This window comes from Elaeis guineensis, chromosome 16 (genome assembly GCF_000442705.2).
Source record: "Elaeis guineensis isolate ETL-2024a chromosome 16, EG11, whole genome shotgun sequence".
NCBI lineage: Eukaryota > Viridiplantae > Streptophyta > Magnoliopsida > Arecales > Arecaceae > Elaeis > Elaeis guineensis.
In genome coordinates, this window is record NC_026008.2 from 44,143,991 (window position 1) to 44,204,938 (window position 60,948).

Consider the following 60,948-nt stretch of genomic DNA (forward strand, 5'->3'; position numbering starts at 1 on the left):
GCCGCGGAAGTGTGGTGGTTTGGAATTATTTTGACACTGGTGAAAAAGATTCATTCTAACTCAATAAGTGCAATGATTGGAGATTGAATTTGATTTTCAAAAAAGAGGCTATAATTGGTGAATAAAAGGAGGAAATTGCTGATTCTTAATGTAATCTAGACATTGCAATACTATATTTAGTGATAGGTTCTTCTCTTGTGGGCAATGATAAGAAGAATTTCGGACATCTTAAGTTAGGGGTTAACGGATTGATAACCTTTGGTTGGGCTCAGATCTGAAATGTTTAGCATAGATTTCTGGTCCTGACATTGTGACTCTATCTAATGTAGAGGCTTGAGGTTTTGCTAAGATGGAGTCTACTCATTAAATTGTTAGAAGGTTAAAAGAAGAAAGAATCCTGTAATTATAAAGAGTGTCCGATGTTCAGGCTTTCTTTGATTTTTATTAAAGATAGTTCGAGTCGATTATGATTTCTGAGTGGAATTAATCAATCATGTAATTGATAAAGAATTTTGGTATTTTAATATAAGATCAAAATGCTATTGTTCTTCGAAAAAGTTGAGAAATCGATATAAAAGGAATGAGTTTGAGATTTCACATAATTTTGTTATATCAAAATCTTGAGAAACAAATTATATGTAAAACACTATTGGAAGCTCAAGAATGACATGATGAATATATACTTTTGAAGTTTGTACCTCAAATAACTTAATTTCGAGGATGAAATTATTTTAAAGGGGGGAGAATGTAAGAACCTATATTTTTAAAATCTTCCACACAAATCTTAAAGTAGAAAATAAAAAAAATCAAAGAGGAAGCGGAGAAGAGGACTCCTGGAAGGAGTCCACTTCTTTTCTCTCTCATTTTTGTTGGAATCGGGGCCAATAAGAGTTTGATTTAGGTTAGGAATCTAGTCTATAAGAAGCCCCTTCCCCTCCCTTGGATTTGCACCTTGAATTTCTTGAAAAATTGCCAAGAATTGTCGGGATTTCTTGGGATTTTCCGTGGGTTGCCGCTAGGAAAAGATTGCCGGAACCTTTCCTTCGACCTCGTTGGATCTGGGTAAGGGATTTAGCATTGTTTTTCCTTTTATTTTGGGCCTTTTCTCGTTGTTTACTGCCGGTAAGACGTCGGATTCATTTCAAAATAGGGCGATCCCTGTTTTTGTGGTTTCACCAATTGCCTCCAGCAATAGCCGCCATCAGAGCCGTCATCAGGGCCATGGTTTTTCGCTGCCACCGGGAGCCACCATGGGTGGCCGGCCCTAGTCTTCCGTGGCCATGCATGGGAGAGGGGCAATAGGGAGCAAACCCCCCCTCTCCATTTTGAAGAGAAGAAGAGGAGAAGAGTGGGCTCTTCTCTCTCTTCTTTAGTTTATTTTAATAAAATGATTCTTTTTATTAATTGGCCAATTAATTAATTATTTATTTTTCCTCTTAGATGGATTATGGGAAATTAACAAAAAAAGGAAAAATTTTATAATAGAAGATTTTGAGATTGGGGGGTGGACCCTAGTGAATCCCGATAGAGAGTTCTAGGTAACTAAATTGATTTATTTGATTTATTTTATAATTTTAATTTAAATATATTGGAGAATAATTCTTTGGACAAGAGGACATCGAGCAAGATTCTTAAGACCTAGACTTAAACCTAGTTTCTCTCTATTTTTCGTCTACTATCTGTGTCCACTTTCTCTCTCTACAAGTTTCTCTCTCTAAAATTTTCTTTAGAATTTTCATCTCTTCATGGATTTCTCTTCTAAATGTCTTTTGGACGAGTGGAGAGTCCAGGTATTTAGGTAACTCGGATCAATTGGTCGACTCTAGGAGAGGTCTTCAACTATGATGTTTAGGTGTTTATCCATAATTTTTTCGCATATGATTTTATATTTGATTCTGATCATATAGAGATGCAATTGTTGTACAAGAAGATATCAAGCAAAATATCTTGATTTCGAGTTAAAAGATTGAGGAGTTCATTGATTTCTGTGTTTGGATCAATCACCGATAAAGGTGAGAATCCTTGTACATGATCACCACTATATATGCTACTTTGATCATTGGATTTGTATCGTTGGTTTTGTATCGTTAGATTCGTGTTGATGGTTTTGTGATGTTTGAGACATTATTAGTTCTGATATGATTTTTCAGCATGAATATATCATATATAGGGTTGGAACTAGGCTCGGGTCGGGCCGACTTTAGATCGGACTTCGGGCTTGGCCTGAAGAAATTCAGACCGGGCTTGGGCTTAAATTTAGAGCCTGTTTATTTTTCGGGTCGGGCTCGAGCATATCTTTGGCCCGGCCCGAACCCAGCCCAAGCTCGGGCTCAAATGTTAGCCCGAAATTCAGTCCGATAATTTCTGCATGAGACCTGTACTTAGTTCTTCCCCTCTTAAGTCCATTTAGCCCGGCTACCCAAGCCAAATAATCGGGTTTCACTGTTCCATCTTCCTGTTCCCTTCCCAACTTCCCTCATTCGATGCCCTAGCCCCTGGGGCCATGGTTCGTCGGCCATTCGTTGGCCATCACCGTCTTCTATCATCGTCCGTGGTCCATGTCCGTCCGCTGGTCATCACTCGATGAACCATAGAGGTGGGTTTTTGCCCCTCATGCTTCTCCCTGGATGTGCGGATACTCTCCTCTCCTCCCACCCACTCTCGAGGCACCAGGGTTTGATTCAAGGCCGCCTTCACCCCTTCTCTCGGAGTCTCTGCAAGGGTATCCTCTCTTAGCGGCACCTTTGTCACTCCTTTCATCAAAGGAAGTGTTTTCGGTGACTTCTCCGGTTAGAAGTTGAGGATCCTTTCGCTAAGCCCGTCTCCATCCGACCCTCAAGACAAGAGGGGCGTCATTACCATGGTAATCTACGCATGGTGGCCTTCTGCCTTCTTCTTTTAATTTTTTCCTTTATCCACCATTCTTGTCTTCAAACAACCCCATCACCATGGCTTCCCCACAGCTGCCATGGAAGAAGCACCAGATCAAGCGGCAGGCGTCCTTGGAGGAACCGCTGCCAGGACCAGACTGCGGGGGACAACGGTAGCGACGACACAATCAGTGCCGCAGCAAGAGCACGTGGCGGAGGCTGAGCAGATGAAGGGGTCGGGAAGGATGGGAGCTGTTTGCCATCGGTGGTGGATGAAGCATCGACATCTTTGGCCGCAGTCCATGGAGGAGTCGAAGGTTAGAGGTTAGGATTTTTTTTTTTTGTTTTTTCTTTTAAAAGAGGGAAGAGAACTATGGAAAATGGGATTGAGCGGGCCTGATTGGGCTCGGGCCTACATTTTTTCAAAAAAATTGGGCCTAAGCCCGACCCGAAGCCCAAAAAATTATTTCAGGCCGGGCTCGGGCAGAGGCAGGACCCGACCTGGTCCGACCCATTTCCAGCCCCCCTAATTATATGTTGACTATATATGTGTATCAGTGATTGATGATAGAATTTTTTGGATATGACATACCTATTTTAATCACACTGTAAATTGGAATTGATTTGATAAAACCAACATAAAATCAACATATAATAATGAGATGAAAAAGATATGGTTTGGACTAGCCTCGTCATGTGGATAGTCGGTTAGGAGTTTATGCCCAGGATAGCCCGTCAGGAGCTTATGCTTGGGATAGCCCCTACGGACTTATGTGTTAGATTTTGGGTCAGACCAAGATTAAGACATGATCTTGATTAGTCCAAAGTCGGAAAAAAAAAGATCAAAAAAATTGGACATATGATAGAGAAATAGATGACAAGACATGAAACTAATATTGCATAAAAGGTTTATATGTTGAAATATGACAACACGCCTCTTTTGACAAGACATACATTTGATATATGTTTATGTGGATGTTTGAGTTATCATGAATATTTGATAAGAGATTTCATATTTTATGTTTTATTGCTAGTTTCAAATTATATTATTATATTGGTGTGGATGTGCAAAGATTCTTATTGGACTGTAAAGCTTATCATCCCTCTATTTCTCTTTTTTTCTCTCAGTTACAGGATGCTCATGATTAGCTATGGTTTGGATTTGCGGATGAGCGGATGAATAGATAGAGTATCATTGATGTCCAATTAGATGATAGAAGGAATTAAATTTATAATTATGTAAATTTTGCTCATTGTTATGAAAGTAGATCATTATTAATTACGGATATTGGGGTGTTGTAATAAATTATAAAGCCTTGCATATTCTTTAGGGTTTATCCTAGGGAGTGTGCGGCAATTACGCATCCGACCCTAGATGCTAGGTTCGGGGCGTGACACTCACTCCTGCACTTGCTTCCTAAGTGATCTATTTTTTAACAATTTTTTGGGATTCTCTTCCTTGCACCTACACCTGAATCTGCTCTTGAACCAGTTTCCACTTCCACACTAGTTTCTGCTTGAAGCAATGCGAAACATCAACTTGGATGGCTTGTGATTCCTTTTTCCACTCAGCCTGAGTTAAGGAACATTAAGGCCAGATTCTTAAATACTAGGCATATAGGACAATGATAGACATATTAAATAATTTATGCAGAGATGAATATCTATAAATTGTACTTATTGGGTTAGATTATAAATATGACACTATTAACTTGTGTTTTATGACCTTGAGGGGTTATTAATCATACTGATGGAAAAGTCCCTACCTGTAGCCTATATATGCCCTCAAATTTATATTCTCCCTCAGCCTGGGTCTTCTTCTACCAATTGTCTTAATTCTAACTTCAAGGCAAAATTGGAATAGCCCTTATTTATAAGGATTGTTGGTAAAATGTTATTATGTGCATTTAGATTCTTACTGATTATGGATGAAACAATTTGTGTATTGCTAATTCTCATCTGGTTATTTTCATAATATTGTATTCAATTTACTTATAATATAAAACACTCTTTGGTTGATAGATTGTTGTATTATGAAGTTAGTTTTATGTTTGAATTTTGGTCTTTATTTGTATTAAGTACTATGATGCTGGTCAAAAGTATCATTTTGCTATTGGTATTTTTACATGCATTTTGTCGATGTGTTACTAATTAACATGTTAACATATGTTACATCTCCAGTCGAATTGCGTTTGGTAGGCTAAGATATTGTATTATATAATCAGTTATTAATTGCATTATTTAAGAAAAGTTGCATCCTATTACTTTTAAATGGAGTGTCCAGAGATCATAAATGGCAGTCCAATTATGATTCATTTCAATCCGACCCTCTGATTTGAATCATATGATCTAACCATCTCGCTTGGTTTTTTATCACTTGCCCATTTGTTAATCCTAATGCTAGACTCCCTCCGATTCACCTCATCTTGAACTTTATTATTCATCACCTTGATTAATTTTAGCTAGCAAACAAATTACCATCTGGGGGTATGATCTTATGCGCAGTGCTTTAACTCAAGATCCTTTAGCATTCTCATTTACTTCTTTTCTATGTGCTGAGCTATTGTTGTAGGATATTTTTAATTTGCATCTACGAAATGGACGTATTCACGTATTCCATGGGGCAATTTTATCAAATTTCACTTTATGATTGTAGTTGTTCTTGTTCATGGTAACTTTACATTCTGTTTAACTCAATCAGTTGTGGAGAACTCCAGAGAGAAAAATTCAGGAATACTTACTGCTTGCGAATAATTTGGTCTAGTCATTTATTCAGTTTGGGAAATCTGACATAATGGTTTCTTTGGGGTCTTAGGTGATATTCATGGCCAGTATTCTGATCTTCTAAGGCTTTTTGAATATGGCGGATTTCCACCTGAAGCCAACTACCTGTTCTTAGGGGATTATGTGGATCGAGGAAAGCAAAGTCTTGAGACAATATGCCTCCTTTTGGCATATAAAATTAAATACCCTGAGAACTTTTTCCTGTTGAGGGGGAATCATGAATGTGCGTCTATAAACCGTATATATGGGTTTTATGATGAATGCAAGCGCAGATTCAATGTAAGGCTGTGGAAAGTCTTCACAGATTGTTTTAACTGCCTGCCTGTTGCAGCTCTCATTGATGAAAAAATTCTTTGCATGCATGGGGGTCTTTCTCCAGACTTGACTAATTTGGATCAAATAAGAAACTTGGCACGCCCTACTGATGTCCCAGACACTGGTTTGCTATGTGATCTTCTTTGGTCAGACCCAAGTAAGGATATTCAGGGATGGGGTATGAATGACAGAGGGGTTTCATACACCTTTGGCCCTGATAAGGTGACTGAGTTCCTTCAAAAACATGATCTCGACCTCATCTGTCGTGCTCATCAGGTTGTAGATGCTTGTTTCTTTTGTGTATTTTGCTGGTGCTGAAGTAAGTTCACTGTTTTAATTCAGGATACTTATTTTACCAGGTGGTGGAAGATGGATATGAATTCTTTGCTAACAGGCAACTTGTGACAATATTCTCAGCACCGAACTACTGTGGGGAATTTGACAATGCTGGTGCCATGATGAGTGTGGATGATACCCTGATGTGTTCTTTCCAAATATTAAAGCCTGCAGAGAAGAAGACAAAGTTCAACTTTGGAAGCACAACTACGGCAAAAACTGGAACACCTCCACCTGGAGTCAAGGTCAGTGCAACTTTTCATGAAATACCTGAACATCAACATGCTGAAGAATGAAAGCAACAACAATAACTTCTACCTACTTTGGCTTTCTGTATTTTTTTCCCTTCTTCCTAGGCTGACTTATTTTATCCTGCAACCAGTTATCAACCATTATCTTTATGTCATGAACTCAATTCAGTGTCTTCATGCCATACATCTACAATCAAGGTTTTAGGTTCTGGCAGCACATGGCATCCCGGCTGTCTCATCCCATTGGACCCATTCTTTTGAGAAAATGGGACCAAGATGGGGTTGAGACTCCGAAATCTGCAAGGAGAGAAGAAGAAGGGGACAGAAAGAAAAGAAGGAAAGATAAATAAAAGGAAAAATTGAAAGGAAAGAAGAAGATGAAGATGAAAAAGGAAAAAAAAAAGAAAAAGAAAGGAATGTAGAAGAAAAGGAAAGGAAAGAAGGAAGAAAGAAAAAGATCGGAAAGAAAAAGAGATAAGAAAATGAAAGAAAAAGAAAAGGAAAGATCGGAAGGTAGAAGAAAAAAAGGAAGGAAAGAAGGAAAGAAATAAGAAAAAAGAAAAAGAAAGGAAAGAAGAATAGGAGAGGCACGGACATCTTCTACCAAGATGCATGAACAGGACCCCTATATCAAGATGGAGCGGGATAGCCATGTATCTTGTTACATGTAGAAACCATCACACCCCCATTCTAGAGGATTTAAAATCTTGCCCACAATAATAGAAAAATGACTTTTAAAACATGAATCTTGAGGTTCAGGATACCAAATGTGGAGGTGGAAAATTTTTAAATGCGAATTGTAAATGGTAAAAGAGACACTGTTTTCTTTCACAATGGTCCTATCAATTACTAGTGATAGAATCTGATCTGGCTAAGATCTGCTGGTAGGAAAAGCACCTAGGATCTCTAAGCTCTGATTATTTGAATTATGACAAATGGGACACCATTTTCTTTCACAATGGCCCTATCAATTACTGCTGATAGAATCTGATCTGGCTAACATCTACTGGTAGGACAAGCACCTGATGCAGATGAGGATCTCTAGGCTCTGATTATCTGAATTGCATGTCATACTTGCCAAAGTATCTACTGGCAATCTGTTGCAGGTCCATTAACTATCTCTATAGAACACTGGGTCCGTCGATTCTGTTTAGTATCTACTTATATAAGATGGGATCTATCATATATACCTTATAATTTTGCACTTCAATGCATAATAAGTGACCACTAGAACACCAACTAATTAATTTGAGGGGGATTTTTATTTTCTTGTTGGGTTGTACAATAGATGTGCCAACTTTTCAACATTAAAGAAGAGGATCTGCACCATCCCTTGGAAGTGTTTTGGCATCATGTGTTTAATTTATTTTATCTGAAAAATATGGTGATCTGCATTATCCTCAGGAAGACTCGGTTCCCTTTAAGATTTTATATGGCTATTCTATTTTTGTGTGTGTGTGTGTGTGGGGGGTATGTATTTGACATTTTTCTTATGTATGTAGGTATGTATGACCTGTGTTTGTAGATGTCTCTTCCCAAAATCATTACTTGCATTTTCTTTCATGCCATCATTTTCAAAGTTCATATTTGACATTTTTCTTTTGTATGTTTAAGCTGTGTTTGTAGGTGTCTCTTCCCAAAATCATTACTTCTTGCATTTTCTTTCATCCATCATTTTCAAAGTTCGTATTTGACATTTTTCTTATGTATGTATGTATAAGCTGTGTTTGTAGGTGTCTCTTCCCAAAATCATTTCTTCTGGCATTTTCTTTCATCCATCATTTTCAAAGTTCGTATTTGACATTTTTCTTATTTGTGTATGTATGTATAAGCTGTGTTTTTGTAGGTGTCTCTTGTCAAAATTATTACTTTTTGCATTTTCTTTCATGCCATCATTTTCGAAGTTCATATTTGATATTTTTCTTATGTCTGGCTGTTAAAAATAGGATGTTGGAAAAGGCTGGAAATGGTGGAAGTCAAAAACTGGTTCAAAATGCGTCATATAGTGATTTTACATTCTCATAACATCCAAATGCCATAAAAGCTTGATTTACTGTTCCAAATAATTTGGCAGAATTACAAAGCAAGGTTTGTTTTACCAATACATACTGCCCTGTGCTATGGGATAATACAGAGTGCTGGTATGTCTAGTCAACCCCATACTAGGCAATATCGATCCTATACCCACAGGTACTGATATGGTGTCCGATATCAAGATTGTGAACCTTGTAACGAAGTATATAAATATCTACCAAATTACATCATAATTTTAGAATGCACTGCCCTGTTGTAACCTGAACTCTTGACAACCGCTTGATCTTTGATTTACCCTCTTTGCCTGTTGGATTATATATTCTGAGCGGGCTCCCTAACCAAATAGATAATTCACTCTAATTTCCTCATTAATTCTGACCTTTCTGTGAGCAGTCTTTTCTTGGTGCAAAGGCATGAGAGTGGGTGACATGGTGGTTTCACTGCAATCTGTTATCAAGAACTGACCCAGGGCTCTTTCAAGGAAATCTGAGTCTGACATTCTGCTAGTGTTGCTGAGTTTTGTTCCTGAAACAGGATAGCTGGCATGCAACACGCCTTGATCTCTATGTACATTATTTGTGGGATTAGCTTGTGTTAATTGTATCATCTTCAGTTTCACTTTAAAGAGACATGTTTTATCCTGGGATTTCTCCCATTCTTTGAATACCAAGTCTGTTGAAGATATTAGGACACTAATATGTAGAGTTTTGAATAATGTAATAAGTGAAATTGTTTTGTAGACTTCAGTAAATTAAGACTTTATGAGGACAGCCCAGGGAGCGTCTATCTTCTAACATTACTACTTGGCATTGCCTTTTGGATGGCTCAGCCGTTCATTGCGTATTTATGGCAGCATATGTTGTGCCACGCTACCACCTTGGCATGCTGTGTTTCACTCTCATGCATGCTGGAGAAAATTACACAGCAGATGTGGCTTTCCTGCGTTGAGCTTTAATTTGCACCTATCGGCATGCTGCTTCTCAGGTACTGGCACTCAGAAAAGTGAAAAAGGTATGGTAGATTAAGAGAATCCGAATGATTGGAATGGTGAATAAAGCAAGCAGTTAATGAATACGGAGGATTTTAGCAGTGTTAGATTATGTAGCTTTTTCTATTGAGATTAACAGGTCTGGTCGGTGTCACTTATGATGTCAATGATTGCAAAATTGCTCTGTGAAAAACTAATAGGATTTAAAATCTGGTTTCTGCCGCTCGAAATTTGTTCCAACGTGGAACAGGCTGTCCGCTTGCATTTGCTCCAGCAATTAGGTTTGATCTAATCAACTGACTGCCTTTGTTCACAACCCTCATCAACATATATTGTTGGTTGATGTTCTGGGTAATTTGGTATGGATTAGGGTAGGTGGTTTGGTTCCGGGTAGAAGATTCCAGCATCATTAATTGCAGTTTGTTCTGGTGCGGTGCAGTTTTAGTTCGGTTCCGGTCCTTTCATTTTAAGTAAAGCTCTGTATAAAATTATAATAATTTTAATTTGATTATTTACATTTGAATATTTTAAAATGAATAAAAAAGTTAAACGGTTTTCGATTTTTCAGTTGTCTTTTGAGACGTGGCGGTAGACTCCAGTTTTGGTTTCAGTTTTTCGCTCACCATCCTGAGCTCTATGTCCCTCTGCATATTATTAGATTATAATAATATTTTATTATTTTTATTATATTTTATATCATGATTACAACTACTAATAATCTTTCCAATTGCATTAGAATATCTCCGAGAAGCCATATTTTTTTTATTTCTTATCATCCACAAATTAGTTTATGATCTTTACTACATTGTGTGTATGTGTGTAGAATTTTGTATAGATGGTATATCATCATATTAATATCAAAATTTATTTTTAATAATAATTAGATTTTTATATATTTTATAGTATATATATATATATATATTTTTATATTTATCTATTTCATATTGTATTTCCAGAACAGTTAGAAAATAATAAAAAAAAAGAAAAGAAAAACTGCATCCAAGCATTGTGCCAGTTGCAGCTTTATGCTATTTTGGGCCTTTGGCTTGTTCCTGGAAGCATAGAGGAGACCGTGATAAGTTGGGCCTTTCGCTGGTTCTGGCCTGGATCGGGCTAGTTAATCACTGATTCTAAAAACACTGGCGTTGGGGTGGAAGTGACGTTGTGGTTGGTTGAATGGGCCAGAGACCAGGGCGTGCAAGAGAGACTCTCGTTAAGGAGTCAAGGAGGGCTAAGAATAAGCAGGGCCAGCCCTGATATTTTTTAGACTTGAGGCCATATGAAAAAAAGAAATTTTTTTTATTAAAAATTAATATATTTTAAATATTAATTATTATTAAAAAATTAATCTACATACGATAATTTTTTATAAATATATTCATTAAGCAGCACGTAAAATCCATCATTAATTTATTTAATTATTTTTTTTATTATAATATTATAGAAAATCATTCATGCATTGCATCCTATTGAAACATCAATGCAGGGTCTGGACCTAGACGATTGTTCAATTCGATCTGCTCCAGGGCTGGCCCGGAGAATAAGCTGTCTATTCTAGTGCCGAAAGTGTAACAGATCCCCCTCTTTCTTTGACCCACTTAAATTCCAATCCCACTTCCTTTGGTCCATTTATTACTGGCGTAGTTAGCATGCTACCTACCTCTTTGAGTCAGACAAGGGTTAAGAAGTAGGGAAAACCGTGGCGTCTCGGTTCGATCACTTCTTCTTGCACTGTGTAGGATCAGGAATTAAAGGAGAGCTCTAATTCCACCAGCCCCAGAGAACTAATTCTTTCCGCTCTTCCTCTGTTCAAGTGCTTGTGCTAGCATGAATCTTTATATTATATAAAACTCTGGTTTTAAAATGGCCGTCGACCTTTTTGGACGGCTAGGGTAGCAGTTATAAGTTATTCTAAAGCAAAATTAGATGAGATATAAAATATCTGCCTAAAAAATGAAATATAGAACAATTTATGACATATGAGAATATTAGTACTATAATATCATCAGGCAGATTTTGAATTTTAATAATTATCTTACCGTATAAATATTAGAATGATGAATTGTTATCTCTGTTTACATTGAAGAATAAAGATAATCATTGAATTTTCAATTGTTGATGAGATAAATGAGAGATCGCTGGTAATCAACATGTGTATGCCTGGGTTGAGGGTCATGGATTCCCCATGGAACTTAAAGAATAAGAAATGGTGTCTATGCTTTTAGATTCTAAGAGGAGATATAAACTAAGCTACACTCAAATAAATCTTTATTCAGATTCGATCGTATCTAAATTGAACAATAAGAGTCCCACATAAATATTTCGAGTCATGGAATGTAATCCGTTATTTTTGAATTGCTTATATACTAAAAATTATATGATCTGAATATAATTAATATATTAATTTCTTAATACACAGATTAGAGGTCTCTGAATTCTATGATTTTTCATATATAAATAATTTAGAGAGAGTAGATCGCATCCAATGGCACATAACTAATGTGGAATTTTTATTATCCACTCAAATACGGCCAAATCCAGCTCCTAAGTAGATATATCTGATAGAGCAAATATCAAACAGCAGAATATACTAAGGTTTTGTATTTTTTTTTCTTGACTGATATATCTGATCGCATCGCTTCTCATTTTGTTTGTTTATTGTCATAAATATGGTATGTATGAGGTTGTAAGTCCCGTCCATGGAAAAGATGTTCATGCATTACGAGAGTGAAACGAATGAGTCTTTGAGATCCATGTTGGAACAAGCAATTAATTGCATGAATTGCAACCCTAAATATCATATATTGTATTTCTTGCATATCGCATTATTGTGAATAAGAAAATATAAAAATTTCTTCAAATGTTCCATGTTCAATGTAGATAAAAGCCTCTATTGTTCTACGTGTCATACGGCACCAAGTGTACAATATAGATTATGGTTCACACGGTGCACATGCGAATTCTTCGTCTACATGCATGCAACTCTAGGATTTGGATAACGATACATGCACGAAACGTCTTCTCGTTCTTGGTGCTATTTCACGAGAGTTTTAGAAAGAAACCCTCCAACGAGGAATAAACAGGGGAATATTATCATGCTCGACATGGAAACATGTAATTTGTAAAATTTGAATATAGGAGAATAGTTTTCTCTTGTATTGAACTTGTAAAAGAGGTAACATATTTATACAAAGAGTTTGCTGTAATTTTTTAAATATATATATGACCTCGAGAATGAAGATAAAAATAAGTGCAGTCATGAATGAAAATATTCACAATGAATTACAATAATAGATTGCAATTCATAATTGCCGAATATTTTCTTAATTGACGAATGTTGCCTAATATAAGTGCAGCCATGAATGAAAATATTCACAAGAAATTATAATAGATTGCAACTCATAAATGCCGAATGTTATCTTATTTGACGAATATTGCCTAATACTCCCCTCAAGTTAGAGTATAGAGATTACAAACATCCAACTTAGCAAAATGTCATAAAAATGATCATGACGAAGGACGTTAGTAAATATGTCTATGAGTTGCCGCTTGGAGGAGACATATTGGGTGGCAATATCATCGGATTGGAGATGATCGCGGATGAAATGATAGTCAATTTCAATATGTTTCTTGCGTTTATGAAATACAGGATTGACAGCAATATGTCAAACGGTTTGATTGTCATAATATAGTAGCATGGGACCACTTTGAGAGATGCTAAGGTCCAAGAGAAGAGTGCAAAGCCAAAGTAGCTCGCTAGTAGTGTGAGCCATTGCACGATACTCAGCTTCTGCAGAAGAATGAAAAACGGTGGTCTACTTCTTAGAATGCCAAGAGATAGGTACATCTCCTAAAGAGATAAACAAATACATAGTAAAATGCTTGGTCATAGGACATCCTGCCCAACTGCATCACAAAATATATGTAACTGTAAAGAATTCTTGAAAAATATAAATCTTGTTCAGGAGAACCCTTCAAATAGCGAAGAATACGGTGGGCAGCATCAAGATGAGGTTGGTGGGGAGATCAACTACATGAATTATATCAAGATATGGATAGAGTAGGTGATACCCGGCCTACTAATCGTCAAATAAAGGAGATGCTCCAATAATCACTGATATTGATCCGGATCATCAAGGGGTGGACCATCGTCTACCAAGAGCCATAGTTATCATTGTATTAGAAAATTGATTGATTTAGTTCCTAACATGCCACTCTCCTGAAGAATATTGAGTGCTTATTTTCATTAGGAAACAAATATCCTAGAAGAAGATAAAGCAACCTTTAACCCTAGAAAATATTTCAAAGCGCCTAAATGCTTGATGTGAAAATGGCTTTGTAAGAAATCCTTCAAGGCTTGATAGTGAAGAGAGTCATTACTGACAATAATTACATTATCAACATAGACAAGAATGGCTAGAAAAAGATTTCCATCCTGCTTTGTAAACAGAGAGTGGTCGGCCTTGGATTGGATGCAACCATACTAAAGTAAGGCATCTAAGAATATTTTGAATCATTGCCTGGAGGCTTCTTTGAGGCTATAAAGAGATTTGTGCAGTCAACATGCTATGGGCATCACCTAGAGATAGAAATCTAGAAGGAGTCATATAGATCTCTTCATGTAAATCACCATGAAGAAAGGTATTGTTAACATCTAACTGGTATAACTGCCAATTCTTGGCTGAGACAACTGCTAAGAGACAACGAACCATTGTTAATTTGGCAACTGAAATAAATGTTTTATTATGATCAAATCCCTCTCTGTGTATAATTTTTAGCCACAAGACGAGCTTCATATCGCTTGATGGAACCGTCAGTCTTATATTTGATTTTGTAAACCCAATGAGAGCTAATAGACTTCTTATCAGATCAGAGGTGTACCAGAGATCAGGTCCTGTTACGCTCAAGAGGCGCAAGTTCAGCCTCCATAGCAATCTTCTAATTCGAATCTTGTGCAACTTGGGAATAGGCATGGAGTTCACTGTAAGTAGTTATAGCTGAACTGAAGACTCGATATGCATCACTAAATATTGAATTGAATGTCTAGTGGGAAATAGGATAGGTCTTATTAGAGGTTATCGAGTTGGTCAGGGAGTTCGGTGATCTAGCCATACCGGGAGCATCGATAATATAATCTACCAGTCATAAAGGTTGTCTACATTCCTGATGTGGTCGAGAGTTAGGAGAGTTAGGAGCATTGAGGGATGAGGACTGATTGAGGAAGGGAACAACGGGCTTGGCCTCAGATTGGGCTGGGTCCAGATCTGTTCGGCCCATTGCTGGAGTAGGTTGGGCTAGGTCAAATGGAATTGTGGTGGACTCGGCAGATGTTGAGTTGGGCTAAAAAGAATCCAACTTTGGTAAGCTGGATCGGCCAACATGTATCAGAGCTAGATTGGGCCGAATGAAGTCCAACGCAGGTAAGTGGGACGGGTCTGTTGAAACCAAGATTGGGTGGGCCTAGTGAGGCCCAATTCAATTGGGACAGTGTCTTGGCTCCAAAAAGGATCATCAAAATTCAATTGGAAAAGCTGGTCAGATAGGTATTTATGAAAAAAAAAATATTTTTATTAAAAATAACATCATGAAAAATAAAAAATTTTTGAATTTAAAGATCAAAAATGTAATATCCCTTTTGATCGAAAGAATACCTAACAAAAATACATGCATGGGAGCGTGGTTCAAACTTATCATAACTACTTTTGTACACATAGCAAAAACTACCGAATATTCGTAAATGATCATAAGAGGGTGTTTTGTGAAAAAGAAGTTCATAAAAATTTTTTTCATTAAGCTTAGAAGATGGAGTTAAATTAATTAAATAAATGACAGTTAAAACACAATCATCCTAGAAAGTCATGAAAAAGTTTGCTTGAAATTGAAAGGCACACACAACATTTAGGAGGTGTCGATGTTTACGCTTGACGACTCCATTTTGTTACAGGGTCCTATGCAAGAGGTTTGAGAAATGATCCCACATTCTAAGAGGAATGATTTTAATGAACCAGCTACGAATTCTTGGGCATTGTCACTATGAACTTGCTTAATAGCACCATCAAATTGATTAGAAACCATAGCATGAAAATTAACAAAGTGTTGATACGCATCGGATTTTCTTTGCAATAAATAAACCCATGTGGCATGTGTGCAATCATCAACTATAGTAAGAAATAAGTGTGCACCCATGTTTGATGGAGTATGGTATGATCTCTAAATATCAACATGAATTGAAAAGAAAGAAATCGAAGATTTATTACTATTAAGAGAAAAAAGATTTGCACATTTGCTTGGCATGATGATAGATATCACAATAATTATTTAATGAATCAAAATGTTTATTGGCAAGAAAGTATACTAATTTTAAATTCTTATAGGAACAATGTCTTAACCGTGCATGCCAAACATCAAGAGAGGTAGCAACTTTATTGATAGAGATAGATGTTATTATTTATCTCTTGAACTAGTATAGATCATTCTAAAATTCATCCAGACCAATTAGCTTTCTCGTAGCAAGATCTTGCAAGACACAAAATGAAGAAAAAAATGAGACCACACAATTATGATCACGAGCTAACTTGCTAATGGAAATAAGATTACAAGTGAAACTAGGTGCATATAGTGTTTGTCATAAGGTAATGTTATCGATCAAAGAAATATTCCCAGAGAATTTAATGGATAAGTTCATTCCATTAGGCAAAGTGACAGACAAGGGCACATCAAGAAGTTGAATATTATGTAAAGCAGACTTACTAAAGGTTAAGTGATCCGAGGCACCACTATCGAGAATCCAAATATGATTAAAGGGGGGTTCAGTGAAGTCTTACCGATACAGTTTATAGAGCTATTAATTTTATCTTGATCGAAAAGAGAAAGAAACTGCTAATATTGTCCGGAATTGAGATGCAGAAGTGGAGAGCTTAGTTCAGCTGACTGTTCTACAGTAGATAGCTGACTGAGCTGCTATTAAGCGGCTATCATTGCGTATTGTTGAGTAATGAAATTTCCCTTGACTCCCTCTCTCTGGTCACCATCAGAGCACAATCATAAGAAAAATGAATATCTAAAAGATTTGGATGTGCTCTTAATTATCCACGAGCATCGCCTTAATTTTTTAATCCCAACTCCGAGTTATTCTTTATAAGAAGAACCTCACAAGCACTTTTGAGTGAGTTGGGGATCAAGTAATAGGGGTGTCCTTTTATAACATGTTTCATCATCAAAGCAGTATATGACTCAATTATGAAGACTAAGATAGATATTACCTACAATGATTATATAGAATTTAACTTTATCACACCATCATCAAGTATACCATTATCACTTTATCGAAAATTTATGTTTAATCAGAGTTCAGATCAATTTAAAATACTTAAATTAAATCCTGGTGAGTGTTAGTGCGGGCCACTTCCGGATGGACTTGGTTGGAAAAATTCTAACAGTTGTCCCTTACCTATTCTCCCTCCTTGCTGAAGAAATCTCGAATCTTTTCCATTCTCTTGGAGGATCTCATGGAGAAGGGCAGCCACTACTCCCTTGTCTCCCTCATCATCATGGCCGCCAACAAGAATAGTGATTGGCAGGACTTTGATCTCTACCAAGAATACAAGTAAGCACCATCATTAGAACCAAGAACTCCTGCAAGATGTGTATTGAATTCGATCTATAAACTTATTGAAAAAGTTTTGATGATAAAAATTGCTCAACAATAGGTATACATTGGCGACTGCCATTCTAGCATTCTTATACTCGACGGCCTAGATGCTATGATAGATCCCGCCGTTTAGTACAGGGAGAGAGCCAGTGTCGATATGGGTTTCGAGGATTCTGGATTTTGCCAGAGATCAGGTGGGTAATTCCTTATTGGCTCCTAAGCTTTCATTCATTGATACTTACTACTTAGGGTACATTTAGAATGAAAAACGGTGGTCTACTTCTTAGAATGCCAAGAGATAGGTACATCTCCTAAAGAGATAAACAAATACATAGTAAAATGCTTGGTCATAGGACATCCTGCCCAACTGCATCACAAAATATATGTAACTGTAAAGAATTCTTGAAAAATATAAATCTTGTTCAGGAGAACCCTTCAAATAGCGAAGAATACGGTGGGCAGCATCAAGATGAGGTTGGTGGGGAGATCAACTACATGAATTATATCAAGATATGGATAGAGTAGGTGATACCCGGCCTACTAATCGTCAAATAAAGGAGATGCTCCAATAATCACTGATATTGATCCGGATCATCAAGGGGTGGACCATCGTCTACCAAGAGCCATAGTTATCATTGTATTAGAAAATTGATTGATTTAGTTCCTAACATGCCACTCTCCTGAAGAATATTGAGTGCTTATTTTCATTAGGAAACAAATATCCTAGAAGAAGATAAAGCAACCTTTAACCCTAGAAAATATTTCAAAGCGCCTAAATGCTTGATGTGAAAATGGCTTTGTAAGAAATCCTTCAAGGCTTGATAGTGAAGAGAGTCATTACTGACAATAATTACATTATCAACATAGACAAGAATGGCTAGAAAAAGATTTCCATCCTGCTTTGTAAACAGAGAGTGGTCGGCCTTGGATTGGATGCAACCATACTAAAGTAAGGCATCTAAGAATATTTTGAATCATTGCCTGGAGGCTTCTTTGAGGCTATAAAGAGATTTGTGCAGTCAACATGCTATGGGCATCACCTAGAGATAGAAATCTAGAAGGAGTCATATAGATCTCTTCATGTAAATCACCATGAAGAAAGGTATTGTTAACATCTAACTGGTATAACTGCCAATTCTTGGCTGAGACAACTGCTAAGAGACAACGAACCATTGTTAATTTGGCAACTGAAATAAATGTTTTATTATGATCAAATCCCTCTCTGTGTATAATTTTTAGCCACAAGACGAGCTTCATATCGCTTGATGGAACCGTCAGTCTTATATTTGATTTTGTAAACCCAATGAGAGCTAATAGACTTCTTATCAGATCAGAGGTGTACCAGAGATCAGGTCCTGTTACGCTCAAGAGGCGCAAGTTCAGCCTCCATAGCAATCTTCTAATTCGAATCTTGTGCAACTTGGGAATAGGCATGGAGTTCACTGTAAGTAGTTATAGCTGAACTGAAGACTCGATATGCATCACTAAATATTGAATTGAATGTCTAGTGGGAAATAGGATAGGTCTTATTAGAGGTTATCGAGTTGGTCAGGGAGTTCGGTGATCTAGCCATACCGGGAGCATCGATAATATAATCTACCAGTCATAAAGGTTGTCTACATTCCTGATGTGGTCGAGAGTTAGGAGAGTTAGGAGCATTGAGGGATGAGGACTGATTGAGGAAGGGAACAACGGGCTTGGCCTCAGATTGGGCTGGGTCCAGATCTGTTCGGCCCATTGCTGGAGTAGGTTGGGCTAGGTCAAATGGAATTGTGGTGGACTCGGCAGATGTTGAGTTGGGCTAAAAAGAATCCAACTTTGGTAAGCTGGATCGGCCAACATGTATCAGAGCTAGATTGGGCCGAATGAAGTCCAACGCAGGTAAGTGGGACGGGTCTGTTGAAACCAAGATTGGGTGGGCCTAGTGAGGCCCAATTCAATTGGGACAGTGTCTTGGCTCCAAAAAGGATCATCAAAATTCAATTGGAAAAGCTGGTCAGATAGGTATTTATGAAAAAAAAAATATTTTTATTAAAAATAACATCATGAAAAATAAAAAATTTTTGAATTTAAAGATCAAAAATGTAATATCCCTTTTGATCGAAAGAATACCTAACAAAAATACATGCATGGGAGCGTGGTTCAAACTTATCATAACTACTTTTGTACACATAGCAAAAACTACCGAATATTCGTAAATGATCATAAGAGGGTGTTTTGTGAAAAAGAAGTTCATAAAAATTTTTTTCATTAAGCTTAGAAGATGGAGTTAAATTAATTAAATAAATGACAGTTAAAACACAATCATCCTAGAAAGTCATGAAAAAGTTTGCTTGAAATTGAAAGGCACACACAACATTTAGGAGGTGTCGATGTTTACGCTTGACGACTCCATTTTGTTACAGGGTCCTATGCAAGAGGTTTGAGAAATGATCCCACATTCTAAGAGGAATGATTTTAATAAACCAGCTATGAATTCTCGGGCATTGTCACTATGAACTTGCTTAATAGCACTATCAAATTGATTAGAAACCATAGCATGAAAATTAACAAAGTGTTGATACGCATCGGATTTTCTTTGCAATAAATAAACCCATGTGGCATGTGTGCAATCATCAACTATAGTAAGAAAGAAGTGTGCACCCATGTTTGATGGAGTACGGTATGATCTCTAAATAGCAACATGAATTGAAAAGAAATCAATCGAAGATTAATTACTATTAAGAGAAAAAAGATTTGCGCATTTGCTTGGCATGATGATAGATATCACAATAATTATTTAATGAATCAAAATATTTATTGGCAAGAAAGTATACTAATTTTAAATTCTTATAGGAACAATGTCTTAACCGTGCATGCCAAACATCAAGAGAGGTAGCAACTTTATTGATAGAGATAGATGTTATTATCGATCTCTTGAACTAGTATAGATCATTCTAAAATTCATCCAGACCAATTAGCTTTCTCGTAGCAAGGTCTTGCAAGACACAAAATGAAGAAAAAAATGAGACCACACAATTATGATCACGGGCTAACTTGCTAATAGAAATAAGGTTACAAGTGAAACTAGGTGCATATAGTGTTTGTCATAAGGTAATGTTATCGATCAAAGAAATGTTCTTGGAGAATTTAATGGATAAGTTTATTCCATTAGGCAAAGTGACAGACAAGGGCACATAAAGAAGTCGAATATTATGTAAAGCAGACTTACTAAAAGTTAAGTGATCCGAGGCACCACTATCGAGAATCCAAATATGATTAAAGGGGGGTTCAGTGAAGTCTTACCGATGCAGTTTATAGAGCTATTAATTTTATCTTGATCGAAAAGAGAAAGAAACTGCTAATATTGCCTGAAATTGAGATGCGGAAGTGGAGAGCTTAGTTCAGCCGACTGTTCTACAGTAGATAGCTGACTGAGCTGCTATTAAGCGGCTATCATTGCGTATTGTTGAGTAATGAAATTCTCCTTGACTCCCTCTCTCTGGTCACCATCAGAACAGTAGCTGCTGTGCCCCTTGGCTCCCGTGTGGCCCTTAGATTACTAATTGGGTAGATATCCATGCAGCTGAAAACAACGGTCGCACGTGTGACCTGTTTGCTTGCAATGATCACAACGCACCTGCTTCTTATTCTTGTCACAAGCCTTTCCATCAGTAGAAAGAGCAACCAGAGCAGCCACCTTCGATTGTAGAGCACAAACTCCCGCAATGGCTCGTTGCTTCTCACCATGGATAAGAAGTGAATACACCTTATTCGCGGTCGAGAGGGGCTCCATGTTGAGTAGCTGGTTACGGAGGGAGTCGTATGAGCTTCTAAGCCCATATAAGAACTGATGCAGACGTTTCTCTTCTCTCTCGATCTGAAGTGCCTTTGTAGCTTCGCACGAGCATATTGGCACTCTCAAGTAAGCGGCAAATTCTTTTCATAAAGTACGAAATCGTGCATGGTAAGAGGTAATTGACATATCATCATCTTATCGAAGGCTCCATATCTAAGTTTTTAATTCATGAATGTGGGGGGCACTGCTTGAGAGTATCTTTCTTCAAGATCGAGCCAGATAGCCCAAGCGCTATCCATGAAGGAGATGCTGTTGTAGGCCTCTATGGAAACGGAACTGAAGATCTAAGACATGACCATTGAGTTGCAAGTATCCCATAGAAATTGATCGAATGATCCATCTGCTGGTCGTTGGAGTAAGCTATCCACGAAAATAACCTTCTGCTTAGCACGTAGGACTGTGGGCACTACACTACGCTAGTTGGGGTAGTTAGCTTCAGTGAAAAGGGAAGAAATAATAGCAAGGCCCGTGTTATCAGAAGATGGGATGTAGTATGGGAAAGATAGGTCATAAGCCGCATTGAGCCTCACGGCCTGTGGAACTTGGATGGGATCAGTCTCAGTGACCAATAGTGAGAAGATGGAGGTCGACGAGCAATAGTTCGGTAATTACTTGCCAAGAAGGCAATAACACCAGAAAAGGAACCTTGCTGTATGTGGTGATAGTGGGAAGGAAATCCGGCAACATCTTACCGTGAGGAACCTAATCAGAAAAGTAGGGATTGATTTACTATGATACCATGTAAAATTTGAATATAGGAGAATAATTTTCTCTTGTATTGAACTTGTAAAAGAGGTAATATATTTATACAAAGAGTTAGCTGCAATTTCTCCTAATATATATATATGACTCCTGGAATTCAGCCAAAAAATAAGTGCACCATGAATGAAAATATTGACTTATAATAGATTACAACTCATAATTGCCGAATATTATCTTAATTGACGAATGTTGCCTAATATAAGTATAGTCATGAATGAAAATATTCATAATGAATTACAATAGATGCCAACTCATAATATTTAAATGTTGTCTTAATTGGCGAATGTTGCCTAATATAGTTATTGCTGAATATAGAAAGACATTCATAATTGGGGACATCGCACCACGAATAAAGCTAGAAACATAACCCTTCATCGTGCGTGCTTTATACAGCTAGCAATGGGTTGTACCATCCTAAATAGCTGCCACATTATCCTTTTTGGAGACTCACTCGTTACAAAGGCAAATAGCGTTTGGTATCGAGTTGCCTGGACTTAGGAGATGGGCAACAGCTGTCCATCCATGAGATGAATGATGTGGCAAGGCTGTTTAAGGCCATATAACGCATTTTGTGGGGAACAAGATTATATTAGGAGGTATGATTTTTAGTTGCACCATCTGCTAAGTTGGTGGATCAATGAAATCATGAAGCAACATATAAAACAAGTATGTGTATTATATATATATATATATATATATATATATATATATATATATATATATATATATATATATATATATATATATATATATTTATTTATTTATTTATTTATCTATTGGGCTGGATTAGGTTCCCATGCACCAATGCAATATATTAGGCACACCGTCCTACGTGCGGCCACATGTGCGGCGCGCATTATACAGTATATGGCTCTATATGGTCATCCACCATGCGATGAATGATGTACGCTGTACATCGTAGCATATGGTGTACAGAAGATGATCCACACTGGATTCACTGCTGGGTTGATGGATCTGCTTCAACCAATACTCACTCTGCTGGGAGGGGATGTATTCGATGGTGCAGGGCTTGCGTGATCAGAGAAGCGGAGAATATTCCGTTGGCACATGCTCTTCTTCACCCTCCTCATTTACTTATAACTTCCCTGATACCCTCCTCCGCTCCCCATCCTGCTCATCCCGTTTTGTCTCTCTCACAAACTCTCGCTCTTACTCTTTCGGTGACTGCGATCTCTATCCGTAGACACCATGGCGAGGGAGCAGCTACAGGTCCTAAACGCTTTGGACGCGGCAAAGACGCAGTGGTACCACTTCACGGCCATCGTGGTCGCAGGCATGGGCTTCTTCACCGACGCTTACGACCTCTTCTGCATCTCCCTCGTCACCAAGCTCCTCGGTCGCATCTACTACCACGTCGAAGGCTCCCCGACCCCGGGCTCACTCCCCCCCAATGTCTCTGCCGCCGTCAACGGCGTCGCCTTCTGCGGCACCCTCTCCGGCCAGCTCTTCTTCGGGTGGCTCGGAGACAAGATGGGACGCAAGCGCGTCTACGGCATGACCCTCTTGCTCATGGTCGTCGCCTCCATCGCCTCCGGCCTCTCCTTGGGCCACACCCCGAAGTCCGTCATGGCCACCCTCTGCTTCTTCCGCTTCTGGCTCGGCTTCGGCATCGGCGGCGACTACCCACTCTCCGCCACCATCATGTCCGAGTACGCCAACAAGAAGACCCGCGGGGCCTTCATCGCCGCCGTCTTCGCCATGCAGGGCATCGGCATCCTCGCCGGTGGCACGGTCGCCATCATCGTCTCCGCCGCCTTCAAGCACGGCTTCCCTGCCCCCTCCTACGCCGTCGACGCCATAGCCTCCACCGTCCCCCAGGCCGATTTCGTCTGGCGCATAGTTCTCATGTTCGGCGCCATCCCGGCAGCGCTCACCTACTATTGGCGGATGAAGATGCCGGAGACCGCCCGCTACACCGCCCTCGTCGCTAGGAACGCCAAGCAGGCGGCCGCCGACATGTCCAAGGTTCTTCAAGTCCAGCTTGAAGAGGAGCAGACCAAGGTCGATCGGATGACCGGCGAACGAGCCAACAGCTTCGGCCTCTTCTCCAGAGAATTCATGGCTCGCCATGGCCTCCACCTTCTCGGCACCGCCACCACCTGGTTCCTCCTCGACATCGCCTTCTACAGCCAGAATCTCTTCCAAAAAGACATCTTTAGCGCCATCGGATGGATCCCCAAGGCCGCCACCATGAACGCTCTCGAAGAGATGTTTAAGATCGCCAGGGCCCAGACTCTGATCGCCCTCTGCGGCACCGTCCCAGGCTACTGGTTCACTGTCGCCCTCATCGACATCATTGGCCGGTTCAGGATCCAGGCGATCGGCTTCTTCATGATGACGGTGTTCATGCTGGGCCTCGCCATCCCCTACCACCACTGGACCACGCCGGGCAATCATATCGGCTTCGTTGTCATGTACGCGTTCACCTTCTTCTTCGCCAACTTCGGGCCCAACAGCACCACCTTCGTCGTGCCAGCGGAGATTTTCCCGGCCAGGCTGAGGTCGACGTGCCATGGGATCTCGGCGGCGTCCGGGAAGCTTGGGGCGATCGTGGGCTCGTTCGGGTTTCTATACTTGGCCCAGAACCCCGACCCGGCCAAAACCGACCATGGGTACCCTACCGGCATTGGTGTGAGGAACTCCCTCTTCGTGCTTGCCTGCTGCAACCTCCTGGGGCTTTTCTTTACCTTCCTGGTGCCCGAGTCAAAGGGAAAGTCTCTAGAGGAGATTTCTGGCGAGAACGAAGACATTGCCCCAGCGGCAGAATCCAGCATGGGTGGGGGGTTACCGTAGGACTGTCCCTGAGGTCTAGTTGGCTACCGTGTTTATTCTGATTCTTCTTCTGCTTAATTCTTGCCGATGAGCATTTTAGCTATTGCATCAGGATGCTTGCAGCTGACTTGTATTCTGGGTATATGCCATTGAAAAATTTGTTGCTGTGCTCTTCTTCGTCATTCTGGTTAATTTGTAGAACCAATAACAAATGTCGAAGAGCTAGCGTTATCCAGGTGTTTCCTGGGATGTCACAGGCCACTTGCAATCCCTTTTGCTCCTCCGGCCAAAGACCTGGCATAGTGGTCAAGTTTTCTTTTTGGTCTTAGTCCTATTCAAGGTTGATTTGTTAAATAAACTGCGGTGCATGAAGAATTCTTTTGCTGCTGCTGTCATCTGATCAATCATCTGTTTTGCTGTATTAAGGTCCCGCTTCCGCCCCTGCTATCGAGAACTCGTGTGAAACATTCTTGTTGTCCCGTCTTTGTGCAAGTTCTGAGGGCCTTTGGGAGGGTTGCAAAATAGTAGTCAATTGATGGTTGATGAAGTACTTGTGCATTGTAACGGGATTCCTGCTACTGTAAAATAATTGAAATACGATTGCTGTGTGTGAAAGTGCTCAAATAGTTCGCGAAATGTACTTTTAAAGAGAGAAAAATAGCGCTGGATTGTAGTTACCAAACTCTGGCTTCCACTTTCCGCTTGCTATGTTGCCAATGGCTTTTGGCTGTTAAGTACCAGGTAGAGCAAGAACAAATGCATCCACTGAAAAAAGTTAGTGGGCAAGAATTGTGCTCTATCACGATGGAATTTCCTTTTTTTCTGATCCTCCATTCAGACTGTAGAGTTAGTTTACCTAGTTTCTGAATTGATCTGCTACATGGACCAAGCTCGGGTCGAGTCATCTTACAGGCGAGCGCTGGTGTGAAGCCAGCGTAACCCCAGGCCTGAGCTGAAAATGGTTATCGGGATGCAACCTATGCGGAGTAATTCTTTGTCCGGAGTAATTTTTTGCCCACCATGAAAAAAAAATATATATTTAGATCATGTAGCACAATTAATAAAAAGATAGACATTTAATACAATTCAATTTTTTTTCTTAAATTTTTTTGGCCAAAATATTGTTTCTTATTAGATGCTATAACATCCTACCTCCATCGTCACCAACCCATCGACCAATCAACAGACCACCACACTCACTACAAAATTACCAATCTGCCCCTCCACCACTACCCCTGCAAGTTCCTTCTCCCCCTTTCTCCGAATCATAAGCCTCTCTTTCACTCCCATATCTTCAGCTCTCATGAGAATCACCTCAGCTGGCTCGGCCAAGATGAATCGCTTCCAATCCGATGGAGGTCAATAGATCGGATAGATCGAGCCCAAAGGAGAAAGATATTAGGTCGAAGGCGTTGAGTGTCCAATCCGCCTCCTTCGATTGCCAGAACATTCTATTCTCCACCTCCATTTCCGCCAAGTGAAACTTCACCAGCGCTGCCCGCTCCTCTTCGTCGAGCCTTTCTTAATCCAGGGTCATGGAGGATCCTGTCAATAGTGATTCTCCTCTCAGGATTCAGGTCTAGGAGTCGGCTAATCAACTACTGGAGCTCCGGCAAGGTCCACTTGAGGCATCGGTGCTCTCCATGATAGTTCTTGCAGTATATCACTATCATATTAGGGTTGTTGAATAGCAAATATCTGGATGATCATGCTATGGGATGAGACATCGACCTTGACGCTGTCGTATCCTTTCCTGTTAAGGATCTCCAATGCGATGTACACCAGCATTCCATAGAGGGTGTGGAGGAGCCCATCACTACAAATCTGTTCGAGACTATAGAGAGGCTAAAGCCGGCGACCTGAAGGTTGTCGGCATCATCGAGTAGGAGGTTCTCCAACTTAAAGTTGTGATGGAAGATGCCGCAGGAGTGGCAATAGACAACGGCTGATGGATTGATGGTGGATGATAGATTGGATGATTTAGTCATTATTTTATTTTAAGCTCAAATTAAATTTTATTTTATTTTAAAATAATTCAATAAAATTATATTAGCCATCTAATTCTAAATAAAATGTCACATGGCAGCTAGCTTTCTCCCAAATTGGAAGATCAGTAAAGGATATTGCAATAATTTACAAACTTTAAAGTTGATATTGCTAAAATTAAAGATGTAGGGTATATTTACCAATCAAGATAAAATGTATGATGTTATTTATTTTTTATTTTATTTTTTATATCATCTCAATAATTATTTATAGAATGTAATAAAATGTCATACTACTATTATGAATGACGCCCTATTATTTTTTATAGCATCCTGATAATTATATATAAGATACAATAACATGTCATGAAATACAATAATATGTCATATCTTTATTATGACATCTATTATTATTTATGGTATCCTGATCAAATATAAATAAAAAAAATAAAAAAATATATTTTAATTAAAAAAATTAAAAAAAAAATTAAACTGTATTAAATATCTCCTCTCTCGTTACTTGTGCTATATAGCCCAATTACCAATGAAACGGAGCATTTTTTTTTCTCAACCGGAAACGATGGACAGAGAATTTCTCAACCCATAAAATGGACCACCCTAGGCCCATCTTAGTGGAAGTCTGGCTAAGATGATCCCTGAAGGGCATAATGGCCGGGGCTAGGTACAACAAAACAGATGATTCCTAAAGATTATGATACAAGGTCTCCCTAAATCACAGGCCGTTAATTTGAATTAAATCTTCCCTGCAGACTTTCCACAAAGAGTAACCATGCTAACCGAACAAAACACATCAATATATTTTTTGTTAAAAAAAGAAATTAAAACGGTAAAATAAAAAAGGGTAGCGGAGAAAAACTTCCTACGTTTTGTGAGTGTTTGAGCAAGGAAAGACAAGTTGAGCAGACGTACGGACGTTGGTCGGTTTCAGTATATGAAATAGCTGATTATTGCCCAACCAGACGCTTGTACCACCCCAAAGTTACCATGCTCTAAATCACAACCGAATCAAATATACCTTCACGCAAAAGGCACCCACAAGCTTAAGAGCAGAAGACGACAGAATTTTACAACAGCACTAAATCAAAGTCTTTGAAAACCACCAAAACTTCGCCAGTTACAATATGTCAGCAAACGAATAGCAGCATTACAAATCATACAATGGACCTTTCCCCTATCCTACAATACAATGCTCACCCTTTTTCTGAAAACTAGTCTTTGTATGTGCTCACATTCTCATATCACCACAAATATTTGCCAGAGCTGCTCCCCAGCACATCCGGGCACTAGCAACAAAACAATTCCAACAAAGATTGCTCAACCCACAAAGTCGCGCAGCATCTGACTTCCAAAGTGCCTCATCTGCTGCTGCTGCTGCTGCTGCTGCTGCTGTCCACCCTCTTGCCTGAGGCCCAGTGTGAGAGACACCGCTCCAAGCCCTCCAATATCCATGGCACCCTGGTACGTTCCAAAGCTTATCAAGTTCCCATCCATGCTCGGCTGCATCCCACACTCGTCCATCCTCGATCGCTTATCACAATGCCACTGCTCCATACTCTGGGAACCCTCATCATTCAAAAGAGGCTCCATGGAGGAACAACAATGCAATGGCTTGTTACACTCGGATTCTGGCCTCTGACCGTTAGAAGGTCGCCCCGCATCATCCATGGGTGGCTTGTTAGCATCGCTTCTGTTGCCAGAGTTGAGATCTACCCCCTTCATTCCTTTGGTTTCAAGCATGTGGATCTCTTCAACCATTGGCTTCCAAAGCCGCACCCGGGCATTAATGAACCAGTTGGAAACCTGCATGAAGGGCAATGTAAGCAGGTGTTAGGCACTAAAACAAAAGTAATTGGAAGGTATTTAGCCACTGCCCCTCCACCATGTAGCCACAAGGTAGACTGCATGGTTGCTCAGCTCATCTGCATTGCAGAGACAAGGTGGACAATGCGAAACTGATAACTAAGATATCCAAATTACATCAGTACCCAAGTCGACAATGCCAAACTTATAACTAAATTATGCAAATTAGTTGTCCTTGTCATGCAGGCCACTCATGGTATGGCCACGAGAGAGCCACATGGCAAGGGCCACAAAGGATCCAGGCTCTATCAGAGAGTTCCTTGGCCCAACACTCTGATTAAGGTCCTGCCCCATTATAAAGTAACAGAGCATTTTCCATGAGACCCACACTCAAACAGTGTCTTAAATTATTTCCTGGGAAATGGTGTTTACACTGGTTCCCGGTGCCCTCCTTTCCATGCATGAAAAGGGCATCACCTGCCAGGTTTATCCACATAGGATTTAATACGTACGGCAAAATCTAACCAGACCAACAGCAGCTGTCAGAGTCGACACTGGTCAAAATTTGACTCCTATAACCTGGCTCCTCACGTGTGTTGTGAATTAAACCAACTTAACAACAGGTACGGATCAGACAAGCAGTTAACAGTCATAAATTAGGTCGGCCAGAAAGTAGCACATTTCCTGTCCACAATAAAGTTTGGGTCCTACTTACTGAGCCAAGATGACCCATAAACGTAGGTTGATTCAATGGTCAAACCAACTTCAATGCAATTATTGCCAAATCCTGTGGCTGAATGGTGATTGGTCCACACAGTGGAGACCTAAATTAGAACTCGACGGTCCCTGCTGTGTAAGGCAATTACCACAGCCACTGAGTAGGCTGCTTAACAGGGAAACAGAATGGAACTCAGCCTACTAACTTAATCCAAGCTTCAAAGTTCCAGGGTAAAAATTTATAAGATCCAACTTATTCCCATTGGATTAAACCCTAGACCTGCAATACAATGAGACATCAATGGTGGGATCCATTTGTCTTACCCATCCAACAGTATTCACAAGAGAGAGATGGGCTCGGAGAGAGTCACCTGGTTCCGTGACAGGCCAGTTTGAGTCGCTAGCATGTGCTTGTCCGTATCAGTAGGATACCTGGAGACACCAAACATACATGAGTTGTCCCCTTCCCACCCAAAACACCATGCACTCATTGACCATAGTAATACTATATCGACGAACCAAAGCAGTAGACAAATTAAAGAGTTACAAAACTATGAGATATTAACATTTCTTCTTCTTTTTTTATTTTTTTAAAACACGGGAGGGCAAAAGAGCCAACCCAGATTTCATTAAGGAAATGAAACTAGTTATATAGCAAGGTAATTGAGGTAAGAAGAGTAGAAAGAATGAATGAAGAAGACGTAGTAACATAAAGTGTGGTGACTCACGGATGAAGGAAATGATCGAACAACCAGGCTCTCAAAACAGCCACAGCACGCTCCGGCAGGCCTCTCTGAGGCCTCCACACCGGCTGATTCTGACCCATAAAACCTAAGCTGTTCTCACCTGCCTTTTGCTCTGGGAAGCTCTGATTGATGTGTTTAAACTTTGGGGTCGTGATCGTTTCACCTCTACTGGAACTGGGTGATGACATGAACTCCTCGCCCAGCCCTTTGCTTATGCGTCGGAGCTGATCAGATATAGCATTTCGCATGCACCGGAAGTTCTTTGACACAGTCTTGAGGGCTAGTGAAGCGTAAGGCGTGGCAGAGCTGAGGCCTGCTACAGATTCAAAAGCAGAGACCACCATTTGCACTTGTTGGTGGTATTGCTTGTACCGTCTGCATACCTTCACAAACAATTGAAGAGTGAGTTTAGGGCAGTAACAGTCTAAATTATTGCATGGAATGATTGCAATGCATTTCACAGCTTACGATAACAATGATTGCGTGCGTGCACAAGCGCGCGCATGCGAGAGAGAGATAGAGAGAGAGAGAGAGAGAGAGAGAGAGAGACTCACTCCACATTAAATAAGCCGGGGCGCCCAAAAAATATATATAAATAATTGGAAAAACATATAGATTTCGACCAGCATCATATGCCATCACTATCTCAAATATTATATGATGAAGGCAATTAAATAATCCGATCAACAATAACAATAGGGCTGACATGATATATGACACAGTTCATCAGTAGAACAAGAGATTTCGAAACACAGTCTAGTCATCTTACATTCCGCAACTGCCTGCAGATCAACCAAGAGTTTCTTTATTAGCAAATTTCAACCAAACCATAAGGTGTAATTGGCATCTTGAAATGTGAACTTCTCCAGCTCTTTAAAGCATCGCAAGCAACTTGTTTATGATACAAATGAAACCATAGTCATGAATCATAACTTTAACATTGACTTAAAATCCATAACTATGTTAAGCAAGCTTACACTAAGTGTTTTTTTTTTTTGGGGACAAAAAGCTTCCACTAAGTATCATAAGAATGTTTTGGAGATTTTATCACTGAAGAGCAATTAATATACAAGCATGAGCACACAGAAATCTAACAAAAACCAATGGTCACTATGATCTATCATCTCTACTATTTATCTTTTTTGAGCAAATCATGGCAACCACCTCACATTTTATCTGTACCAAAGTTATAAATGCCTCTGTCGTTCAAGACTTTAGAGAGTAAATTTTCATTCAAAGCAAGAATCGATCTTTAGAACCTCCATCCAGCTTTCATTTATGCCATATACCCTTTTCACATACTTCCACATATACCTAATCTTCCACAACAACTGCATCTCTTCTTGTCTCCAGTGCAGACGACCATACTATACCAATTAGCTTCTCATCAATTCCACCTCTACTAACGCAAGTCATAAGTGTACATCCCTGGGCCTCCAATTTTTTTTCCTTTTTCAGTTTTGAGAGAGAACATCAGCCGCCTTCCCGAATTGTTTTCATGTCTCTGTCTGTCTTACCCATTTCCCCATGTAAGCAAATCATCATTCTCAACTCCGGCATGCCCATTTTAAAAATTAACAAATTTTCAGGCATATTTTACTAGCAACTTGAGATATTAACCATTCCATTTAAAATGCATACTAAATTGCTAATGTTTTGTTATTAGAATAAATAAACAAACTAGGATAAATTCACTATCAAAGTTCATATATCAAGAGAAGGTGTGAGTTGCTATGAAAATGCTTGATCTTCTACACTCACCAGATTCACTAGCACCTGAAAACAGAAGAAACAAATGTCTTAAATTCTCGGCCTCTAACGAGGAAGATATCCGATAAAGAGTGTTGCATAGACCTAAATGCTTTTGCATCACAAGGTAAATCACCCACATAACCATGACAATTTAGCACATTAACAAACAATGCCGACAAACAAAAACTTACCATCTCAAATAGCAGCATTTTACTTAATAAAGCACTACTGCAGGCAATTTCAAGAGATTTGAATATATATTTTAATTTTTCAGTGATACTGCAGAACTGGAATCAGTTGGAGAGATCGAAAACATATATGAGACCAGTACTTTAACCAAAATGTTTCAAAAGCACCCATGAAAAGTTATGGAATGTTGGTGAAAAGTTATCGCGGTGACCGGACCTAAACTCAATGACCGTGGATGAATTCATGGGATCTCTCCAAGCTCATGAACAAAGACTTCATAAAAAAGAAGCAAGACCCAGTAAAGCATGTCCTCCAAGGCAAACTCTCTTAAAAAGAAGATAAAAAGTCATGAGAGGTGTAAGGAGCAATAGAGGCCGTGGCCAAGGTGGCTGTCGAGGTCAAGGTCGAGCTTGTGGATAGAGCCAAGTACAAGGTAGACTTATAAACTATGATGATGAAGATGGACTCCAATTCTTTCATTTGCGAGGCTTCAAACTCACCTTGCACTGTTTGGAGTCAAACGTTCTTCACTTTCTCAACACTATTGTAAACATTCTAGAGCACTTCTCATGCTTGCCTTGAGATGGTGGCGGCAGGAACTTGCTCGAATGTGGCTTCATCTAAGCTTTGGTAAAATGAAGTAGAGAGCCTTCATGTCCTTCTTTCTTAGAGTGTCTTAATGCCTCCCTTTGATTTGCCATTAGAGCGGCCTCATCTTAAGACTCCACAAAGCCTCCATCAACCACTTTCTAAATATCTTATAAGCCAAGCAATGCCTTTATTAGGATACTCCAATTCTCAAAATTATTGGTGAGACGATAAATGATACTCGAGTTGTAGAGGAAATTCTACACTTCTTAGATGCCAATTTTGATCATATTATAGTGGTATCAGAGCCACAGAAAAACTCAAGAAATGGCAAGTGGAAGTCTTCTAATCCCTCATTTCACCAACATGGAAAAATTGGTTGACTACAATGTGAACAAGCCAACTCTATTGCATCATCAGAAGCCCCTTTTTGTGGGTTTTTTTTTTTTTTTTTTTTTTTTTTTTTTTTTTTTTTTTACCAACAGCCACTATCATCATTGGTAAACCTACCATAAGTCAATTCATAACGAATATTAGATGATTTTAGATTTTGTTTCAATCTACTATGTAACAAAATAAAATCTCGAATGTGATATATTATACTTAGTACTTGAAAATGTTGATACATAAATAGTCAAACTAGCATGGATTTATATTGTTTTTATTATTGTTGCCAACTTTACCAGTAAAATTACTAGTGAAGCCTGGAGTAAAAATCATTTGCTGACTATTAAGTGGAGCAAAGAGCCAAATACCACTCCTAGGGGTGAAAGTAGACAGGATAATATATGTACGGATCTGTTTTCGTATCCGAATCTATCCAAATATAGATAGACATTTAAGCATCCAACTAATATCCATATCCGTATCCATATTCATCAAAGAAAAATGGATATAGATAAACAACTATCCAATCAATATCTGAATATCCAATTCTACTTGTATCCCTATTTAATTTATATATCACTCAATTTTTTCATAAAAATATATAATTATATTAACATGCTATTAACTTGATTTACTAGTAATATTTTTAATCCATATCCGTTTAAAACAAATATGGATATAATCTCACATTCAATTAACATATATATATATATATATATATATATATATATATATATATCCATTTGTGTATTCGTTAAATAAAACAAATATGAATATGGATACATTGGTATCCGATCCATATCTGATCCGATTTCAGCCCTAACTCCTATGTAAAACGTTCAGAATTCATGATAAATTCCAAACCCTATCCCGTGGATATTAGTATCATCACAAATTCTTGCTGAAGTATTTCTCACACTATGGGGACAAAAACCCTCAATGCATAGTGTTAAACAAATTTCAATTTCAACATAATGTACCCAGCATTCACATGTCATTACATAGTACAACAGTCAAGTCAGTGTTTTCTTACTCAGTTACAACAATCAAGTCAGTGTTTTGTTACTGGGGTTTGACTAGACCAAGCGCAATTTCACCATGCCATATAAATTTGCACTAGTTCATCAACTTGCATTAGAAATGCCAAGTTGTCAACTGATATCTCTGGTGACTTGCTAAAGAATGAAGGCAAACATAAACAACAGAAACAGTACCCAGCATTTATAAAGTCTCTCCAGTACACCTTCACATTTATAAATTAATTTTTGTTTATGACAATGAGTTTTTGTAGATTTTACTCCAATAATCTTTCCATAGGAACTAACTTCTTGTGTAACCATAGAGAACCAAGAAGTTGAGGCACCCAAAATGGGACACGTGGCTCACTTAGCTAATTTCATAGTAAACATAAATAGCTATATCATATTTTTCAACCAACTATGTGAAATATGCTAAATTTCACAAAAAGCCTGTCTGAGTATCTATAATTCTTAGCACTGCACCATGTGTTTACTTTAGTGATCCAAAACTGAAGAACATAAAGTCAAATTACACTTTAAAATGGCAACCATGCTTGCTAGAAATGTCTTAAAATTAAGGGACACATTCACAAAATTGGTTTCAGAAGATGGCATGTGAATTCAGGTATCTTTAATCAAAAACTTAAATTAATCAACCCTAATAACAATGATGACCACATTTGATCACTAAAAAATCTCAACACTGCTTTAAGCTTCCCTGGAAGCATGAACAATTTAATGATGCTACCATAATCCAAAAACTGAAAGGTCAAGATGCTTCCAAGGAACAAAAAATAGTATGACAGTATGGTACCATAAGTGCAGTGTTGACTTTTATCACTTTTTTTGATCTTCTATTATTTCCAAAGCTATTCATATGTCAAAAGAACGCCTGTAGTATTTTAATAATCATGAATATGCATTGACAAAATGAGATTTCATGTTTACCTTCATGTCTTATAATTCAGTTGCAGTGCAAAAATAAATTGTGAGCTCCCACATTAGGTGAAGTTTTGAAAACTTAGCTTCTAGAGGGGAATTCCTTTGTTCTAGCCATCTAAAACTTGATTATTTTTCATTTGCTTATCTGATTTGACTACATCAGTCATCTTCATCATGCTCAAGATAGGCTTCATGGATAAGAAAATATATAAATCCACATTGCGATAAGGGCCATTATTCTCCATCTATAAGAATTGATGGTTCATGTCTCGAAAAAGAAAGAAAGAAAGACATGCTTATACATTTCCAAGCAAGAATAAACCATGATTTATCGTGTCCCAGAATGCCAAAAGATCTTAATGACTAACAAAATCCAGTCTAAATAATAATAACAAGATTTTTTAAAAAATACACCATCAAGGCTACTCTTTCACCCCCATTAATTTGAGCCTGCATTGTGAAGCCATCTTCACCAGTCAACGCTACAAGGTCTATGTCTGAGATCTTTCCAGAGCTATTCTTAAAATATCAAAACCATTTGCAAGACAGAAACTGGACTGCATCAGGGTCAAATTTGAAGTGGATCATTTACAGATATGGCAGCGAAAAACTTGCAGCTTTGTTCTGTTTGAAATAGTTAAGTGCCACAATTGTAGTGCTGGACATAAAAGCAACTAGAGGATTGCATTACTCAGAGTAGCATTAGAATCCCCTTGTCCATAGTATTATATGGTAAGCGTAAATTAATATTCAGATCTGGTGGAGCTTATGGCTATGAGAAGGCAAAAATATCTACTTGCTTGAATGCTTCTCATTTAAGATATTTATTAACTCAAACTGAAAAAATTAGAGTCTTGCTGGAAATTAATTAGCGAAACTTTGCAAAGGGGCCCTGAAGATTGTTTCAGAATTTGACTGAAGGCTTATGGAGAATCACATTTTTGCCAAAATTTTTTTAAAAGCCTAATTCTAAAAGTGCAAGTTGTGATGTATAAAAGGACTGTACACAGCATGAGAGAATTTAAAGATTCTGAACTGAGGAATTTGAGGGCTTACAACAGATTAAAAATTTAAGATAAGAGGATGAGGTACAAGCCACCATCATCAAGATATACAAGAATAACGTGACTGATATGCAGCACCAGATATCAAATTAGCAAAATAGTTTCTCCCAGAGTTGAAGAGCTCAGATAATTGAAGAATGGACCAAACACCATGAAAAAGAAGAAAGCATGCCCTATTTGTCAAATTAACAAACTGAATTAAATAATGAAATACATATGTTGTGAAGGCCCTTGTAATCTAGGAGCACAATACAAAACATACACAAAACTTATTTTCCTAAAGATGTGAAGCAAATAACTGTATTATAATTCTAAACACGGTTCGCATGCCCTTTTGAGGGTTAACCATTATTTGTTCCAAATTTTTCTTTACCCAACTCATAACTAAATTATGGCATATGCATACTAACATTTGAAACATCTAAATTTTTGTGGGTGATAAAAATATATACCACTGAAAATGAATGACCCAATCTCTCAATTAAAGAGGCGATGGGGTCAAAGAAAGCATTGAAGAAACTAAGATTATTGCATAAATCAAAAAATTAACAGCACATCTAGAAATACACATGGCCACTATTAATACATCTTACATTTATGGTTGTACCTAAATTCATATAGAGCTTCATAAAAATAGCTCACTAAAATTAACAAATTTTCCATTCTTTTCTCTCTTTTTTTCTTTGTAAAATTTGAAGAACCATCGACGGATTTATCGTTGTTCATCTACATAATTCTTGGAGAGAATCGACTCAAATTCACAGATCGTTTGTTAATTTATGAGATATGGAAGACATTTTTTTTTTTTAAAAAAAAAATCCAGCTTCAATAAGTATTGGAAAAATTAAGTAAAAACCTATGCATCAATTCAACATGCAAGATTAAGTAAAAACTTCGCAGTTTGGTAGTCATTAAAGTATTAACCAAATAGTATTAGATCATAACATGCGGGTTTATTAATTAGGTATCCCAAAAATGATCATTTCAATTGAGCAACAGCAATCTGCCTCTCAAGGCACTGATATCATTCTTCGAATGGGGGATATGAACAGCTATGCAAAATCATCTGCCACAGCATATCAACGAAATCTTAAGCACTATAAAAAAAAAAAAAAAAAAAAAAATCTTCAGATGCTGCTGCAATATGAAAAGCACGGAAAGGAATCAGATGATAGAACGGAGCATAAAGCCAATGATTTGACATGCAAAAAGGATTAAAAGCTTACTTCTAAAAGACAAATTAACCGAGAGAGTAACAAAAACTAACATGTAGTAAATAATGTCAGCGTACACAGTGCAAGCATTCCCATCTCACATAAGACTAACCTCTTCCAGCATGTACAAGAGCTTCGCCTTCTTCTGCTGGATCTCGGGGTGATGACTTTGAGAAGCCTCCCCACTAACACCGCCTTCCCCACCACCTTCCATCGAATCATTCGGCGAAGACGACGACACCGCCGGATGCCCTCTCCTCCCACTATTCTCTTTCTCGCCCACCACTGCATCACCACGATCAGCACTCGCGACCTGGCAACTCCTCCCACCCTCATCACGATGCTCCAAAAGCTTGGGCCCCGTCACAGCGCTACAAAACTCATCCAACAGCTGCTGAGCCGGCTTCAAAAACTTGGAGCTCTTGAGAATCGTGGAATATCCCGTAAAAGGCCCGAGCGGCCCCGCGCCCCTCCGAGCATCCACCGACGAGCTCACGATACCTTGAAGTGAGACCCCATAACCTCTATCACAGATCGAGGACTTGGGGTGCGGGCCGGACTGCCCGGCTTCATTTGGCAGTCCAAACCTCTCTCCCAACTGACCCACAGGGAGATCCGCCACCGGGTTGAGCGATAGGGACAGACCTTGCGTCCCACCCTCACTTCCCACGGTATTAAATACCTCTCCAACAACTTTACCCCTTGCAAACCCTCCTTCCGCGTTCCATTGCGCAGGCGGCCGACTCACCCACACCGTGTTCGGCTGCTCACCGTAGCTTGGCAGCAGCAGCAGCTCATTCCCACTGTCGACCCACGAACACGGATGACCCGGCTCGCGAACGCTCGAGGGCTGGACGATAGAGGCCAATTCGTGGCCATGATTTCCCGCGGTGGAGGAAGAGGAGGTGACCACCTCTTGGAGACCGTGATGGTAGAATTGGGAAGAGGGGAAGTGCAAGTCCCCATACTGCTGTTGGTGGGTCTCTTGGTTAGAAAGCTCGCTGGATGCGTCCCGACAACCCAAGAAGCCGGGCTTCGGGTGGCAAACACTGGGTGAAACCAAAGGGTTTGTAATCATAGCCGGAGCTCCACTGCCGGCAGCGACAAAACTCGGAACCATCCAGTCGCAGTTCGGCTGCCCTCGCCAGAGGCACGGGCTCGGGGGATCGCCGGCACGGGTGAGACTACCGGACGCTTCATGAAAGCTGGGCGGCAACGGACCGATCATCGAGGCTTCCGCGCCGGCCAACGGTAAATTATGGGCGCGGGCTGACAGGTCCAGCATGGCGGACGCCGGGTAGTAGACGTCTCGGACCGGGGCAAGATCGGGGATTGGGTCGGAATTTCCAGCGCTCGAGCCGGGAAATTGGCGGTGGGTGGGGGGCTGGCACGGGCTGTGCTGGACCCGGAGCTTCTCGCGGCGGCTTTGTTGAGCGACGTGGGGCTCCTGCCTCAAGCTGTTCATGCCGAGCAGTGATCGAATTCATGTGTGTTGATCCCCCAGCAGCAACTCTTTTTGGAGGCTCGCGATAATTTTAGAAGAAGGAGACATCATTTTTCTTCTGTGAAAACTAGCATCGAGATATATAACATGTAAACAAGAAGAAGACGAACAAGGATGCTGGAAAAGGAGCTGTGAGGATTTCAAGCAAGGAAAGAAGATGAATCACCGGAGAAAGGAGGCAGAGAGGCCACCAGCAGAAGCGTGAAAGTTTCCCTTGCCTAGCCCTACATAAAATGTATAAAATAAGCTCAAGAAAAAGGCAGTGGATGGAGAAAGCAAACCAAACTCCCGTCTTGGTCTTCACTGTCTCCATCTATCTCCATCTTCTATCTATAACTTTCAATATAAAAATAAAATAGTCCCGTATTTAGTTTTATTTTTTATATGTTACATCTCAGGCATGCAAAAATATTTTCCAGGTACGGTATTTCTTTATGGTTCCACCCTGTTGGTCTTTACTTTTTACCACCGTAGGAGGAAAGGGATGCTTCGAAATAGTTGGACAGCGCGAATCAGAGAACGAAACGCGGAGAATAAACCGCTTTTTCGATAAAGTAAAGGTTAGGCCGAAACGAAAAATTAAGGGAACCCCAAAGATTACGACTCACGGGCACCAATAATATTCCTTTCTTTCTTCCAAGCCCCAAATAATTCACAGAAACAGTGCTTAAAAGCCCTCCGTGCCGTTAAGTATCCGTTGAAAGGAACGGTGGATAGTTTCTCTCGAGAATCACAATTATTGGACGAATCGACGGCTAAGATTGCGATCTACGAAATCCGATCGCCGATGATGGAGCGAGCGGAACGAGACAGCCTACGGAATTTCGAGAAACTCGTTAAGGGGAAAAAAAAAAAAACGGCGATTTTTCTTCTTTTTTTTTTGTTTTCCACTTACCTCGCGAGGCAGCCGTTTAGTTCCTCGGCCGGGGATCGTCGGAGAGTTTCGGCCTCCGACGCCTTCGCCGTTACGTTTGACGGCGTGAGAGCCCTCCAGATGCTCGCCCCACTACGAACGGAGAGAAAAGCTCAACGAGGACCCCAGGAAAATATCGCTCCCTTTTTTGGTACAAAAAAATTTCGCTTCCTTTTTTCCATATAAATTTCCCTTCCTTTTCTTCGTCCTCGTTTATAAAAGGCTCGAAATAAAGCGGAACAGCGTTCCCGAAAAGGGCATGTCAGCAAGTAATTATTACGGCCTCGTGCCACTGGCTGCTTACGAGATGAGGTATATGCAAACCACCCCCCCCCCAAGTTTACTGGATTGACGGAACTGCTGCCACTGATCAGTGTCGTGGTGGCAGTTCCCAGTGACGTGGCATTCAGGGAATGGTTGGGAAACGCCGGGTCTCGTGGGGGCGCTCGAGTGGCCGTACGGTGTCGGGGGAGAAGATGACGTCAGAACTGGCGCCGGGATTACCGGGGCGGTCACCAGAACCCACGCGGGCTTTTGTTTCCTCCGGCTACCGCCAGATCTTTTGCTTGGGGCGGGAATGGTTTTGCCGATTACCGATGACTCCGGGCGCGTCAGGCCTGCTCCACGTACGGACTTTTTCAAATTCGTCCTTTTTATTTTAATAATTTATTAAAATCAAGTAAAGAAAAATACTTTATTAAAACCATCATTCGTGCGTGTGAAAGAAAGCAAACCTAGTTTATTCTAATGCTTCAGAAAGTTGGAAGCATGGTGATGTTATTTGTTTGAGAAAATATATATATATATATATAATTTAGTGAACACGTGTCGTCAAAGAAACGCGACAACGAGACAAAAAGTGTGGACTCTTTATACTTTTGAGTAATATATATATATATTTCAAAATAATTTTTTTTAGACAAAACGGAATCGAATTTGAAAAATAAAGAAAGATGATACTGTAAACAATTAAAATTAGATTGCAAACTAACTATAAAATTATGATCCCCACAGGACATTTTATAGTCCTCTCCGGATATTCGATCCATCAGTTGCTTAATTTTTCCTAGTACCACTTCTAGCAAACAAGGTTTCAAAGGCACCGGTATCTTTCCACGACATAAATCCTCTTCAACAAATAATATTATGCTTCGAAAAAATCATCATTGAATCACAAAAATTCTAGAAATAATTTAACAATAAATAAAATAATGACTATAATTACTTATTACAATTCAAAAAATAAAAAAGAATCATAAATTAATAAGTTTTGGCTCAATTCATAATTTGTTTGGCTACTTTGATGTAAAATGTGATGTGATATTTCGTGTTCATGCACCTTCTATAATTGTCCTTAATCCATCACAATGATAATTATAGCAAATAATTTTTGTATAACCTCTCATGGTCGTTTTCTGCCGTATATGCTACTTAACGGTCGGAACAAGCCTCAATTTCCACTCGACAATTTAGTAACAACTGCAGAGAAATCTTAGTCAGAAAAAGTAACTCGCTGAAATAGCTCGGCAATCGAGAAAAATTGGGGAATTAGAGTTACTTAAATTAGGATGGTGCGGGTGGAGCAATTAAAGGGAGATAATTGCATTAAATTGCGTGTTGGGGAAGGTAGGAGAGGGGGTTGCAATGATTCGGATCGCAGGCCTCGGAATGTGAGCCGTGTGATTTAAAGTTAAAGGGTAAGAACCCGCTGCTACAGCAGATTCTGTAATCTGACATCCAACTATGTCCGTGCATTGAATGAACTCCAACACCGCAACAACCAAAACCCATCGGTGCCTATCAGCCGCCCAATCAATGGTTCATACCAGATTGGACGGCCGAGATTGAAGACTTCCCTTTTAACGCGAGGTAGCTTGTCGCGACCTTCTTGAATGGTGGCTTCTGAGCTAGTCGCCGTCCAATCGTGATTGGACGACTGCGATCTTATGCGTGCTGTCATCTGATGAAAGAAAGACATCGAAGATGGGACGCGGTCAGGTGGTCTTCTGGAGTTCGTGTAGCGTTACGTGGTCCGGCCAATGGGGACAGGGTGGGATGGGCGGCATTCATGTGGGATAGCTCGCATCCATTCCGCCGTGTCTCCGTGCGCTCTGCTGTGGGGGTCATTTAAGGAGGAAGGCTTTCTTCCTAACATCTGTACTAAGTTCTGACCTACTTTGTGTTGGTATTTTGTTTTATCCACTTGGAAAAGAATGGGGCTTAGCGAGCTCACTCGAATCTGCAACAGTGACTGGATTTCGGGTCAGAACTTCAACAGTGAGAACTTCAACAGTGTGCAATGTTCACACTTGCAGTGGATTCTTTTTGTAATGAAGCGAAAAAATTCTTGCCCATGCATTATGATTATTCATATTAGATTTTTTTAATTATTTTAAGAAAAAATTCAACAAAAAAAAATGAGTGCTAGATTATTGAATCTAATAATTTAAAATTTTATTCAAAAAAATTAATTAAAAACAAGAGAATCAAAAGCAAATCCTATATCGATCGGCTAATAGGACAATTTGATATCCTATATAGAACCGTACCGAATCTGAATCAATACAGTAAAGAAAGTTGAGGAGATGAAGAAGTACAGTAAAAAAAAAGAAAGAAAGAAAACTAAAAAGAGAAAGAAAGAGAGATTGGTGGAGACGTCGATGATAGCCTTTGGAGAGATATGTGACCCTCGGATGATTGAACTATAGAGGAAGAGAGAGGAAAAGAGAGAGGAGAGAGGAAGAAAAAGAAATGGAAGGAGGAAGAGGTCAATGATAGCCATTGGAGAGCTGTCGACCCCTTCAAAAAGCCAAAATCCCCCTGGCTTCTATTAGTTCAAAACCCTACCAGCCTTTCCTTCTTTTTGTTTCTCTCCCCTCCTCTCTCTCTATCCATCTATCTATCTATATTCACCTATTTAAATACAAACAAAGCACTGGAGGTCTCGATGCCCCTCTGATGGCCTCGATGGACCATCACTAGTCACCGCTAGTATTTTCCTCTCTTTTCCTTCTCTCTTCCTTTTTTTTCCCTCTTTATCCTTCTATTTTTACCAATGTTTCGAATTGAATGTCTAAACCACATCAATAGACTATAGATAGAGCTCGGCATATCTTGAACCATCTAACTCGAGATGGTTTAGCAAATCTTGACCAAAAATATTATTTAAATTTTTTATTTTTTTATAACTAATTTTGTCTAGTGCATAACCAAGCTGAAATTAAATATATACATACATTAAGTCTACCCAATACATAGCTAAGAGTTCTAATACATTTGAAAGAGCTACTCACAAATTTCATGTTTAGCTTATAATCAATCTAAACGAACCCATGCTATAGTTTCTATTAATCCATATAAATCGTAGGCTAGATTCACTATGGTATTATTTATCACAACTTAATATATTATCAAATAAAGATCATTTGGAAGATATTATTTAAATTATTTAATTTTATATAAATATCCGCACAAATCCTCATAATACTTCACTTTATGGGACATATGATAGTCATAATACACATAGATTAGCTCTCCTCTGGCATGCAAACAAGCACATGTGTGCATGCATGCTAGGATATGGAAAGAGAGAATCTTGGCCATCATGGAGTGATTGTTGATCTTGTCATTCAAATCAGTTATATTGATAAGGTATTTCACTTGTTTCTGGCATGATTTAACTTGTTTGATTTATATTTATAACACACATCAACTTTTTAGCAAAGAGGAATATCACACTTGTCATGCATGTATGCAACAATATGCTAGGAATAAATATTGGTGAATAATTGTTTATAAAAGTTGATCCACAACCCATAAGTATATCTGTACATTGCCATCTTAGTAAGATCTTGCATAATGTGCTAAATGTACTGATGGTTTTCTATAGTTTAGAGTAGATTCTGAATTTCATAACTAGTGCAACCCAAGAGCATGTTTGCTAATTTAATAGCAAATCTATGACCAGACGTTTTATAACTCGATGATACTTCATAAAGCAAGAATCTCACAGAAAACTCCTATGCTCAAATGGATTTGCTGATACCACTGAAGAAATGAAAGGTTGATGCTGGTTCATTGCTTGTGCACCGCAAATATATTTATAAAATAACAAGAAGCATTGTCTGTCAATTTAATCGATCAACTTAATAAAAAAAAAAATCGACCTATTTCATTCCATTCCTATCCTCATAATCCCCACCATGTTTGATTCTCCTACTTCATTATTATATTAGGATAATCCAATCAATTCAGTGTAAGTGTCGACCTTGATGATGGGAATTCACCTTTTAATTATTGTAGGCGACCTAAGCTTTTCTAACTCCATGGCTGGCCATTCATGCACCTATATATTTTTATTTTTTTATCCTGGCTTGCCTATTTTCTAATCAAAACGAAATAAAAATGCCTTCAACTTTAGAAGCAGAATATTAAAATATGAGGTGGCGCCCCCACCCACCATTCTTCTAGCTTCAAACACACACCGGGATTCTCCTTTTGTTGAGCAACTTTAAGCAGCTCTTATTAAAGAACGAAGGCTAAATCGAACTTGCTTCGTTCCTTCCCTCGTGATGCCCGGAAATGTATAAAATTAGTTGTGGGTATCAGGGTATGGTCGCGTCATACCGGACAGTTCCTCTTGTGGGAAATAATATTAAGACACGAAGACCCCCGTATACCCCACACTCCCTACTCAGATTAAAGATTTATGGAAGAGATCGTGCTTCCCAAAGGCCCTCGAATGGGACGTCCGGTATCCTTTGCTTGGTTGGATGCGTTGGATCTTTGACGATGGTACCTGTTTTAGGAATTGTAAACTGGTGTAGGGCAGTCATCACGTGAGAGGAACATTTGTGCCTGGAGAACTGTACTGATCTAAATGGATTTCTTAAAACCGAAACCAAGACCGAATAAAAAAAAAAAAAATCATTTAAAATCGATAAAAAAAATTCAACGCAGATCCAATTATGGTAATAGATCGAATTAGAAGAAAAAAATATATATATACACATATATTTGGATTGGATCGGATTAATTTGGCTCAAATCAAAATCGATCTGAAATTGTTCTCAACCAGATGATCGGATATATTTATAAAAAATAATATAAATCGAATCAAAGAGGTTGATTTGGATAAGATTCATGATTTGATGGAAATTTTTTTTTTTTTTTTTTGGCATTCACTTGTGTATAACCGCATATATTCTAAGTTTGGATCGGATTTCTGGTTTGATGGATGTTTTGCATACCCCTGTATATAACTATATATAATGTAAGAGACATGCTGTCCTATATATAGAGATGGGTTCGTGCAATCATGATGGTTGCGCGATGTCTAGGTGGCTGCAATTATAGGATTGGATTCTTGTTATCCGGACAGGAACTGGAGAGAATCTGGACTCTTAGATTTTATTTATGATTTTAATTAAAATGTGTCTATGCTATAAGCTTATACAATTAGATCTTTGCTTGCCACGTGATTGGGGAAGTCATGCACAAAGAAGTTCACAGGATGGACGAATAAGAGCGTTTTAGCATATTCAAGAGGCCTGGACACCATCAATGAAGGCTTATAATAGATTTTATATTTTAATAATTGTGATAGAGCTTGCAGTTTAGATTCTAATGTGTTATGATTGCTATTGTTATAGCCATGCCCGATGGTGATCTTATAATCAGGTATAGCTAGCTTTGAATCACGTGCAGTTAGGGGAGGGGCTATTTTTGTTAGCAACCATTCCTAATTGCTCTAGATCCATCATGGCAATTAGTGCGGCATTTATATTGTGTGCATGTAAACGGAAGTGCATGATTGCGCCAAATTAGCTCCGGTCGACTCCTACTCCCTTGGACTTGAAGAGTGCTCACCACTACTAGTATGATACCGTATCAAACAGGATGCAGGGATGGATCTCCCATGATCACATTATTATTAGTATTATTATTATTTTCTTAGCCCACTCTGGTATATATTTTGCCATGACAACAATCAAAAAGTCATATAAATGGTCAGCTTTTAAACCTTTTGATGCATGGGAGGCTAATAACTTGTGTATCACACGAGCGCGCGCACATATACGATACTGATCATTGTTTCAATTACCGTTCATCTCACGTGTATTGGTAACCAGATTAGCCAAATATCATAGGAGTATTGATTCGCATTCCACCAGACAGAGATGGCATCAGATCGGATTTCTAACTACCCAAATCCAAATCTAAATACCCAATGATCTACCCAAATCTAGTTCAAACACTAACGGGACTAGATTTTTTTTATCCAAACCCATCTCAATCGGATATTGGGTAATTTTCATATTTATCCAATCCGAACCCACTTAAGTCAAATTGAGCATTTTTTTTTCATTTCTCTCAACTTTAAAGTCATACTACTATTCCACAAATTATATCTGCCTTAAGTAAATAAAATTAAACAATACTTAGTTCCATGTTCAATCAAAATAAAATTCAAACTGTTTTAAGTAAATAAAATTCAACAACACTTAGTTCAACAATACTTAGTTTCCCATTCAATTTAAATACAATATAAATTTAAGATACTAAGACAATCAATAACAATACTTAGTTCCAACACCTCTGAAGTAAATAAAAATATAACTATAATTTAAAAAAAAAAAATCTAAGTTTCAAGTTTCAAAAAGACTTAAATAATAATTAAACCTGCTATCAATAGTCGATGTTTGAAATTCAAGTTCGAATTTAAAATATACCAAAAATAGTAATCATGCCGGTGCATCTTATGATTGCATGAATATTTTTTAGTCTTTATTTGGTCAAAATATTTTTTATGAATAAGTTAGGATTTAATAATTAGTAGGTGATAATTGATAAAATATATTTAATATATATATATATATAATAAAATACGAAAATAGTTCAGATCAGATATCGTGTTGGGTGCATAACTATCTAGTCCCAGTTCGAACCCAAAATTAAGCGTTCGGATTCCACCCAAACCCAGTCAATGCGTTGACTATCCGACCCAATCAAGCTGGATTGGATCGGGTACCGTAGGTTTGGATTTTGTTGCCATTCATAATTCTAAGGGAGTTCAAAATAGAGGGTGCCCCTCTTTCTCATTTTGCACATGCATTATAAGAATGATGGTGCTGCAAGCTACTCTTTTTTGGACTAACTAATATTTTTCATCAAGTAATAGTTTGAGCAAAAACAACAATGCCAAGTTATCCCTAGTCACGAGGAACTTAATAGCATATTCCAATTGCATCTTAAACATCATCAAGCGCACCAATTAGTTTTCATTTTTTAGGAGCCCCCACTCCTATTTTTTATCAAGGTCAACTTCAATGGAAGTCTAATTGAAGCAAATGGTGATGCCGCCTTGGTTATATGTGGGCTTGATGCGAGGCTTGTGGCGGCGGATGGTAGTTACCTTTTCGATATATTAGTTCATGAAGTGGAGCTAATGACTATATGGACAGGCATCACTTATGCAAGATGGACTCTATGAGCGAATTGATTGATTAATTATTAAGAATAATTCTGCCATAGTGATTAAGTAGATTTTAGACTGAGGGAGAGTGACCCAGATCCACCATCTTCTGCACAATATTCGGAGGCTACTGATAGGATGCACATCTCTATTAATTAGGTACCAGAAGGTGAATAGTACGGTTGATTGGGTCACCTTATACGTGGCTCAGCATTCGGGAGAGGCTTCGTGGATTGATGTGGTTGAGGCTCTTTTAACTTTTAGAGATTTTATTTTTTAATTTTGTTGGATCAACTCATACTAGATTAGTGTGGTTTATCTGATTTATCAAAAAAAAATATTATAAGTCTGAAGTTTGACAAGTCCAATCCCCCCATAGCATAAGAATAAAACTCCTAAAATCTATGTAGAATTTATTATTGAAGACCTAATCCATGTCTCACTAAATAACACATTACTCAAATGAAGTCACAGAACAATCGCATCAAAAAAAAAAAAAGTCATGGAACAAGCCGACCCCTTATCATGGTTCCACATTAGTAACTGAATATCCTATAGGTAGAGTTAGTCTACATTTTAATTTCCAGGATATTCTCCCTATGTTGAAGGTAAGAATCAGTTCTTGACCTCTCACCATAATTATTTTACAAAGTTTTTACTTTCAGTCAAGCTTGCCCCTCTTAATTAATATTTTATTCCTCCTCCATGTATACAAATAAATTTATATATATATTTTGATAAATCAAATAAATTAAATCAAATGGATGTAAATATATCTATGGAATTAGTAAATAAAATATTCACTACAAAAATTGAGAGTATTAGTGGTGATAAAATAGTGACGATATGAAAATTTGTCTCTATTGCTAAGTTTTTAGTGATGGCATTAGCATTTGTCACTAATATCAAGTATAATAGTGATGACATAAATACTGTCATAATAGGTCGAGTAGTAGTGACGATATATTACTTATCACTAAAAAGCCATCATAAATAATATATTATTTATAAAAACATCAGGTGTTATCACAAAAATTATACTATTTATGACAATATAAAATGCACCATTAGAAAAAAAATCATTAAGAGTATATTATTTATGATAATATTTTATATTATCATAAAAATGATATTATTAGTGACAACATATAGTGTATCACTAAAAAATTATCTTGATCAGTATATTATTTATGATAATATAAAATATCATCACAAAAAAAGATACTCTTTATGATAATATATTCGGTATCATTATAAAATCATCATGATTAGTATATTAGTTATAATAACATTAAGATTTTAATGTTGTCATAAAAAAATATGCTATTTTTGATAATTTATATACGTGCATCATTACAAAATTATCATAATTAGTATATTATTTAAGATAACAATGATATCATCATAAAAAAGATGCTATTTGTGATGATACATAGTTTGTCACTTAAAGGTTATCATGATTAGAATGTTATTTGTGACAACATAAGATGTCATTACAAAAAATTATAATATAGATGATGATATATAATGTGCCATCAAAAAAATATCATTAAAAGCATATTATTTATAATGATATGCAATATATTACAAATAATATTATCACTAGTAGTATAAATGAAGCTAAAATCTTTAGGAGCATGGCAGAAAGAGGTGCTACTATTAGGCTAAGTTTACTTTCAGTGACAAATCACAAATTATCAATAAGTAATAGATAATTGGTTGCACTCTAGCAAATATGAAGCAACTAATTGGTTGCTCAGTTATTACATGTGTATTTAGATTTTATGCGATTCAAATATGGATTGAAGATGACTATTCCACTATTATAACATGAATTTATTAAAGAAACAAAAAAAAGAAGGTATTTAATCCTTTGTTAAAGGACATCCTATAATCAAATCAAGGAGAGAGAAAAGATAGAAAAATTGGCGAAAGCAAGATTTTTATATCCTCTTTTATTTCATTGCTTATCAAAAATTGAGTTATAGAATCATAATCATAAAGGTGAGATATGATCTTACTCAAATTTGGGTTAGATTCATTAATTATCTCAGTTCCAATATAACTCACTTTCCTAAAATAGACATACGACAGAAATAAATCAGAAAAAACTAAAATCATATATTTTGACCTTTATACCAATTTTGTCTTCTATCATTCTATCTGATTCCTCTTGTATTATGAGATATATTTGATCAAAATCTTATCAAAAAAAATTAATTTGACTAGCTCATTTTAAGTCTTAAATAAAAAAATTTTATTTGGATCACTAGAGGCACTACCCCTTATAGGGGACATAATAATATAGATTTTGAAAAACCATCTAATTAAAAAAAAAATCATCAAAATTGGACATTGTACAACTAAATTATGACCTCCAAATATTTAGCTTGTAACTTGACTTTCAACATAGTTGATCTTGTTTTTGAACCCTATCCATCTCCACTCATAGTATCCTTGGAATGAAATATCATGACTATTAGAATTTTTACACTGATATCTTTCACTTTTAATGTATAGTGGTTTGTGCAAAGAGGTGTGTGAGGCATTAATTTAGCTAACTATCTTTTTTAGGGAGTTATGCTCTAAGACTCAGTTTGGATGACTTGAAGAAACTTGAATAGTCCATTATTGTAACCCTTTGTAAGCTTGAGAAAATATTTTCTCCTTTATTTTTTGATATGATGGTGTATTTACTGATTCACTTAATAGCTAAGGTAAAACTTATAGATTCAGTACAATATCGATGGATGTATCTCATTGAAAGATATTTTTGTAGATTAAAATTATATGTAGATAATAAAGTTCATCCGGAAGGATCAATTATTGAAGCTTATATTGTATAAGAACGCATGACATTTTATTCAAGATATTTGTATGGAGTTGAGACAAGATTAAATCAAATTGAAAGAAATTATGAGGAAGATGATTACTTATCTCACTTCAGGTTGTATGTTTTTGCACAAGTTAGCAAATCATTGAATGGGAGAGATTATGGACAGTTGAATTTGATAGAATGATCATAAGCTAGAATATATGCGCTAAAAAATTATGATGAAGTCTCAAAATTTATTAAGTGATCTGATTTTTATAACTAGTAATTTAGACATTATGTTTAATATTTTACACACTATCTCTAATTATTTACTTCTTTCTTGATCTTGTTGGATGTGTAGTATGTATAAGGAAGAAAGAGAGGGAGTCCTAATGATGTAGAAAAAAGATATGAGAAAGAGTTTCCCCAATGATCCAAAAGACATGTAAGTAAATTAACATATTTTAATATTTTGTATTTGCTTTTCCTATTCAATATGCTAATTTGTTGCTATTTACCATATAGGTAATGTAATTATAAGATAAAAGGAATGAACAAGTCAGTGATCAATTACTGAGCCTAGCATATGGTCTTGATAAGTGGGTTTTCTACTATACTAATTATCTAGTTAATGGATGTAAATTCGATACAAAAGGACAAAATAAGCAATTAGAAATACAAAATAGTGGTGTTTTAATAAAAGAAGATGGGACTAAAGGTCGTATGGACTATTTCAGTATCTTAATAGATATCATACAGTTAGATTATCTATTTAAATATGATTGGTGGGATGTTTATAATAAAAGAAAATAATTTAGGGGTGACAAGCATGGATTTCACATAATAAATGTGGCTTATAGATTGGATACCAATAAGCCATATGTATTGGCTACTCAAGTTGAATAGGTATATTATGTGAACAATACTAGAGATCCCAACTGGAAGGTCATGGTGAAGATAAGGTCTCACAATATATATGATTTGCCTCCAGAAGATGTTAGAGATGAACCAGTCAAGAAAATAAGGAGATTGGCTTTACTTATCATGAATTCAATATAGATGATGATAATGATGTGGTGTCTTCGAGCAGACCTAAGTTAGCTAGCACTAATATTGGAGGCACTCCATTAAAGCATCATACTTTTCTTATTCGAGAAACAAAAGAGGAGGAGGAAGAAGAAGAAGAAGATACTGATGATGAGAAACTTATTTCCATGGATGATGATGAGACAGATCCAATTCATGAAGATGATATTGATGATTGATTATTTATAATTTTATTCTAGATTTGTATTGGATTATATTTGTTTCTCGAATATAGAAATGCAATTAAGCCGAATAGAACCACGTAGCTGGAAGCTCAAGCTCAATTCGACTCAAAATATTTGGACTCAAAATTCAGCTCAAGATCGATCGAGCCTTAATATCTCTAGTTTGAACTTGGCTCGATAAAAAATAGGCAAAACTCAAGATCGACTCGACTCGAATATCAATCAATTCATATTTGAGCTCGAGTTCAAGCTCGAAATTGAGCCTTAGACTATTAATAATACATATATTAATATATATATATATATTATAAATAAAAATAATATTATTAAAATTATATATAAACTCCAATAGATTTATGAGCTTTTGAGCTGAGTATTCTACTACTCGAGTTCGACTCAAAAACTATTCAAGTTACTTGAGCTTAACTCAAGCTCGATAATAATCGAGTCGAGTCTCGCTTGAACTTGAATCGAGCTCGAGTAGCTCGCAAGTAGCTCGACCCATTTGCATCTCTACTCAAATATGAATATTGATGTCATGGATTATTTATTATTTTATTTTAGTATTATAATATATTTATAAATTATTCTTTATATTTTCTATATAAACTTTAATATTTTGATTTTTATGGAATATTAGTGTGAATACTTTAGCTTTGTTACTAACTTTGTATTGAACATAGGATAATTATTACTTAGTAGATTTATATTATAGTTTCTAAATCTTAAAGTATTTTGATGCTGCATTGAAAAATATTTACTTGACAGATAAAATATATCATCAAGATACTTATCAATAACAAGCTCAACTCAATCCACAAATTCTCATCATGATGAACAATAAGATGTCAATGTGCTTATTGACGTATCTCCATCAATGCAACAATTTATAACTAATTGTGAGATTTAGAAATTTTTATCATGATGTTAGGGTCTTGAATTAGTAATTATTCAAATTAGTTTTCAATAAAGTATTTTTTTACATGCTACCTTATTAGTTTATGAATTTCATATGTATCATTTAGTTTGTTAATTTTTTTTAATAGGATCTAATGCCTCTTAGAAGAGAGGGCATGGGCCTATTATTAATGTGAAGTTCGTCAAGAAGAAGGGTAAGAAAAAAATTTTGATATTCAGTTTTCTCATCTATTTGACAAAGTATTTAGAGAGCATGCCAAGTATTTTAAATCAGAAGTAACGAAATGTGTTACACAGCTTATGTCTTTTCAAGTTAAAGGTTGGAAAGATATATTTGATAAGGATATCAAGACAATGTAGAGATTTTTGAAGGTTCATATATCTATATATATATATATATATATATATATATATATATATATATATAATTTATTTTGGCAAATAAACTTTCATGATTGATAAAAATTTTGCACATCTTTAGAATTATATGGTGCTCTTATCTGATTAATTATTGCATATAAGTATTGTTATTGATATGATTTTCAAGATAGTTTTTCTTTCTTGGATGATTTTTATCAATATAAGATGAAATAAGTATAAAGGCAATATATGACTCAACTTTATAATTTACACAAAACATAACATGAAAAGAAGGGTTGCTTGGATGATGTGTCTCTAGAAAATTGGTAGTGGTTAATTGAACATACATAGAATACATAAAAATTCAATGTACTTTTTTATTATTATTTTGACCATGTTATTTGCTTCTTTAATTATCTTAATATATTTTAAATTTAATGTATTTCTTTAACATAGGATACGAGTATCCAAAATACATCCAACAACAGTAAACTAGTAGTTGTATCCATTATAGGTATAAAGTCAATAGTTCAAAAAGTTTATAAGATGGTAATGCTCATACTAATTTCCACTATTATACCACAAGTTAAAAGTTTGTAACTTTTCTAACTTAAAATCTAAGATTTTGTCTATATTCTTTTTTGCTTCTTATTCATTGCTAACAAAAAGATCTAGAATCCGAAGAGCGGTCGAATGCTATGATAGTTTGGAAGGCCGCTCATTTGAGATCTAACACAAGTTGGTCCATTCTAAATGGAAAAGAGATTATGGTATGTTGAATAAGATTATTATAGTTTATGATTTACGTTGATAATTTTTAATTATGTTTCTTTATTATTATATACAAATATAGAACATGCTTCAAAAGGTGAGTGAGACACGTCAAGAGAAAATTTTTTCTATATCAAATGCTACAAGTTGAGCATTTCGCATATGTATTGAGAAGGAGCTTAGGCCATTCACATAGTTTCAGAATAGGAGGAATTACATCTGCCTCCAAAAAAAAGTAGAGTATTCATGTTAGACTGAGACTACACGGAAAAGTATGCTGATATTTTAGAAGATGAAGTCTAAAGACTTATTGAGATGATAAAAATATAAGAGAAGGCTAATTCACGACTCTAAGCAGAAATACAATTCCAACATGCAGAATTTGAGGCTCAGTATAAAACTATTGAGGTATGAATACATAAATACAAAAAGAGATCCAAGAGACTTTGCAATGTCAAATGATTATTCTTTTTGTATACTTTAACAGTAATAGATAATTTTTCGATCAGCTATATGATACATCTTCCTCAACTATCTCTATTAATAATATAAGTTTCACTATTAAAAGCATATTATATAATTAATTAAATTTATTTTATTTTCATAATTTGATAAGTATTTCTTCTTATTCTCTTCTCCTTGTAATATTTATGTAAATAAATTAATTATAGTTTTTATGCATTATACAGGATCATAAGATTATAACATATGTTTTTTGTATTTCACAATGGATATGTGCGGACTGAAATTTATAATTATATTTTGGATATATTTTGACATTGTAATAGATATATGAGGATTTGATATATATAATTTATGGCATCTATGTTTATTGTTATTATGAATGTAAATTGATCCCAATTTATAAAGCATGTAATGCAACATATACTCATAAGACCATTTGTTTTTTTCAAAAAAATATTATTAGTGACATCTTATCATCACTAAAAATATATTTAATGGTCACAAAGCTTTGAGTGATACTAATTATCATTAATATTGTGTACTTTTAATTGTGATATTATTTATCACTAATATTATTTTATTTTAGTGACAGAGTATTGTCACTGATATGCTAACACTAATGATGACTTTATTATTACTATAGAAAAATATTATGATGCTACTTGCATTACTAATAGTCATAGTATTGGTAACAATATTTGTATTACTATCATCACAAATATTAGTGACAACATCATCATCACTAATAATAATAAATTTTATGATAACATATTATCGTCAATGTTATTATAAATATTAGTGACAATAATATTCTTATTATTGAGTTGATTAATAATGACTAGCTTTAAAAGTTACCATTAATACATTAGTGATTCGAGTATTAATACCAACGAGTGATGATCCAAAATATCATTACTAGAACTATTAATGGTGATGTTTTATATTTTTTATGATAATTTTTATTATCACTAAAAATCTAATTTCTTATAGTACATAATTTTAACAATAGATCAGAAATATTTGTCATAGGATTCCATAATATTGATTCTAAATGATTGATCATGTAAGATGCCGTCCAATTAGTTGCACTATTGGCTTCTTGATATATTTGTATATATATATAAGAAACCATAAAAGAGGACAATGTTTACAATACTCACTAGCAGTCCTGAAGAAGATGGTGAAGTTTGATTTTACTAGATAATGGATTTGAAAGCCATCTAACAACTATTAAAAAATCTCTCTCCAAGCAAATATCGGTCCTCCTCAATATTTAAATAACATAAATCATTTATTTTCATGCTGCATGCAATTTCAACATGAGTACAGTTATATTCTATATCATAACACTACTACAACTACTAAAGTTCCACCAGCGTTTCTAATGGTAAATCAAAGCACCTCTTTTCTACAAACTCATATCTTGTGAAGACACCTGGCCACGAATTCTAGCTTAACAAATTCGCTAGTTCTCTATCAAAAATAATAATAAATAAATAAATAAATATTGCTGGTTAAAGGCACTTTTTCTTGACTGTAAAACCAAAAAATTAGAGCTTTTGTAAGAGGTCCCATACTTGACCATCACCTTTGCCGACGTAACAGTCTCAAAGGCACGCATGCTTGCTGGAAACCTCTTGTTCCACGATATATTATTTGTGATCGAGCTCCCAGAAGTCTCCTCCCTTCATCACAGTCTTGGAAAAGTCCTTGTGCAAGTGGATGCCAGTGGTCCTTTGTTGATGCCTTAGATTAGATGTGATAAATAACTATAGACTTCAGTAGGTGGGATAGGGTTACTGTAGTGACGTAAGGGTGGGGAACATGCATGGCTTGCCATCCGAGGGATCACAGCGCACAAGTTGGGTCGGGATTCTTCTTTCTGCCACTCTCCTCTTTTTTTTTTTTTTTCTTTCTTTTCTGGGTCATGAATTGATTGACCTATTAACCACACTGTGTTTAGGGATGAGTGAGGGCTGGACTACGAGATTTTTGTTGTTTTCCTTCTCATCGTTCGTTGGCGAGAAGGGGATGTCGGAGAAGATCTTCTTCAGATATCACGTCCCTGGTCTTGTTATCACCAACATCTGCTGCTCCTTCCTGCCCAACTACCCGAAAACAAAAATATTTTTATTTGAGAAACGAATAAGATATACCGTAAACCCTCTTGGCATGGAACACCGGCTTTCATTATAAATTTCTATTACAATAACCAAGATCGAGTCTTTAACCATAAATTAATTCATTTGCACAGTTAATGTAGTCTGCGTATTAGACGAAATTGTTGTTGGAATCAGAGTCTGGTCTGGTCAATGCTGTTACAAAAATTTTGGATTAATGATCTCTCGCAAACTCTGTTGTTCTTATGAAATTTTTGACGACTGGATGACCGCTTCCATTCTTGCAGAGAGGAGATTAATGTCCTCATTGTGACAATAATTTGGATACTATGAAAAAAACAGAATAAATGGTGTTTTGACTTTCATGTCTTTTTATGAATTTTTGTGGCGAGAAATGTCGCTAAGATGTTCTTATCCTGGACCGAACACTTGCCTGCCAATCAGAGTTCTTCAGTTAATCAGATTTTGATTTGTATAAAAAAACTATTTAACCAGCAGCATCATCCTAGCATCAACTCAGTAGCTCCTCTGGATTAAACTAATCAGGGTGCCAGTTATTCATTTTTTATGTATGATTTTTGTATACCTCCTCTCATCAAAATGTATGGGATACGAAGTTGGTAATCTCTCACTAGGACATACTATAACATAACTAAATTATTATATTTATTATATTATATTAATGACATATCTCTTAGGTTAGGTCTTCTTTAACTCATTTTTATCAGGAAAAAAAAAAAAAAAAAAAAAAGGAGAGAAAGAAAGAAAAGAAATTGTTGTTGGAATTTTTTTTTTTTTTTGACTATACCAGGCTGAGAAGTGGTGATACCTAGCTTAAACCCTCCAACTCTCTCTTGGTTCAATCCAAATAAATAAACTAATGATCCATGATAGAACGTCTAATCCAGCTCCAGCTAGCTAGACCAACAAAAAGTATCAGTAGGGCTAACAAGAGGTTGATCCTCTGTGTTACAATTATTGTATCATAGAGTTTTGTACTATCATAAATTGTTGTTACATCATCCATCTCGAAGATGAAAGATTTTTATTCAAACCTAAAATATGATGAGACATCATTAGTACGATATATAGTGTGCATCATCATCATGATGAACAAGAGCCAATCTATCTCCTTCACCGGATCTGGGGATCTTCCTCTAGAGCTTTCCCATCCACTTGTGTTGGTGTGAGACCCCCACACCTCCATCCAGAGCTTTCCCATCTACTAGTGTTGGTGTGACACCTAGGGCCCATGGCATGCCCAGGTGTGACGCCGCGTAGTACATAAGCCCATGGCAAATCCATCACCTTTTTAAATTTTTTTAAATTATCTTTTTAAATCATCTGTATGCAGACCTATTTTAAAAATAAGAAATACATATAAACCACCCTAATGTCAACCCCAAGCGAAACATTGGCTTGTCGATGGTCTTCACCTAATGTTAGGATGTGACTTGTTTTTGCATTTTTTTAGCTCGAACTCAGGCTAGGTTTCAAGTTAAAGGTCTCTGTCCAGGCTTCGGAGACATCCAATCCCAATTAAAAGAATGTTAAAATCTTCTTCTTCTTCTTTGTTTTCCTTTGTGACATAAAACGATCGAGTTAGGTTGTACCTTCAGCAACGTAAGCTAGAGCTGAGTTTAGAATCCGATAGAAAATGCGGTGGCACAAAGAGGGGTGGTTTCTCGCGGTCTGGCACGGCCAAGTACCGCAGTCGGATTCCTTGCTTCAGGAACTAAAAAAAGGAAAGGAAAAAAAAAAAAAACAATTATTATGATAAAGTTACTGAAATTTCTCTAAACTCCAGATGCAATCATGAGATCAATCCCCAGACATTTTGTGTTACTTGTTCTTTCGTCAGAAAACCATCTTTTAAGTATGCGAGTTAGACTCAAGTACTTCCAAATTAGTACTCTGGGCCCAACTGGACTTACAGAAGTAAAAGGCTGGGCATGGAGTTTCCAATTGGGTTTGCCTTGTTCAAAGCAAAAGTTTGCCTACTCCTAGTTGGGCTGTTGGGCTATCTAGGAACCTGCTTTGATCAACTAAATTTTTATTAGATGGTTATGATATGGCTGATCACAAGTCAATTAATTAAAGAATAAACCTTCCTGGTTGCATGCAGACATAGTAAACCTTATAAAATTCACTTACATTATCATTTGATCTTCAGAAAGTTTACGGGTGATCATTGGGTCATAGTAATCAATTTACACAACCATGTATTGATAACATATAGCCCGTAGCTTGACCTTATCATTCCATGGAGTTCAGTTGGTGCCAAAGGATAAGATTGCTCGATGCGACGCCCCATGACATCACGATGCTCTCCGAGTAGGTAGCTGGAATCTTATCTGAGCATACATCAAATGCAATGATCATTACGTTGCTGTCTGAATTCTGGAAAAACAAAAAAATTCTCTACACCTTCGGCTACTTCCGCATATTGGTTCATTTAGCTTGCATCACCTTTTGCCCAAAAGGAAAAAAAAAAGAGTCTGGAAGTCGCTCTTCAACGATACCTATGTAGTAGCATTGATGTTGAGAAACTCACAAGCTCATGCAACGGTGGAGAACACAACCTTATACATGAATCCCAACCTTTCGTCCAATTTGCGACAAATATCCAACATCCACAGGCAGGCACGGATTAATGGCCAAAAAGAAAGAGAAGAATCATATCCGTATATAATAAAACTAAAAAATATCTTCATCCTACAATCATCATCAAAAAAAATATTTTTATTTACTGAAGTGACATTTTAATGAAACAAATTTTTATTTTCAACAGCGTGATCCAATTTTGAATTATGATAGATACCAAACTGTGACATGACATCTGATCCATTGATGATCTGTACTCATCCGTTAAATTCGTCCAAAGAAAAAATCATCTATTCATTCAAATTCGATCCCGAATTAAATATTTTTCAATAAAATTTGAAACCTATGAGATAGATGTGCTGGATAGCGCCCTTTTAACTCCCACTTTTTTTAGCAAAAAAAAAAAAAAAAATCCATTCACAGCATCTAAAACACGAGAGTGACAAATTCATGATCAAAAGAAAATTTTATTCACAGCATTTAAAACATGAGAGTGACAAATTGCCAACCCACATAGACGCTCTGGCCAAATCATAAACATATCAAAAAAAAAATCAACCGTAAAGCAACGAATCCAAAAATTCCACAACCATTGTCCCCTCCGCCATCACCATTCACCAAATCCTTATCAGTATTTAAAAAAAAAAAAAATTCAACCATAAAGCAATAACTCCAAAAATTTCACAACCACCGTGTCCACCTCTGCCCGCCATCAAATCGCCATTAGTGGAAGGATGCATCGGCTCCCATCACCTTTTGTTGTTTTCCAGGTATAATTAAATCGTATGAATACAAAATTACAAAAATACAAACATAAAAAAAAAATTGGGGGAATCCGTTCGGTCGCGCGACTCCCGTCAACATCCATCGCCACCACCGCTTATTCTCACCGCGGAGCTATGGACACCGAGAAGTCCGTCGGAACCCTAACCGTCTCCTCCCACACCTTGGAGTCCAAGAAGATTTTGGATACTTTTCCGGCCACCCACGTCATGTCGGGCCGCGCCGCCGCATCCGCCTCCACGCACCGCAGCGCCACCCGGACCAGATCCTCCGCCGCCTCCACTGGGTACGAGTCCCGCAGCCTCCGATCCACCCACCGCCGCACCCTCCCCCGCCGCTCCTGCTCGGAGGAGTCCTCTTCCGGGCGTATGGCCTCCCTCGCCGTCTCGATGAGAGAGACCCTGTGGACGTCCTTCCCCTCCTTATCGAACCGGTACTTGAGTGGCTCGTCGCCGGAGAGGAGCTCCAGAAGCACCACGCCGAGGGCGTACACGTCGGACCGCCGCGAGATGTTCCCACCGGCGAGCAGCTCCGGAGCCATGTAACCCCTGGACCCCTCGATCTTCATCCGGCCACTGCCCGCTCTTCTCATCTTGCGAGACGGAGGGGACGAGGGACAGATCTCCCCCGACGCCGCCTCCTTGTCTTCGGCGCTGGTCGTGACGGGGACCTCGCCGGCGAGGTCCGCCGCGCCGAAGTAGCAGATCTTGGCGTGGAAATTGGGCTCGGTGACGAGGACGCTGGAGCTCTTCATCCGGTTGTGGATGACGCCGGAGTGGTGGTGGATGTATTCGAGACCCTGGGCGAGGTCGGCAGCGACCTGGATGCGAGACATCCACGAGGAGAGAGGGGTGAAGTTGGGGTTCCGGGGGTTGCGGAGGCACTCCGCAAGGGAGGCGCCAGGGGAGTGCTCGTAGACGACGTAGATGTGGTCGCCGGCGAGGGATACGCCGAGGAGGCGGACGAGGCTGTTGTGGTGGCTCTTGCAGACGGCGCCGAGGCGGCCGGGGAGGGCTGCGGGGTCGCCGCGGAAGGGGCGCTGGAAGATGACGGCGTCCTTGCCGCGAAGAGAACATCGCCAGGAGGAGGAAGAGCCGGAGGCGAGGCTGCGAGCAAGTAAATTGTTGGTGGCGGCGGAGATCTCGGCGAAGGAGTAGATTGTGGGGGTCTCTGGGAGGGAGTCGCGGAGCGCGGCGAGGGAGGCGGATGACGAGGTCTTGGAGTCGGCGGAGATGGCCCATGAGGAGGAGGAGGAGAAGGATGCGGTGGTGCGGGGGTAGCTACCGGAGTTGGTGACGGGGTAGCTGTAGGAGGAGCGGGACGACGGCCGGGGCTTGGGATCGGAGGCCATGGCGGCGCGTCGGTTCTTGCACATGAGAAGAAGGGGAGGAGAAGAGGAGGTGGGGATGAGGCCTCGAAATCATAGAGGAATCGAGCTGCGCGTCAAATTAGGACTCCAGAGGAAGGAAGGGAGAAAGGGGAAAGTTTGGGGGAACGGGAACGGGAACGGGAACGGAGGAGATCGAGGCAACTGTTGGGATGGACACGGGCGGTGGAAACGCCCAGTTGATGCCTGAAACAAGTCCACGGATTCGTACAGGACGTGTGAACGCGGCGTTGGCTCCCGTGTTAGTGGTGCGCAGCGGCTTCCGTGATCTTCTCTGATGAAGAAAATTTCTGTTCGTATACCTTTAAGAGTTATTATACGATAATTTTTATATTTTGCTCTAAAAAATATCTGGACTATTTATCTATATTATGTCCTTCAATTTTTTTTTTTTTTTAAGATCAATTGACTGTTTGCTTCATGAGCTATGAAGAAAACGATGATATAGTGCTGAAAAATTAATCCAGTTGAATTGGAAGTATATACAACAAAAAGGGTAAAAAGATGAAAAACAAAA

At 37.9% G+C, this 60,948-nt stretch overlaps 4 protein-coding genes and 1 pseudogene across 4 annotated transcripts in view; 2 read left to right on the forward strand and 3 right to left on the reverse strand.

The window, feature by feature from the left end:
* LOC105059102 (serine/threonine-protein phosphatase PP1) overlaps positions 1-9,360 on the forward strand; it is a 17,112-nt gene extending 7,752 nt beyond the window's left edge. The window contains exons 2-4 of the mRNA XM_010942308.4: positions 5,686-6,245; positions 6,329-6,550; positions 8,984-9,360. Of these exons, the coding sequence (XP_010940610.1) occupies positions 5,686-6,245; positions 6,329-6,550; positions 8,984-9,007 (806 nt within the window). The 3' untranslated portion in view covers positions 9,008-9,360. The remainder of the gene's footprint in view (positions 1-5,685; positions 6,246-6,328; positions 6,551-8,983) is intronic.
* Positions 9,361-22,836: 13,476 nt separating this feature from the next.
* LOC105059103 (inorganic phosphate transporter 1-4-like) lies at positions 22,837-25,267 on the forward strand. The gene has a single exon (XM_010942309.4). The coding sequence runs from the start codon at positions 23,039-23,041 to the stop codon at positions 24,641-24,643; it is 1,605 nt and encodes a 534-aa protein (XP_010940611.1). The 5' UTR covers positions 22,837-23,038; the 3' UTR covers positions 24,644-25,267.
* Positions 25,268-25,753: 486 nt separating this feature from the next.
* Positions 25,754-26,610, reverse strand: LOC109506713 (CBL-interacting serine/threonine-protein kinase 11-like; annotated as a pseudogene).
* A 1,106-nt stretch (positions 26,611-27,716) lies between these two features.
* On the reverse strand, positions 27,717-39,564 carry LOC105059104 (uncharacterized). Its single transcript, XM_010942312.4, has 6 exons — positions 39,446-39,564; positions 38,717-38,774; positions 37,159-38,617; positions 29,874-30,274; positions 29,517-29,577; positions 27,717-28,428 (listed from the first exon to the last, which is right to left on the reverse strand). The coding sequence occupies exons 3-6, from the start codon at positions 38,509-38,511 to the stop codon at positions 27,943-27,945; spliced, it is 2,301 nt and encodes a 766-aa protein (XP_010940614.1). The 5' UTR covers positions 38,512-38,617; positions 38,717-38,774; positions 39,446-39,564; the 3' UTR covers positions 27,717-27,942.
* A 19,144-nt stretch (positions 39,565-58,708) lies between these two features.
* LOC105059105 (lysM domain receptor-like kinase 3) lies at positions 58,709-60,686 on the reverse strand. The gene has a single exon (XM_010942313.4). The coding sequence runs from the start codon at positions 60,417-60,419 to the stop codon at positions 59,148-59,150; it is 1,272 nt and encodes a 423-aa protein (XP_010940615.1). The 5' UTR covers positions 60,420-60,686; the 3' UTR covers positions 58,709-59,147.
* Between the last annotated feature and the right edge of the window lie 262 nt (positions 60,687-60,948).

What these genes read in the sequence shown, in the direction of transcription:
- LOC105059103 (XM_010942309.4), top strand. Translation starts at nt 23,039, where the DNA reads ATGGCGAGGGAGCAGCTACAGGTCCTAAACGCTTTGGACGCGGCAAAG.
- LOC105059104 (XM_010942312.4), bottom strand. Translation starts at nt 38,511, where the DNA reads ATGAACAGCTTGAGGCAGGAGCCCCACGTCGCTCAACAAAGCCGCCGC. An exon ending in TCTTGTACATGCTGGAAGAG is followed by an intron (nt 30,275 to 37,158) that starts GTTAGTCTTATG and finishes TTGTTTGTGAAG; the next exon opens with GTATGCAGACGGTACAAGCA. An exon ending in CTGGCCTGTCACGGAACCAG is followed by an intron (nt 28,429 to 29,516) that starts GTGACTCTCTCC and finishes CCCTTCATGCAG; the next exon opens with GTTTCCAACTGGTTCATTAA.
- LOC105059105 (XM_010942313.4), bottom strand. Translation starts at nt 60,419, where the DNA reads ATGTGCAAGAACCGACGCGCCGCCATGGCCTCCGATCCCAAGCCCCGG.